Here is a 72,089-nt window from a genome sequence, read left to right as displayed (position 1 = left end):
GATTCACACTAATCATCGGCAGGAACAGATAATTGGGGATGTGAACGACGGTGTTCGAACTAGACACTAGTTAGCTAATATATGCGACGACGTGGTTGAATGTAACTTATCTCCTACAGATGATCCGATTGTGCGTGCTTAAGCGGATTTGCACTCAACGGGGATTCTGAACATTGCACGATACACTTGCTTTTTATCTCAGATAGAACCGACAAGTGTCATGATGGCACTCAAGGAACCGTCTTAGGTTGAAGCTATGCAGGATGAGCTGCAACAGTTCGTGAGACTGGGTGTATGGGATCTTATTGAAAAACCCGACCGAGTGAAGAGGGCTATATTGACGAAATGGGTTTTTAAGTGAAAACGGACGATCGTGGGGTAATCGTGAGAAACAAGGCACGATTGGTAGTATTGGGTTACAATTAACAAGAGGGCATTGACTACACCGAAGTATATGCTCCTGTGGCAGGACTGGAAGCTATCTTTCTTGCCTATGCAGCCTACAAGAACTTTAAAGTTTATCAAATGGATGTTAAATCGGCGTTCTTAAATGGAGAAATTCACGAAGAAGTGTATGTGAAGCAGCCTCCCGACTTCGAGGATCCAGACAACAAGGCTCTTTATGGTTTGCACCAAGCCCCGAGAGCCTGGTATAGCACGTTGGCTGACCATTTGATAGATAGCGGATTCAATAGGGGAACTGTGGACTGTACCTTATTTTATAAGAACATTGGTGACGACTGCTCATCATCCAAATATATGGGGACGATATCATTTTTGGTTCGACGAACGACAGCTTGTGCAAAGATTTCGAGACGACGATGCAAACCAAATTCTAGATGAGTTCGATGGGGGAGATGAGCTTCTTCTTGGGATTGCAAGTTCATCAGTCTGATTCTGGGATCTTCTTCCATCAGACCAAATATGTGAACGATGTCTTGAGCCGATTCAAGATATCTGACGGCAAAATCCCTTCGACACCTCTTCCCGTGGGTCACAATTTATCACCGGATGAATTTGAGGATACCGTTGATCCGACCCTATATCAAGAAATGATCGAATCTCTTATGTATTTGACTGCATCACATCCTGATATAATGTTTGTTGTGTGTTTATGTGCTAGGTACCAATCGAGTCCTCGAGTGACTCATCTAGCGGCAGTTAAGCGCATCTTACATTATCTTAGGGGAAATCCCGACATCGAGCTGTGGTACCCCAAGGACGATAAGTTTGATCTCACCGATTATACTGATTCGGACTACGAAGGATGCAAGATCAACTTCAAGTCTACGACAACGGGTTGTCAATTTTTAGGAAACCGACTTGTTTCCTGGCAGTGTAAGAAGGAGACAACAGTCTCAACTTCTACAGCCGAAGCGGAGTATATGGCGGCCTCGAGTTGTTGTTCACAGGTTCTCTGGATCCGGCAGCATCTGCGGGATTACTGTTTGAAGTTTCTTACTACTCCCATCTACATTGACAATTCGGCCGCTATATCAATAACCAAAAATCCGGTTCAACATTCCAAAACTAAACATATTGAAATCCGTTATCACTTTATACGTGATTGCTTTGAAAAGAAACTAATTGATATCGAAAAAATACATGCGGATTTTCAAAAGGCTGACCTTTATACCAAGGCATTTGATAAAACACGTTTTCAATACTTGCTGGGTATAAATGGTTTGAAAAGATTAACTAGCATTCAATAGCTCGGTTGAATCATTTTGTTTTCATTTTTTTTTTCTTATTTTTGTTCTATTTGTCGTTTTTAGGGGGACAAAAAAATCTAAAAATCCAAAAATATTGTGGTTTTAAGTTTGTACAGAAAAATTAAAAACTCCAAAAACATTCAAATATCGAAAAATGCAAAAACATTGAAAAATGCACCTCAAAATGAGTCTTGAAACAAAAAGGGAAAATGATAGTACATTGGTTATTTGCTCCTAAGTCCAGTAAAGAGTAAGTAATAAAAGACTGTGTGCTTAATTGCATTGATGTATTGGTAGGTATTTTGACAAACAAGTACGGACTAGTAAGTGCTATAAACATAAATTGCTGAATAAACAGGGAGATTGGTTCTATAAAAGGTCTTGATAATGATGGCAGAAATGTAATAATCCGGTCATACTCAAGCCTTCCAATCAATTTAAAAAAAAATTTACGAAAAAGAGTCTAGTTGGTGGTTAACGCTTCAACGATGTATGGTCTTATGGCCTTAAATCCTGTATTGATGGGATGCTTTAGGGTTCCTGACTCTATTGGGTCTTTATGCGGTTTTACATTTGCTATTCATTTCGATGAATATTAAAAATGCTTGTAAAAGCAAACCCGCAGTGTAACTGCTTAAGTCTCTAAACTTGATCGCAAAAAGTACTTTGTGTACAAAATGAATTACAGACTTGATCAAACCACGCTGTGAGTCATACATTGTCCCCTTGCTCGCGTCTTATTACCATTAAGAAACGGATCACAGGGACACAATGTCTGTAAACCGATAGATGAAATCGTGCATACTCATCCATGGGAACGGGCCTTAGGGTATTGCTTGATAACGATGGTATTCTTGTCGTGGGGATTATGGACTATGATTGCTTAAAAATAATCATTTTACATCAAATTGGTTCTAAGGTTTAAGTCAAGTTGGGGTGATTTGGAGAAAATCAAATTAAGCTTGAATCAAGATTTAAGCTAATCATTTCTGATATTTGTGCTTAATCGGACCAATTAAGAAATATCACTTAAAGTTCTGAAAAATTTGTTCAAAGATTTAAGTGGACAAACAATACCAATAATCGACTTAACACCAGTCATAATAAAAGCTGAAATTAAAACTGTGATGGACAGAAATTTTGATCAATATGATTCCCTGCTCGACTCACAAAAATATGTACTTTATTGATAGTTTAATTGTTTACTGCTTTATATTGTTTGTTGATTGAAAAAAAAAATCAAAATTCAAAAAGATTTTATTTTCTTTTTCTTTTCTGCTTTATTTTCGATTTACCGAGCTGACGAATAATTCAAAACGAAATGAAAAGAGTTTGTTACCCCAAATTTTAAGTTAATTCGTGCTTAACGAATTTACAACTAGTATCAGTTGATTTTAATGTAAAAATCCGTTTAATTTAAACTTTACCGATCTTTGATGGATCGGGTATCTTAAAGTATGCAATTTAAAACCTAATTGGTTTTTAATAGATTATTTAATTTATGGTTTAAAACCCTAATTGGTTTTAAAAGATTATTTAAATCATTAATGAGAATTAATCTCATTCGTTAATGGTATTTGGTGATTCGTTAACATGGGTTTAATGAATGTAAAGCCTTTTGTTATTTATACATAACGAATGAGTATCTCATTCGTTATAAATGTCATTTGCTTCCGTTGTGCATAACGAATGGAAGGCATTCGGGTAAACGGTTAACGAATGTAATGTTAAAGTATCATTCGTTAATTTGTTAACGAATGTAGATCTAATTCGTTTAAATCTTGAACGAATAAGATTTAACGAATAAGTTTTAATTTAACGAAGAGAACCAGATTCGTTACATGGATAACGAATAAGGTTCTTTTAATTTAACGAATAAGGCCATTCGTTAGTTCAAATTTGAACGAATGACCTAGATATGCGTGAAATAATTGAGGGTTTATAATCCCAATGCAGACAAATGAATTGTCATTCGCCTGTATCCTATTTCATTTCCTTCCTAAACAAAACTTTTGCAAATTTTCCTTAGAATTTTATATTTGCCTTTCAGATCGATTGATTGACATATTTGTATTCTATAGGTAATGGCGAGATCAATGATATCAGAATGATGATATTTCATCGAGTTTTTAGGGGTTAATTGATTGATTTAATAATCGGTTATAAACCAAATAGTTAACAACTTAAAGACTCATATTTTGATGAAAGTTATGACCGATAATCAACGATTAAATGTATTAAACAAGTTTCCGATTAGATTCATAGAGTTTGATTGTGAAATTGGTATGGATTCAATGGGTGTATTGACGATGTTCTTCGTCATTGACTGAACTGAGTCAAAATTAATTGTATGTTTGACTTATGATAGTCAAATGTTTAAGTTTAAAAAACTAATTCGTTATTCATGTAACGAATGATCAATCAGATTCTTTAAGAGTTAACGAATGATTATCTTATTCGCTAAGGTAGCGAATGGGTTATCTTATTCATAACGAATAATGAATAAGCTGATTCGTGATCACTAACGAATATGCCCGATTCGGTATACATAAATTTTAGACAAATGTGACATTTGTATAGTTTGCTATAACGAATGAGTTCAGTATGATATTCATGAATTTTTTACTAATTCTTTATTCTTGTTAAACAAAATGGCTGACGAGATCATTCAAAATCCAGCTCCCGAGCAACATTCAGAGGTTAATCCAGAACAACAACCTGAGGCTCAAGCTCAAGAACCAGTTGTTGAACCCGAGCAAGCTCCCATTCTGTTATCGTGGAATAAAAGTCACAATATCTGTGTCTTTTTAAACGATAATTTTGAAGATTCACCTATTTTCGGAGGGATGATAAATTTCTTGATACGTTCCAGGATCTATAAGGCTATATCAACACAGAATGTGGTTTATCAAAGCATTATACGGGATTTTTAGGATACTGCTAGATTCAATGAAGCCGAGAACCAGATAGAAGTTGTCATTCAAGATAAACGTGTGGTGATTGATGTGGGGGTAATTAGAGACGTTTTGGGTTTTGTTGATACTGTGGATGACCGATGTGAGTTTGATAAGAGTTTGATACGCGGGTTGTTCGGAAGGGTGAGATATAATGGAGATTTGGGCAAGTCGATGTATAACAAAGAAAATTTGTGTGATCAGTACAATTATTTGCTTCATGTACTGATACATTGTCTGGTGGACGAAAAGGAGGATTTGATGAATGCCGAGTTATGCTGCAGTCCGCTTTTGTTGCTTTAGTGTTAAACAAACCGTTCAATTTCTCTGAATTGGTTTTTATCACTTAAAGGAGAATCTCACAAGCCGTCACAAGTTTTTAATGTATCCAAGATTCTTGCAGCTAATGATTGATGATCTCCAGCCTACTTTATTTAAAGATCCAGATGACATATTGAAGCTAGACCATATTGTCACACCCCAACCTAAGGCAGAAATGCCGAGGCGTGATCCGATTGCTCACAGCTCGAAGATACTATCATGAATATAAGTGACAATATCTAATTAATTATTTTATTCAAAGTATACACACATTATTCAATTACAACATACAATTTAAATACAATGAATATAAACTCAAATAATGATTATCTTGATTATATCCTAAGGTCTTGTCTACGTGTCCAAACTTTAATCTTCAATACAAGCAACCTGCATATGCGTAGAAAATAGAAAGTTGAGTGAGAATATCACTAGTTTTGACACAACAATATAAATAAGCATAACATGACAAGTGCGGTAAGTATAATCAAACTATAAACAAGTATGTAGACCGTTGCCAAGCGAATTGGGCGTTGGTCACCAGCAGGAACACCCGCTATATGATTGATTGAATAGTAATCCCAATATACGATTGATTGAATGGAAACACAGTAAGCAAGTAGCACGTATGTTTGATTAAATCACTCACAATAACACGTATGCATTTGTTTAAATATATATATGGTATGAAATACGGATACGTACGCATATGTCCCTAGAATGTTTAGAAAATTGAGTAAAATAGGGGAATGATAAACTCACCTTAGATTAATGAATAACAAATATAAATATGAATAAGCGAGCTAACGAATAAGCGAGTCATCCACTACATGTCAAGCGATATAAACAATTCAGAATATGAGATTTTAGGATATGATAATATAAATAAAAACGAACTCGTTGCCGCTGGAATCAATCCAAACAGACATTTAGAACTCAAGTGATGTTAAATTTAAGATTTAAGCGAGTTGGTACTGACCAGAATCCGAACAATGAGTTGGAATTCGGGTTTTGGTCAGTAGCCTCACGTTACAAGAATAAAAGTCTTCTGGACCGAACGTTTAATCCGACCAGAAGTATGAGAAAATGGATAGTCAAACTTGTTGACTATTTTGCCTTTTAACGAGTTTTAAACGATTTGACCAGTCAGCACCCTTCAACCACCGAAATTGATTGAAGGTTATTGACTAGGGAAGGTATATGAATGATTTTATAGTTTACAACTTACCAGGAAAGTGAAAGAATCAAGAGATATGATGAGTAAAAGATCCATACGCATGCAAAGTCAAACGAACAATCATTGTATCTTCAACGAATAAGCAAAAACCGAAGGGTTCGGTGATGGTCAGAGGTAGGTGACGGCTAGGAGGTCTCTCTAGGGTTAGCATATAGGTTTGTGACAGAGAATTATGATGTGTTTATATAGAGATTAAAAAAACGAACTATATTTGGAAGATTTACTCGTTTAAGTAACAAAATACGATTTTAATGAGAATATCGATGTAATAAATCAAAGATTTCATGATTTATCAGTAATTTAAGAATATGGACTAGTATTTTAGTTATATTCCTTTTCTTTGACCTTAATTTACCTGATTTATGCCAAAAATAAGCGATTTGGATGCTAAAAACAAATTAGGAAACAAAATAAACTATTTAATGAGAAAATCTAGTACAATAACTAACAAAATTTGTCTTGGATACCAAGAAACAAAATTTGACCAGCTATAACATTTCTTGGAGTTTAAGTTTCGTTAATTTAATCGAAAATAGAAAAGAATTGGCAAAACTAGTCCCTGTAGTTCCCGAAAATACGATTCTTAGCCGTTTTAAGCGATTTTAAAGGTTTCTAAGGGGGCTATTTGGCATAATTGAAAGTTATGAAATTATAAAATAAGTTAAACAAAGTTAAATACCAATAAATACAAGTTTTAAATAGTTCGGAAGATCCAAATTACGTTCCCGAGTCGATTTAAACTTAAACGAATACAAATACGAAAAATTCGAGATATTACACATATGAATGCTGAAACCATGAGACGATTACGATCTTACCGTGGTCAAAGTATTCAAGATTGGCCAAGGTATAAGCGTTTGATTGGCCATCTTGCCAATATTGACTATCAAGAGCCATCCAATGATCGTTGGGCTCATGATAATTCGGATTCTGAGCATGAGGGTGGTGATGGTGGTAATGGTGGTGATGATGGTGGTGATAGTGGTCAAGGGCCGAGTGCAGAGTTAACGTATGCTCAAAAAACGCAAACGTAAAGGGAAATAATCGATGGTGGAAAAGGGGGAGAAACCAAAGAAGCAACATGTGAGACGAGGTTCGGGTATTGAGATACCAAACCAACCGTTTGAAAGACCAACTCCACCTATATCTATTTCAGCTCCTATTCCTACTTCTCCTATTCCTCAGAGTATTCCGAGATCTCGTGCTCCTGTTGTTACTGGATCTCCGACTCTAGTTAATATGCCAGTTTCTCTTGTATCTCTGACTATGACGTTAATGACTACAACTAGATCGGATTCGTACTTTGGTGATGTGGTGCAGACTGTTTTGGCACGTATGCCTAGTCCTCAACCGACTACTCCTGTTACTCCAGCCACACCGACTTCATTGTAACGACCTGAGCATTCATTTATGGCGTTTAATCGTCCTCAGGGTCTTATGCAACCAGTCCATCCGAACTTTTATGGAATGTCTCCTCAAGCTCAATGGTTTCACATGATGAATTTGTTGCATCTTCAACAAACACAGTTGCAAGCAGATAGAGCTGCTCATGAGCTAGCGTAGCGGAATATGTTTAGGCATATTCAGTTCATTTAGAGAGAGAATATGGAATTAAAGGCCCTAGTTGCTGCTCAGGGGGAGAGATTAGATAAACAAGATGAGATCATCCTCCAATTTACTTGCAAAGAAGATGAATGGAAGAAGTTGAGGAATGATGAAGATGATCCGGATGAAGGGGGTGTTGGTGATCAGCAACCGGGCGGTAGTAATGCACCGTCGACAGGTAATAAGGCTGGAACAAGTACTGGTGGTGGGTTTAAGGTTAGTAATTTACAGATTGTGCCATACAAGGACTATACTCGAGCTAAGCCGATTGACGTTGTACCGGCAAATATGATTTTGTTTGTGGGTATGAACGACATTGTTTATAGTATGGTAAATGCTGAGGAGATCGAAGAGGGTGAGTTTGTAGATCACTCGCTGACCAAAGAACAAATTGCCCTGCTTCTGGATCTAAATGATGACGAGGTTGAGGAATTGGGTAAGACAGCTGAGGTTGAGATTGATTTTGAAGAAAGTATAAATCCAGGCATTCCACGTGGGAATGTGCCTGAGTATGAAGAAGTGAAAGTAGAAGACGTGACTGCTGAGGAGTATCTTGAGTTTTATACTGATCACAACAATGATTCAGGTATTCCATTCTTTACTGCTGAACATTTTGAATCAGCAGAACAACTTCTACGTGAAGAAAGAGAGAGATGGAATAAAGAAGCCGAAACTAGTCACTTATCTGCGAAAGAGAAGAAACTTAAACGTGCTTTGGAAGGTATGTTTGGGCAGGATGTGAAACGTATGAATAAGATGATCGAGACCTTCAGATATCACAAACAGGAGGAAGTCAGATTAGCGAAGGTCCGGGCAACTGCATACCAGATGAAGAAGTACAAAAGTGCTAAAGATGTGAGAGGTGACTTGGTAGCATGGCAGTATGATGCAGAACTTAAGGTATATATCGTTAAGTGGGAACATGGTATTTATTATTTCAAACGTCCACACGATATTTTATCTACGCCGAGATGGGATGTGAGAACACTAGCCAACCGACCGTTTGTGAATCAGGGAAAAGATCAATGGGTTAAGTGGTTATATGCTCATCTGCTACATGAGACCAGATTTGGTTTCAAATTCTTCAAGCCGTAAGTGCCGACACACAAATATATCGATGAGATCGATCCTCGCACTGGCTAGAGAAAAATGATTTTACAGGTTAAGCCGCCGAAGACTATGAAGAGGGCATCGATGAAGATATTTCCTCAGAGTCTGTTCACCACGTTCAACAGATGGTATTATGTGATAGGACGGGTGAAGCGGTAATTGTATTGGGTAGCGGATCAAACACAAGTGTTATTCGTGTGATCGATCCGATGTGGCTTGTTAACTTATCTGAGTCTGAAAACGACGCGTTATTTCATAGTCCGATCAGATTTGCTAACGTAAGCGACTACGATCTTGCAATGCGGTTTCAGCGGGTTGTTCGTGTCTGTTATGCATTCAAGATACACAGTTGTAATGACTGGAAGATGAAGATGTTCCAGAAGTAATGTATAAAGAGCTCGAGATGAGGGGGAGTTTGTTGATACACGACTTTGGCGTCTCGGTATTTATAATAGTATTATTATATTAATGATAATGTAAGGGGTATTTTGGTAAATATATCCTCATTCGCTCTAATGTAAAGCTATTCGTTACCCCGTAACGAATCAGCTACATTCGTTAAGTTTGTAAGCCACATTCGTTAACCCAGATTAACGGATGTGACAACGAATGAAGGGCAATCGTTAGGCTTTAATGTAAGACGAATGAGGATGTTCATTCGTTAGTATTAATATAACGAATGACACATTCGCTAAGGGTTAAGTTAACGAATGTGTCTTGGTCTATATATACTGTAAACATTAACATTAATGCAACAAGTTCTTATTTTATCACCTAAAGCCTTGTTACGCTGCCCAAATTCTCTCTCAATACACACAGTTCACACACTAACAGTATTCCATCATAATTGTATCAATCAATCAATAAATAGCACGATGTCATCATAGATCGAGATCCTAGTGCTCTCTCATAAAACATGCATACCGATATTGTTATATTAAATATTGTGTGTATAAAAATGATATTTTTAACAAAATGTTGTCACATATTTAAAAACTAAATTTATAAAGACTAAGGTTTTATTGTAAAAGAAAATAAATAAAAATATATTATATTTTAAAATAAAGAGAGAAACGATGAACAATCTTAAATGGTTGTGTTAAAGAGATATGAGAAGACAATGTCATATTGTGAATTATGAAAATGTTAACAATGAAATATAATTTTGGTTTTATACTTGATGGGAAATCACATTTATATATGTTAAGTCAAGAAATCAAACACAATTACCATTTTAGTGGAGTTGGTAAGCACATTTGGTTTGAAACATGAGGTCTTGGGTTCGAAACCCGTATCACACAATAATAAATTTTTTAAAATTTTATAAAGCCTTACGGGTCATGGATTATAATAGGAAAACGTGTCATGGGTCATAATATAATAGGAATAGGTGACATAACATCTACTTGGCATCCTATGTAAGAACTCTGATGGAGTGCTTAGTTAAATGCCATGTGGACAACTTGTGTTTCTTTAATAGTATAGTTAGATTAGATTTTTCACATATTCCTTACATACTTATTGCTTAAATTTATTTATATATGGATCATTTCTTCGTGTATTACAACGGGTTTTAAAACTAGTTGTTTAATATAAAAAAAGTCTAGCTTTTGAACCCATGTATTACACGAGATTTGTCAAATGATAAAAATTAATAGAATCCATTATTTGAAATAAGACACAAAAGTAAAGATAAAAAAATTGAAATATAGAGTAAAAACAATAAGAAATCTGGAATCCAAAATTTACAAAGTTGAGAAATCACTTTATATTTTATACACAACATTTGTAATTTTATCATAAGCAGGTACTATAAACACAAACAACATTTTTTATTTTATGTTTTTATTTTGTATTTGTTTTTTTCTTTCAAATAATTCATCTTATCTATGATATATATAAATGAAACACTTAAAATCCCGCGTGTCACGATGTGGTCGCTCCCCTCCCCCCTTTTTATGGAAGTCACCAGATTGCTTAATTTTTAAATGGAGGCCTCTCATTGATTTAACCCAAATTTATGGGCATGGTTCTTACCAAAACCAGATAGCATTTAAACGGGTTATAACATCTTATTATATACTAAAATTTAATATACAATTTAAAAAGAAAAATATATTATTTATAATTAATAAATAATTTTATAGTAAAAAACATAAGCGGGTCATGGGTCACCAAAATTAAGATAGCTTTTAAACGGGTTATAACATATCATTTATTTATGAAGCCCTTTCATCATCAAACCCTAAGTATATTATTAACTTTTTTACAATAAAGAAAATTAAAATCCCAAAAATAAATATTAAAAAACGAAAAATGTAAAACAACCATTCTCTCAAGCCATCAGATTGTTTTATTTGTAAATGAAGGCTTCTCACGCATTTGACCCGAATTTACGGGTAAAGGTCTCACCAAACTCAGATAGCTCTTAAATGGGTTATAACATCTCATTATATTAAAAATTAATCCCATCAAATATTTGATATGAAAATCCTATAAAATAGGGATATACTAAAATTTAATATTTTATTTTATTTAATAAAAGATATTATTTATAATTAAGAAACAATTTTATAATAAAGAAAATAAACGGGTAATGAGTATTACCAAACCCAAATAGCTTTTGAACCGGATTATAACATATCATTTATTTGTGAAACTATTTTATCATCAAACCTCAAGCATATTAATTACTAGTTTAAGGCCCGTGTATTACACGAGTAATTAATGAAAATTTTAAACTCTAGAAATTAAGTGAAATTCAGTCAACAAAATAACCATATATTGTTAATACAATTATAATTTACATTAAAATTGTAAAATTACATAACTAAGGTTACACAAATATGTTACAAATAAGTAAAAAACTTTCTTATACACTAATTTGTTGTTGTATTGGTCGGTATACATTATTTATCAAAAATCAAAATCTTTAGTCCATGTCTGCTTGTAACTCTTAATAAGGTAACACATAGGTTTACTTGTAACTCTTGATGTAGCCACGTATAGTTGTCCATGCGACAAATAAGGTTCTTCCAAGTACATACCAACCCTAAATAATGATAAATATATCAATGAAACTAACAAAAAATATATATATATAATCATGCACATAAAATATCATACATTTTAAACAATTAATATGATGTCATTTGAGATCATATGTTCATGTTTATCCAAAAAGCATGATCATCCCAAAAACCAGATTACCTAAACTTTGATGATATAATCAACCTTAGAATCTGAAATTGATTGATCATGATAAATTTGCTGTCATTAATATTCTATGTATGACAAATTTTTAATTGATTCTATATTTAACAATTAAAAGTTGTATAATCAAGCAACATATAAAATAAAAAACTAAGATATAACAAAACGATTTGTCTCATTTCATATGAATGTAACTCATAGGAAAATGACAAAGACATACTAACCTTAAAGCAATTGTTCCAATAACAGTGATTATTCGGAGTTAGGAGAATATTAGAAGATTTAAGTTGCATAAAGTGAAGGTTGTGATTCTTATTTATAATTTTTCAAAGTATTGGATAAAAAATGCTTAAATTTTGAATACTAATCCCATGTTATTAGTTAATATTATGAAAAGTTATTGAAGTACTTAATTGATCAATATAATATATTTTAACAACTTATAAAGAAAAAAAAGAAGAAGAAGAAACAAAGATTTCGGATTTTATGAAAGCATGGTAAATGACTTTCAACCTAAATTATTTTTTTACAATTAACATGAACATGGAATATCCTTGAAATGTAATGAGAACCATGATTAAGTTACAAATAATAAGAGAAATAAAAATAATAAATATTTCTGTTAAGTTACATTATAAGTAAGGTATAAATTTTAATGAATATTTTTATTAAGTTACATTATTAAGTTATAAAAAAATGAAAAGGGTTATAAAATTGATAAGTGGCAAAATTAAGGGTTCTTTTATTAGAATAGATAGATTAACTTTCTTACAATAAATAAAACTAAAATCCAAATATATCTATATATATATATATATAATATTAAAAACGAATAATGTAAAACAATCCCCGTAATACGGGGGGTAAAATCTAGTTAATTTATATATTAACAAATCTCATGTATGCATGGTTCTAGAGCTAGATAAAATAACAAATATGATAAAATGAATTTATTTAAATTTACACTCTTAGCCTAATTGTTCTCTTCATTTTCTAAGTTTAACCCTTTTATCAAAATGGTTTTATTTCATGACCAATGAACAACTAGGATAAATGAGAGAAAAGATTAGAGAATTAGGAAAGAAATTTAAGCACGACACCAAAACATCATTATTTTTGTTTATTAGAATAGTAAGATAAGACAGACAAAATAAACGTCCGTACTTGTTGAAAATAAAAAAGAAAAATATATTTAATAATGAATGAATTAAAAAGGAAACGTTGCGACCCGATTGCATCTGCGTCTTCAAGGAGGAGGACCCATTTGTGTCTGCAACTACGTCCGTCCGTCATTCTCTCTTTGAGAAGAAATTTGAATTGAATTGAATGAATCTCTAAATCTTAATCTTAATCTTCCGCCATTCTTGAATCTAAAAATGGAAGTTTCCGATACTTGCACAAAACAACAATGCTCCGACCGTCTATACTTGGTTCCTTTCGGGTAACAATAATAATAATAATAATAATACCCATTCCTACAAAATTGATTGATTTAATTTGTGTAGGTGGTGGAAGGAAGCTGAAGATCCAGATGACAAGAAGCGAGAAGAAGGGGTTTTATACGATGCGTTGCCGGCTTACGCTGGCCCTATGAAGATTCTCAACATTTTTAAATCAGATCTCGCTTTTAACCTTATCAAGAAACCACAAGAGCAACAAGATGATAATAATAAAAACTATGCATTGGTTTCTGCAGATATGTGGCTTCACGCCCTTAAATGGTAAGCATGTAGATGATGTGAACCAACAATTTATTTATTTATATTTATCTTGTTGTTTCTGTTTGCTTGTATGAGATAGGCATAGTGATGCTGCCAAGACTTCAACCGAAGATGATATGACTGATGTATATCCTTTACAACTCAAGCTTTCTGTTTTACAAGATTCCAACGCACCCGCAGGACTCGGAGTAAGAATCAGCAAGAAGGTACTACCCCACCCCTTTTATTCAACAATGACCACCCACCCTATACAAATAAATAAGGCATAGGTTATTCAAACACCAGGTGACTCTATACGAGTCGTATAGGGGTTATACGAGCCGTATAGGGCTGAATTATGTCATAATGTGTCAGAGTATGTCTCAGTCTATGCGGGTTGTATAGACCCTATACGACTCGTATAGACTGAAAAAGCTGTCATAAAGTATCTTTGTCATTTATGCAGGGGCTATACGACTCGTATAGCCCCTATACGAGCCGTATACACTTGTTAACACACTAGGAGGGTGGTGTTTGAATATAACAACCCATAAATAATACGATTTAAACCAAGACTAGTTTTTGGGATGTTGGTATAAACAGCAATCTTGTTTAGCAGTTAATCAACCTGTCAACACCTTACTAGTTATTATTGTACCGGAATAAGAATTTGTGTATTTAGCTTTCATCAATATCCTTTTTACAAGGAAAGTCAATAATTAAATGTCCTGACTCCCGAGCAGAAGCATCCTATTTACAGTCATGAGAGGATCCATCTGTAGAACAAATTATTACACAGCAATAACATAATAAAATTTCTCCTTTGTCTAGTTCTTGAATTTATATCTGTAACCACAATGACTAGTTTTTGAATTTATATCTGTAACCAAACCTAGTAACACACGTGTTTGTACCAGTAGTAATTTGTAAAGAAGACGAATAAGATTTTTAACATATCATGAATCCATACATAAGTATCGATCTTTGTCTATTTGTTGAAAAAAACCTCAAAATGAGTTCTTGAATTTTTATTTCTCAGGACAATGCTGTTGAGTGCTTCCGAAGAGCCTGCAAGATTTTTAGCGTAGAGTCAGAACTTGTAAGTGCATATTTTGTTCACTCTTTTCATCATATTCCTTATAGGAAACTTTGTGCAGTTACACATCTTGGATTTTTCTGGACAAACAACCCAATTTCTTCTGAATAAGAATATAAAAGACTCTCCTAGACTGTCAGATCAAGATGTAAGTCTGTGCCTCGTTATGAATTCTACGTAACTGTGCATGACATTTCTTTGAATAGTATTTAATTTAATAACATAAACTCAGATTCTGTTGGAGTTGCAAGTTTATGGGTTATCAGATTTGAATAAAAACAAAGACATAACAAAAAAAGACGAGACTTGTTCAAAGATGAATGGTGCAGTCACAAATGGAATCTATTGTGAGAAGGGTTCATTGGGCCTAACGGGCTTACAAAACTTGGGAAACACTTGCTTTATGAATAGTTCTCTCCAATGTCTTGCACATACACCGAAGCTTGTTGATTACTTTCTTGGAGATCACAGGAAAGAAATAAACCATGATAATCCATTAGGCATGCATGTATATTTCTTTCTTTCTTACTTACTTACTCTCTTCCTTTTATTTTATTCTTCACTAGGTTATGTACTTAGTAATAATGACCTAGGAATTATAAAACGATATTTTGAGTTAACATATGATTAAATTTACATATAAGTACGCTAATTAACATTAATAATTAATATAAAGTAATAATATATAAAAATGAAAAGAGACGTTCATGATTCATAAATCTCTAAATAAGAATCACAACGGTTTTTTATAGAAGTTTCGATCACCAATCTCAATCTGAATTATTTGTCATTTAATGAAACAAAACGATAGAAATATATGTCATTTTAACTGGAAAAAAGGGTAGGGAAAAGAGTCGGATTTTTTTTTTGTTTAGTGTGATAGAAAGGTGCCACGTGGCATCCAAGATACTCTTTTATTAGAGTAGATAGATTCTTCTTGAAATGATTGTTTGTTACACGTTGGGCAGGGTGAGATTGCAATGGCATTTGGAGATCTTTTAAAGACATTGTGGGCTCCTGGAGCAACGTCAGTGTCACCAAGATCATTTAAGTCAAAGCTCGCTCATTTTGCTCCTCAATTCAGTGGCTTCAATCAACATGATTCTCAAGTTTGTAGCCCTCTGATGCACTGGCTTCATTTTGTTTGTTTGATGATGCCACAATGACTAGTTTGTATGCTAATGCAGGAACTTCTTGCTTTTCTATTAGATGGACTTCATGAAGATCTGAATCGTGTTAAATGCAAACCGTATGTTGAAGCCAAAGATGGAGACGGTAGACCAGATGAAGATATATCTGATGAGTACTGGCAAAATCACCTTGCTCGTAATGACTCGATTATTGTTGATGTATGCCAAGTAAGTAAACTATAGCAAACCTTTTGCTTTCTTTTGTTTTTCGCAATGCTTATCACTACCTCTTGTTGACTTGAATTTTGTAATTGTAACTAGTGAGTTACGCCGGGCGCGTGTTGCGGCTGCTCGGTGTTAAATAAAATTTTTATTGAAACATACGTGTTGTTCGAACGGTATCAGTTCACTTCGGTTCGGTACAAAGTACTTTTTTTTTTATAAATCCGTTTTCATTTAGAGTATATATGAGAATGTTTAAAAATTAAACGTAACTGTTTACTTAGTTTTTTTAAAAGAAACTAACGAATGCAAGTTATGAGAGAAAAGTTAAATTTTGTGATAAACGAAATGCTATTGAAATTGGAAACCAAACCATATTAAATGAATATGGGTACCTTAACCGATGTTGTTTGGTCGGTATCGGTTTAGTTAGGTACGGTGCATAAACATGAAATGCAAAAATTGTCATCATCCTTGAGTAGTCGAAGTGCATAATTCGCCAAAGTTATTGATCCAAGCATGTGCGAAAGCTGCTTATAATACCATAAAATAATAATTTTTGAATACAACTCCAATTCCAATAAATTTATATTGGAATGCTGAGAAAAAAAATGTAACACTATATCTAGGATTTTAGGAAAAGTTACCCAACTAAGAAAAATCAAATTAAATGATAAATTAGATGTTATAAAAAAGGAAAATTGGATTGTAATTAATCCAAACTATTAACCATTGGCCATTAATAATCCCTACTTACAATGTGACTGGTGACAACCCCAACTTTCAGTTTTGTTACCCATAACAATCTCAGTCTAACAAATCATTAGGTTTAAAAAAAATACAAAAGAACTATTACAATATTAAAATAATTAATAAATTACATGTATAGTGTCTCTATCCATCGTCTTCCCAAACCAACCAGCCACCACCAAAAGACATCACCCGAGCTCTAACGTAGCCGGAAAATCCACCATTAACTGGCGTTCTTCCAGCCGCCACCAAAGACTCGTCTGTCTGCCGCCGTGCCGGATCTCTGCCGATTCGCATCCGCTTTATCAGCTGCTGAGTTAATCGTCGTCGGGGGTTCGCACCGCCGCTTCCGTTCTACGCCGGTGAAGGCGATTGTAAAGGACTCGTTGTAAAACGTCTTATTCTGCTGGCAAACACCGGCGCCGGGAAGAACGTTCATGAACAACGATGGCAACAACGTTAGATGACGTGGCCCCGCTATGTTCGCAAGAAGTCGAAACTAAAACCCTAGGATTCGAATGGGCGTCTCCTTTACTACTATTAGATCTAATCAAGCTCAAAATTGACGGAAACCTAATTGGAGCCGGATTCTTCCGGCTTGATGAACTACCACCGATACAACCTCCGGTAGAAATCGGCATCTCTGTTGTGACTGTGGTTTATTTTTCTCAGTAACACAGGGAAGATAAATGTTGATGGCAAGAATAAAAATTCCAAATATGCATCTATTGACTTGCAGTTCGATTTGGTGTGTTTGTTGGAAATGGTTGTCTTTGGTGGTGGCCGGAAGAGTTGTCTACTATGGTGGTCACCGCCCACCGGTGGGGAAAGACGACGAGACCATTTTTATTAATAAAATACATTTAGTTTTATTAATTATTTTAGTATATGATGTGGGTCCAACTAATTGGTTTGTATTTCTTTTTTATTTAACAAAGGGTATTTGGTAATTTCATAGTAACTTAAAGAACAAAACTAATGGAGTTAATGATTTGTTAGACTGAGATTGCTATGGGTAACAAACTGAAAGCTGGGATTGCCACTAGTCACATTGTAAGTTGGGATTATTAATGGGCAATGGTTAATAGTTTGGATTATTACAATCCAATTCTCCTATAATAAAAATAGTTACTGGTCATGGTTAGTTGCTAATTGTATTCTATATTAATAATACTGGCAGGGTCAATATAGGTCAACGCTAGTATGTCCAATTTGCAGGAAGGTCTCCGTGACATTTGACCCGTTCATGTATCTGTCATTACCTTTACCATCAACATCAATGAGGACAATGACTTTGACAGTCGTGCCTTCTGACGGAAGTGCTCAACCGACTTCAGTTACAGTTACTGTTCCCAAACAAGGAAAGTTTGAAGATCTTGTGCGTGCTTTGGGAATCGCATGTTCTTTAGGGGATCATGAAATATTAATGGTGGCTGAGGTAACTAACTTCAAGCACATTTTAGTTCTTAATTGTTCATCTTTTAAGTTAATTAATATATTCAACAGGTATACAACAATCATATCATACGGTTTCTAGGGGAGCCTACTGATTCATTATCGTTAATTAGGGATGACGATCGCCTTGTTGCTTATAAGTTAGAAAGCAAATTTGAGAAATTATCTCGGGTTGTTTTTGTCCAACAGCAGATGGAAAAGTAAGTTCTATGCTTCGTCTATTTTATATATTGAACTTATATAAAACCGATATTCATGGCATTGCATTGGGATATTATCTAGGAATATATAAAAAATTACAACTTACTCATTTTAACTAAGGACAAATACTAAAAAAAGACCAACATACTTTCTCTATTTTCTCATAAAAGACCCTTCACAAATTTTTGCACATAAAAACGAACTTACTTTCTTTTCTTTTTCTTTTTTTTTTTCCTTTTTCTTCATAAAAGTTCTTTAACATATTTTACACATTGAAGTACTTCCACATGTTAAATTTTAACAAATTTGTGATTTTTTTAAGTTGTTAAGACTACGTGCGGGAAGAATTGAGATGAATTAATGTTTTAAGTTGGACACTCAGAAAGGAAAATTTCGTACAATGGCCGTCTTTTTTTTATCTTCCGTTTTTTAATTCAAAAACAATACATGATTGTGGATGTCGTAACTCAATAATAAAAAGATAAAACATATAAAATGGTTTGTATAAGTTTTAAAGTGTTAAATAGTTATAAACAAATGATTTTTATCGCTATTATAATGTATTTTTCAAATAATGTTTTCATGATTGCACCAATCATATTTAAGTGATTTTTTTTAATTTAATTTACTTTTATTTTAATTTTTAAATTTAACATGTTAAGGAGGACTCTATGATAAAAAAAAACTAAAAGTATGTTGGTTTCTCGTGTTATAAATATTGTTAAGGGACCTTCACAAGATAAAAAAACAGTAAGAATTGTTAATGGACTTTTACGGGAAAAAACAGAAAATATGCTATTTTTTATGGTATTTGACCTTTAACTAATTAAAGTTTTTGCTTCGATTTCCTTTCTTCTTGGTTCGTCTTATGACAAAATGACATATTGCTGTGCGTGATAACAAAGTTGTATTTTCAGGAATTCAACACCCGAAACTCACAAATTAAGTTGCAAGGCATTTGGGCTTCCTCTTGTAGGATGTGGTGAACTTGTAAAAGGACAAGATATTCACGATTTATATTTCAAAGTATTAAAACCTTTCACAACAAAAGCTAAAGAAAGTCATAACACTGTAACCGAGGGCGAAGAAAGTAACACCCCTAAAGACACCTCAGCTTGTGATGTGAAGTTCTATTTTACTGATGATAATGGAAACATCAAAGGTTCTGAGATTATTATGGATGATTCGTTAGAGTTGACTTGTCAACTGAATGTTGTTGTATGTTGGTCTGATAACATGCTTAAACATTACAATCAGCACCTTCTTAGCTCACCAGTTGAAGTTTACAAACCTGCTCTATTTAGCAAACGGCCTCAAGAGTCAGTTTCCTTGTATAAATGCCTGGAAGCTTTCCTTAAGGAAGAACCACTTGGACCAGAAGACATGTGGTAAGCTTATGCCTATATTCAGCTACATTTATGAAGTGTTCATTGCAAATTTATATGTGCTAATATTGTAGGTACTGTCCTGGCTGTAAAAAGCACAGGCAAGCGAGTAAAAAGTTAGACCTATGGAGACTGCCGGAGATTCTAGTAATTCATTTGAAGAGATTTTCATACAGCAGATTTTTGAAGAATAAATTGGAAACATATGTTGACTTTCCTATTCATGATCTTGATTTGTCAACATGTGTTGCATACAGTAATGGGCGATCAAGTCATCGTTACATGCTTTATGCAATTAGTAATCATTATGGAAGCATGGGAGGGGGCCATTATACCGCCTTCATCCGTGTAAGCAAGCATCCACTCTTATTGTGTTAATAACAATAAGCAACGCTTTTTTCTAAAATATAAAACCTCTTTACTCACAACACCCAAAATCACTCTCTAAATTATAAAAAACACCCCTCACATAAAATGAGGGGTTAAGTTATTTTATTTTTAAAGCTTTTCTGAATGACCCCTTATACTATAAAAAATATACGTTTTTAACCCTTTATTAATTAATTTGATCTTTTTCAAATAACTTGTGTTTGTTAAGTTTCTTAGAAAAACTGAATAAACAGTTGTGTTTACATATTTTTCTTTCGGCATTTTAGTATAAATTTTGTTTAAAATGGATCGATAATATGGTACTGGCACTCGTATATACAACTCGAAAGAAAAAGAAGCAAACACAAATGGCAGTACCGGTATTCGTTTTTAGGTTTTCACCGTTGTGTTTAATTTTTTTTCCTCGACATTTAGCATAAATTTTGTTTAAAACGGAGTTGTATTCAAAATAGAGTATTCTTTTTTTTTTTAATATCATATGCTATATGAGTGCCGGTGTCTGACAAACTGAATTGATTTTGACCAAACGTCAGTACCAGTATCGGTATTCATTTTAAGGTTTTTAACCGATGTCAACCCATGCCGATATCCTTTGGTGCATATCACAACTTTATTTTCTAGATTTTGTTTTTCGGTTGTTATAGAGAGTACAAGTACCAAAACAAACCGAACTGATACCGATGGAATTCCCAATGGAGAATCCCATTAGTTAATATTAAGTTGTAACTTTATGTTATTGAAGTTGTCCAATTGGTACCATACATACTCATGTTTTATGTTTGGTGTCATGTAGCATGATGGTGATAGATGGTTCGACTTTGATGACAACTATGTTTCTCCAATTGACGAGGGTAGGATCAAGACTTCTGCTGCGTATGTTCTTTTTTACCGAAGATTGGAAGATGTCTGACATTAATCCCCAACTCTGGATCAAATTTCTTCATTCTTTTTCACATTCATGAGTTACTTCTAACACCTATATCACGTTTTGACAGTTCAAAGTCATTTTTTGGAATATTATTATACATTCTACATTTATTATAGGATGCATCTGATCTTTGTAACCTTCTGTAGATTACAACAATTTGTCATATCTGGATGTTGTTGCATGCAACATTACATATTCATGGTACCATTTATCTTACGTTATAGTCATAACAATGATATGATCTACCAGATGAATTCATCCACTTGTGACAGCTTCCATTGATGTGGTTTATCAGCATCTTGGTTTTAGGACAGCTTATTTTTCATGGTTTTAGTATTTGTGGTTTCGTTTATTGCCATTTGAATCTATAACACACTTTGGGTTTCCTGTTAAATGGAAGGGTGTTTTGCACAAAAGTAACTATATATTCCTATAACTTTTCAAGCTAATAAGAATTAAACAAAGGTGAATGCATTCATTAGTCTAGCCATTGAAATCATATTCATAATTCATGTATGTCAAATTCATCGACTAGAGCCCCCGCAAAGGAAATTTGCGTGGCTCTGAAACCAATTTCAGAGGTACCAGCAGAAAAATACAAACGATTTAAGATAATCAATTCAAGTAAGCAATTATTCATAAAATTTAAGATTATATCTAAATTTAAGAAACTTATTAATTTTATAAACCAAATATTATAACAATTTAATTTAAGCAAACAATACACAAATTAAACACATAGGGATTATTTTCATATAATATTAAGTATAATTTAAGATGATAAAACAAGTATATTTTAAGTTTTTGATTAAAACTGATTAAGATAAATACCTTATAACACCTAACCTAAGAGTATCAAATAACTAGAAATATTTCAAAATTAAAAAGAACAAAGGTCCAACATGTTTCCGTATCTTTTTGCCTTTTTGACCAAGATACTGCCCGGTTACACACCAAGAGTCTTTTTACAAGGTTATTCCATACCAAACCTATATAGCTTTAGGTAACTCCTCTCTGGCTTCTTCAACAATATTTAACGCAACCAGGTGTATAGTAAATGGAAGCAGTTTGTAGTTTGAGGACTAAATAGAAGGAAAACTCAAAGGTATTATAAGGAAATGGAAAGTTTTATTTCATGGTAAGTATATTACAATGGAGATGTAAAAGAAAAGTACATAAAAAAAATACAATACACTTTATTCTTAACACATGAGACTCTAAACACACCTTTTAAAATTTTGTTGAAGACCCGATGCCCTCTTCCTCTATCTTCTTTCTTTTATAACCCTTTCTTCTTTTGGATCTTTTTTTGTCATTTTGTTCTTCTTTTCTGTATGGATTCCATTTTGAAAGTTGCTCTTGTCATAAAGTTATACATCTTCATTAATGCTTCACATCAAAACTTGAAACTTTGGCTTTACTTTAATTTTTGTCTTTTTTTGCAATCATATTTTCAAGATAGCAGGAATTGGAACTCTAACCTTTGGACTATTATGAGTTTTAATAACTCATATCTCTTTTATAATATAAAATTATAAAATCATATTTAGCATATAATATTTATAAAAATCTCAATCTTTATAAATATAAATCTTCAAGAGTTTCACTCTGTTTTGGAGAATCGGTAGTCATTTTATCGTTTTGTTTAGAACAAGTTGGGCAGACATTCATTTGATGTTTTCTTTCAAAGCAAAATCTATGTTGAGCCTGAGGCTTGATGCAATAATACCTATATCCAAGAATCTGATTTTGTCTTCTATGTATTTTTTAGCTGCCATGGGAGTTTTTCTTGCAGGAGCTATTATAACAGAAGAATGCATTTTTGCCCCACCATAAATTCTAAATTCTCTTTTGAAAATATTTTCTAAGGTAGAAAAAACCATATTTATACCAAGTGCTCTTCTGTAATTAATACCGTTTTCATTAAAACTTTGAAATTTGATCTTTTTGTTTCTATATTGTAAGTAAGAAATACGTTAACTTTTTCTATTATGATTAAATGATATGCAGGGTAATTATTATTTTTATAAAATCAGGCCCTATAGAAAATAGCTTTAAAACCATAATATCATTTGGAGTAATAGTAGAGTTATGTAAATAACTATCTCTTACTCCATCTCTAACCCAAATAGGTAAAAAAGATATTTCTGGAAAATTTGGTAATGTAAGATATATCATATTTATTGCTCCAAATCGTACCAGTATCTTATCATTTCAGGAGAGTTACCTTGTAGGTAATTGATTCTAGAGTAACCCCCAATACAATCTAAATATCTTATGTATTTCCTAGATTATATAATTCTTTCATTTTAAACCATTGTTGCTCAACTGGATTTTGTAGAGACGGTATTTTTTGAAAAATATTTTCAATATGAGAAGTTTTTCCTGAATGTGGTTTAAAGCTGAAATATTTTTCCTCTGGCTCGTCTTGATCGGAAGTAAGATCTATCGTTTGCACTCCTTTTGAAGATGAAGGGATATCTCTCTTTTTTTTCCCTTTTCACATCCTTGTAAATAGGATATAAATCTATTTTTCCTTTTATTTGAATTTTCACAAGGGATTTTAGCCTTATACAGTCAAATTCATAGAAGACTATCTTTGAATCTATAAGTAGACAATTCCTTGTGATTAAATCTTTAAGGTCTGAGACCTCTTCAGGAAGAGTATTAAAGTAACACAACATTTCTTTCATGTCTTTTATATTTTCTTTCTATCGACATCACCTGCCTATTCATGCCTTCAAGATACTAATCCATCTTTTGAGCTGTTTCACTTTCTTCCATCACTGGTTAAAAAATCTGCTAAGACATTTTTCTCATATTTAATTATTTCTATGCCAAAATTGTACTCAGATAGTTTGGCGCCAACTAATTAATCTTTTATACTCAGTTTTAGAAGGTAAGTTGTTTTTTATAGAAGCTTTTACCTGTGTACTATTAGTTCTTAATAAAAATCTGGTAATAGAAAGTAATAGAGCTTTTGACAGCTTTTTACAACCGCTAAAAGCTCTTTTTCGTTAATATGGTATCTTGTTTCAGTGTCACTAAAAGTACCTGAACAGTATCTACAAATACTTTCACCAATTTTTTTTCTTTTCAGAGTCATAATCTATCCTTATATGTATCCCACTCCAATAATATTCTGAAGCATCAGTTTCGATTAAATCATCATTTTCTTTTGTTAACTGTAATTTTGGTAAATTTTTACAATATTCTTTTATATTTTTTACTTTGCTTCTAGGCTTTCATCAAAACTGAATATTTTATCTTTCTTTGGCAAGTTTTGAAAGGGTTTTCTTAATTCCGCAAGATTTTTAATAAAATCTGAAGCATAATTTAATATGTCAAGAAAGCTTTTTACTTGTTTTTATCTATTAATTTATTAGGAAGAATACGGCTTTGGAGTTCTATTCCTTTACCATCTATTTTCATTCCTAAAAAATTAATGTTATCTTGTAGTAAACTAGTTTTTCTTTCAGATAGAGCTAATCTATGTTTTATACATAAATCTATAAATATCTCATGATGTTTTAGATGTACTTTAATATCAGTAGATAATATTAAAATATCATCAATATAGACAAAAATAAAATCATAATTCTTCAATATAGTATCCATTTTTCTTTGAAATATCTGTGGAGCATTTTTTAATCCAAAAGGCATTACAAGCCATTCGTATTGTCCTTAAGGAGTAGAAAATGTAGTGTAAAGAATACTATCAGGGTGCATTTTTATATGCCAAAGTTCACTTTTGCAATAACACTTAGAAAATATCTTTTTATTTCTAGTCTAATTTACTAAACTTTCTTTATGAGGTAAAAAATATCCATCAAAACAGTATTATCATTTAATTATCTATAATTTATTACCATCATAGGCTTACCTTTTGTGATTTCTGCATGTTTTCTTACCAGGAATGCAGGAGAACTATATGGGCTATGGCTAGCTCTGATTAATCTTCAGTCTAAAAGTTCTTTTAACTGAGTGCTGAATTCTTTTTGGTATTCTGGATTAGGGGTGTGCAAACTACAAAACCCGACCCGACCTGAGGACCGATATACCTGAAATTAAGAGACCGAAGACTGAACCGATGTGGATGATCGGTTATCAGTCTTATACCTTGTCGGTCTCTCGGTACTTTGCACATATGACCGAATCGATTCAATTATTCAATCTATTATAGTATGACCGAAGAAAATGATCTGATTCAATTGCAAATTTCAATCAATTAACAGATGATTGATTACAATCGGGTTCCATCAGGGTCTTCACCTAACAAATTTCAATCAATTACACATACGACTGGGTCTTTAGCAGGTAAATTGTTTAAAATTCTGAAGTATTTGTTCAAATTGGCCCTTAATTCTTTCTATTTAATTGATTAATACGATATGATTTTTTAGTTTTGGTACTTTATTAACCAATATAGGCTTAATTTATTGTTTGATGCGGTGTGCCCTCCAAGTGTTTGATGAAATGCTTCAATGAATATGTGTTGGTAGCCACCCCTAATTATTGTTGTTTCCTAGTGAGCTTCAAGGAATGATAGCTGAATCAAACTAATATGTGTATAGGTATTTTATCTGTAATGTTAATTACACACTTTTGTAGGAAATAGGATTGTAGGAGGTATGTGGTTTACTTATGGTAGCTGAATCTTTAGGTTACCCCACAAGGTATGCACAAGCTTATTTGTTGTCACCTATTGATCATAAATTCATAATAGTTAATGCAAGCATTTCATTTGACCATTATATTCGTTGGCTATTTGAGGCTGTGCTGAGTAACTCAAGCGGAGCTGGTGAATTCATTTCTGCAAGTGCAATGAAGAATACACCACTTAAGCTCTCATATGTTTATCAATGTGTCGGTTGTGATTCGTTTCATCTTCAACCAATCGGGAGGACCGTTTCTAAGGTGTACCTATTAAAAAACATTGAGTTATTAAATTGATCAACTTGATTTTTAGTTATCTTCTTTTTATGAAGAACACTAGTGTAAGATATCTTCCCGGGTTCGGGCTGCAGTGATTGTGGCAAGAAATATAATATGGTCGGACCTTATTCATGAATAAAAATTGGGTCACATCCATTTTAGCAGATGTTACTTAAAGCTATGAAAAATTGATATCCTACCTTTAAAAGGATTTCTGCTGTTCTAACGACCATCTCTGAGGTAGGGTCTTCTTATTAGGTAAATGGTCGAACCAGGTCGTTTTAAAGAAGTTACGAAATCACTTACTTGAGCTTTAAATTCATCAGGAACTTCTCAATGTTCCTCTTTTTTAGTGTTTGCATAATCTATGTGGAAACCTCAAGTGCGCATCCCGGTCAGCAATAATATTCAGACCAGCTGTGATCAATGTTGGATATTGTATTTCTAGAACTCATGTAAACTCACGGGGTTAAAATCTGATGCTCCTATGGATGCCATTTGGGATATCATGCGTTGTTGGGTAAGCTTTACTTATTTTAACAGTTTAATAATCATTATCACACATTTTATTGTTTGTTTTTATAAAAATTATTTTATTCAAGGTTAAAAATCATCTGGTGAAAGAGCAATCGGCTGATCAGTCTGGAAGCGTGATCCTTGCCAAACAACCCATTCTACAGGTAATCTCACACCTGGTTTTTATTATTATTTTTTAAATCCATTTATTTTATTTCTTTAAAAAAATTATTTTTATGTTTATAGGCTAATTTTGCATGAGCGGTTGCATCACATAGCAAAGCTCAGAGCAAGAAGGTTGCACATTTTCTTCCGAACTCGGAAAGACACGGGGCCCGAAACTTAGGCTGGTTAGGACCATAACTAGCAAACATGCCTCTTTATTGGGTGCAGATGCAGTGAATGGTGTGCTTAACAATAATGAACAAGAAGCTGAAGAGCCTCAAGTTAAGCGTCAAAAGACAGAAGACCCGAATTCCTTTTCGTGAAGAAAGTTGTAATCGAGAGCCCGTTTTTTATATATGGATGAAATTTCTATATCAAAATTTATAAATTTTGAATGTTTGTTTTTCAAACACGATTAAGCTTTGTTCTAGTTTCAACTTTGAAATCCCATGTTTTTTCACTAGTCAAAAACTTCATAATATTACAAACACTAATCAACGAGTTGGGTATGATTCGGGCTTGGTCGATACAATACGGTCCGGGCTGGTTACGATAAATATAAACCATCTTTTTATTATTCTTGCTCTCGTCCAATACGACTTGTATAAGCGTTTGTGTATTTATGCATCATTTGTCACTTGCTACTAGTCGCCTAGCCGGTTGGTTAAGTTCATCCCAAGCATCGATCCATGCAACCATTGCGTCCGCCAGCTTAACAAAGTATGGGTCAATCTTCCCTAGTACATCTATAAAAATTAATTATAATTGATAAGTTAATTAAATATGTATCTATGTATTTGTGTATATAAACATCATTAAATAGGGATAAACATTAAAGGTTGAGTTGGAATTGTAATTTTGGATAAACATTAAATAGGAAACAACCGTATCTAGGGAGTAATGCCCACTTCTAATATCATTTCCATAAAACAAATCGGTCTTTCGGTTTTGACTCGGTCTTCAAGGGTTAAAACCCGAAACCGTCCCGAGACCGAATTGCATGGATACTAGAGACCGAAGCATACATATAAAATATAGGGTCGGTCCAAATTCGGGTAAAATCGTTCCGGTTCTTCGGGTTTTTTCGGGCCAACCCTAATTCTGCACACCCCTATTCTGGATTATATCTCATGCGCTTTATTCTTATTTTTTTATCTTTATCTTACATTTATAATTTTGCTGTTAAATGTTTTTTCTCTCAAAATTGTAATGGTTCTCTGTATAACATTGCTTTAATTTATGTTTTATATTTTCAATATGGATATTTAAATTTCTTAGATTTACTTGATTGTCCAACGGTTTTTCTAGGTTATATTATAAAATTGGTATTCCTTTCTCAAGTTTTGGGTTTGGTTTGTAACCTATATCACCACGCTGGCGTACGCGTTTTGTAAAATTGAATGGAAATTTTCTTCCATATGCGTTTTTTATTCTTTTAACCACTATTAAGTAGGGATGAGCAAAATCGGTAGGTACCGATTGATATCGGTACCAAACCGGTACCGGTACCGATTTGGTACCGTCGGTACCGATTCGGTACCAAGGTTTTGAGTTTTCGGGACCGGTACAGTATCGGTATTTCCCGAATTATACCTTAAATGCCGACACCGTCCCGGTACCATACCGGTACCGAACCGAACATTTCGGTACCAGTACCAAAAATTTGCGATTTTCGGGATCAGGATTTTCGGTACCGGTACGGTACCGAGCTCATCCCTATTAAGTGGTGACATGGTATTTTTAGTATTATTTGATATGCTACTATATCAAAGGTTATCTTATTGAATCTTTCTAAAAAATCACTTCCTAGAAGTACGTCCTGAATCATAAAAGTAGAATGAAGGACATTTAACTATGTATGATCCTAATAATATTATTGGATTCTTTATTCCTTTTCTTAAAGGAACTTTATCTTTAGAAAAACTAATCCCATTACAAGGTGTTAAATCTTTATGATATTCTTCTGGGAAGCATTTTGATTTATAAACGCATAATCATGAACCACTATCTATATGAGCTGCAAAGTATTCGGCTTTGTAGTCTTTATAAGTGATTCCTATTGGTACATAAATGCTTTTAGGACTTGTCATTTTGGTATATATATGAGTTTATCATTTCCTGTAATCTTTAACTCGTAAGAGGTTATTTGATATGGTTTAAATTTTCTAAAAATGTTAATCCTAACATGATTTCTAGTGTATTATTTTCATCTTCGGTACTAATTAATAGTCTTAATGGAATTGTTTCATCTCCAAATTTTATTATAGTTTCTACTGCTTCAATTAGGGGTGGCAATTTTGACCCAAACCATTTCAAATGGGTCAATTTGGGTTGTTTTAAAAATTGAATGGGTTGGTTTGGATCAGAGATTTTAATTAAATGGATTAAAATTGGTCATTTGAAATTTCATCTTGTTGTTTTCGGGTCAAAATGGGTCGGCATATTCAAAGAAATGGGTCGATGTGGGTTAGTGTCCTAAGGAAATGTGGCAGGTTTCAGATCGGAACGGGTTTCCGCACGATATAGGTTTCGGCACGAAACGGGTTTGAGATTGGAACGGGTTCGGTTCAGGTTTCAAGCCAACACGAGTTTTCACACAGGACGGGTTGGGTTTTGGTTCCTTTTTTAGTTCCGTTTTTGTTCGGTTTCAATATTTTTAATTTCGTTTTGATCGTTTTTTTTTTATTTCGATTGATTTGGTTCAGTTTTGGCTTTTGGTTTCATTTCCGTCGATTTTTCGGTTTCGGTTCGATTTCTTTTTTTTTATTGTTAAACGAGGACAACGGAGGAAACATTTTAGTTTTTTTACTCTTTTTGATTTTGATTTATATTTTGAGTTATGATTTTTTTATTATTACTTTTAAATATTTTTTTGAGGGGTTTTTGATCTTAATAGAAAACTCCTTAGAAAAAAAATTCAAAAATAATAATAAAAAAATCATAACTCAAAATATAAATAAAAAGTAAAAAATGTAAACACAAAAATGTTTCCGTCGCTATTCTTGTTAAAAAAATTGAAACCCGTTCTGACTTGTTATAACCCTAACCTATTCTGACCCAAACCAAAACAACTATTTTTTAGTTGACCCATTCTGACCCAAACTCGTTTCGACCCATGACCCATTCGATCCAACCCAACTCGTTTGCCACCTCTAGCTTCAATAATCTCATGCAGTTCACCATTAAAATTAGTATATTGGTGTGGTTCTTCTAACGAGTACCTTTGTAAATTCTTACAAAGTTTGAAATTTATATAATTTTCATGTGCACCAGTATCTATTAAAATGCTTATATTAGAGTATTTGTTTCCATCAAAGTATTCTCCTTTTATTTTGTAATTTCTTATGCTATCTTTTTTAGCGTTAATTATATTAGAAAATATACTAGAATTTTTCCCTCTTGCTAAAGGGTGGCTAACTACATTTCTACTTGAAAATGATAATCTAGGGGAAATATGATTAAATAATAAGGGTTAGGTTCAAATAAGAAGTTTGATTTTTCTAAGAAGGCTATGAAGGAGGGTATTTTAGTCTAACTTTAATATCAAAACCCACTTACTTTAATCTTAAAACCCACTTAAATTAATTTCAAAAACACACTTACATAAAACCTAATTACATCTTCACTCATCTCTTAAAACCAACACCACTCCACCGCCCACCGCCACCACGACCGTCACCCACCGCCACCACCTTGCCGGAAAAGTCCAAAAAACACAATGAAAAACACAATGGAAAAATACACTATAAAAAAACACAATGATAAAAACACAATAAAAAACACAATTGTATGACACAATGTAAATAACACAGTGGAAAAAACACAATGAAAAATACTATTGTATAACACAATTTTGTAAAACATAATTTGGTAAAACACAATTTGTAAAAAACCCACTAATTTTTTTTTAATTTTTATATTACAATATGGTACTCATATCAAAGATAAAAAGACACTCGTTATTATGGTGAATTTGTTTTTCAATAAAAACGTCGAAAAAAAGTTATTGACGTTTTAAAATGATGGGTGAATTTGGCATGTACCTTGTATGTGGAGAGAGAAAATCAACAAATGTGTTATTCCTTTTATGCCCTTTACCTTGTGTTCACAATTGATTTCCCCTTAAACTAATCTCAACCCTCCATATTCAAAATCAATTGACAAGATTATTTCTTATCCTTCCTACAAAAAGTATACTTCCTATTATAACCTAACCCTAGATAATAATAATAATAATAATAATAATAATAATAATAATAATAATAATAATAATAATAATAATAATAATAATGGTTTATCTTGTAAATCAAGGCTTAGTGGTCTTGAATCTATTTATTCTATTTTAGGTAGAGTAGGTATTTGTATCTGGCATACACCATTAAATAAAAAAGGAAAGTTTACCATGTCTTTTATACTAAAACAATCGGAATGATGCGTATTCGATATTGCATAAGATATAGCAAATGTAATAGAATATGGTCTATTTTGTTGTTTAAAGAAATCTTTTCTTTTAAAATCTTGTAATAAACTTAACGTTTTATCAAAATCTTTGTCTTGAATATAATATGAAATTCTTGGATAAATAATGAATTTAAGTTTTCCATATTGTAAATTTCCTCTTAATATCCTAAGACATGCATCTTCTCTATTTTGGATCATGTTGTCCATGATTGCTAATTCTATAGGAGTATTTATACCTTCTTTAAATGTGGATTTTATTATTATTTAGATGGCTCCTACATGAACTCATCCTAAAATATTTCTTATTTCAGGTTTTACTTTTTGTAGTTTTTCTTAAATATCTTTTTTAGATAATAAAGGTATCATAACTTTATTAGATGTTATATTAATGTCTAGAGCTCTTTCTTGATTGTTTAACCCATAATATAAATGATGGTCTCTACTCTCTAGGCCTTATTCCTAATATTTGTAAAGTATTTAATTTAAATCCTGAATAATTTGATAACGAGAAATTTTCATGTTTGATTTGTTATAAGTTTTTTTCTTATCTATTAAAATTTCTTGTTTATATTCTCTTAATTGTTCATTTTAACAATCGATTATGTCATTGTCTATTTTACTACTAGATGCTATATCTAAACTATTCATTTTCAGATAAGGTATATTCGATTTCAGTTAAAATAAATATAATTTCATCAGAGTCTATTTCATGAAAATAATTAATTGGTATAAAATCTCCTTCTTCTATCATTTTTCCTATATCTTCGCCTATCTCAAATATTTTAAGATTCTTTTTAAACTTTTTTGGACATTCATTTGCATAATGTCCTTTTTCATTACAGAAGTAATATTTACATTCCTTAGGACCTTGTTATCTTTTACAGGTAGGTTTAAACGTCTTCTTATATCCTTTTCTTTTATAATATTTTGTTTTACGCTTTTTAAAATATCTTTTTCGAAAATGAGTTCTTTGCTTATTTTCTTTTTTATCTTTCCATAATAATATGAACTATCACATCCTATCATTAAAGGCATTTTTGAACTACTACAACATAAAGATATTTTTCTTTTTAATCCTTTACTCAATTTAGCTAGTATAGCATCTTCACACCATTCACTCAATTTATCTCTAACGTGAGTTATTCTTTTTCCTAACGTATCAGCTGTTCCTGGGTTATAAGTTTTCATTTATCCCCAAGGGTCGGGTATTTTTGCGAAAAATAGTGTTAAATAACTATTCAAATCTGGTACTTGATTATATATATGGTAATAATAATCTTGGAATACACAAATAAGCATATCTATTTCACAAATATCACATAATTGTAATCTTATCAAAACTGTTGAGTATTTTTCGATGGTTGCTGGGTCTTTTATAATATTTCCTTCTCCACAAAATTCTAGCCTAAAGGCTTCTATTGCTCTTGTTATTATATTTCCTATTAAATCATCTTGTTCAAATATTGTTCTTTTCATATCAAATGATAAATTTTGCCAATATCTCAAAGCACTATGTATTAAGGTTCTTTCTAAAAATCCTTGAAGTGTTTCTATATCCATTATATTAACAGAAATTGCTATTATTAAGGCTGTTTCCCATTTATCTATTGCTTCTTCTGTAACTTTTATGCAGTCTACATCTAAATATATTCCAAAAGGATTAATTGGTTCATTTTTCATATTCTAGTGTGGTTTATAATTATCTTCATTTATTATCGTTGATTTTACAGCAGCATATCCTTGTGCTGACCTATGAGTTTCGTCTCTTATTGGGATTTTAGAATTTGTACTTGTCTTGTTTGTTCAGTATCATTAACATTAAAGTTTTCCTCATTTGCTTTTATATTTATAAAAATATCATTTAACTCCATATCTCCTATTCGAGTTATTAAGTTTTCTATTCCAAGAGACATATAAACTTCACTTTCAGAATCTGAGCTTATTTTCATATTTTGCAAAAGTTGAACTAAAAGTTCATGAAATTTATTTGAAGTTTGCTCTATTTTTCTGTTAGGGAAGACAGATTCTAATAATTCTATAATTATATCTAATTTAAAAATTATTTTATCTCCATTAAATATAATTGTTTTTTGTTATTAAGTCTTTTATCTATTTTTAATGAATTTTCTATTTCTTTTAATTTATTAAAACTATTTATTTCCATTACGGTGAGCGGTATTACCAATCTGTATCATCATAAAAATATTCAGAATTAGTGAATTCGTATTCACTAAAATTAAAGTCTTCATCTAAAATATAATCTTCATCAAAATCATAATCTGAAATAAAAATTTGACTTATTTATTCTTTTTGCATTTCAAAAGTATTATTAATGAAATTTAAGTTTAAGCATATTAAATTATTGAAATCATATTTATGTATGTAAAATTCATCGACTAGAGCCCCCGCGAAGGAAATTTACGTGGCTCTGATATCAATTTCAGAAGCACCAGCGAAAAAATACGAACGTTGTTTGTTGTTGTTAACTTACATTGGTTTACCACAACAATTAGTGAAAGAAAATATTAAAATAAAACTAACCAGTATTTAAATCAAACCGTTGCGTGTGACCCGCTCGTTTTGTTAGCTTAGTAAGGATGAAGGCAATAGCATTAACATTAACATTAACATTAACAATAAGGAACATAACACACAATATGCAACACCATCTTCAATTACACACCTTCATTATTTAAATGATTCAAGTCTCACATTTTTAATTTATTAATGAATCTCCAACATCATTTTCTGATTTCTTCACATATTTGATGATGCCCCCCCCCCCCCCCCCCACCTACACTTATAAAGTTATTTTCCTTCAAGCTGTCCACAGTTTCCTTGATGCTTTGTTCAAGGGGAATGTACTCTATCCCTAAGCTCTTCACCTTTTCTCTTGACACTTGGTATATAGGAACAAAAGGCTTGTCATCTGCACACCTGCATGCAGGTCTTAATCATTAATTATTTTTTAAGGTACAAAAAAAAAGGAAAAAAAAAAAGACATAAAGGTTGTTGACAATTCAACTCCATTTTACATTTAGTTACTTAGAAACACTTCCCAATTATACTTTTACAAGATAATCTGTGTGTTAAAAGGATTCCATCTCCAAGGACAACGAAATGAAGTTAGGGATTTAGGCCTTCACTTTCTAAGGCCTCCAATTTTCAAAACAAAATTATAACTATACATTAGTAATTTGGGATTGGTATTTAATGTGAGTGATTTGAACAGTGTTTAAACTGAATTAGGTATGAGAATGTGTGAGGAATTGCTGCATTACTTATGTATTTGCAAAAATTGATGATAACATCTTGATTTGTGTGGAGTGAAAGCAAGCCTCGTTTTAGGCCACCAACGTGGTTGAGCCGGCCGGCCCTGATAGGATTACAAATCTTATAATATAACAATTATAATCTAATATATAGTATAAACGACTTAGGATGACTTGGAGTTCATTTGGCTAACTTGAGCCTGCTTCATCTTTGGCTATTATTTTGCTCGTTTGACCGCTTGAACAAAATAACACCACAAATTGACTAATTCTTACGTTAACATGCTAAAACTATTCCCTATGTTTTAATATGAGTTAATGACACGGATGCTCCATGTGGTTTACTCGGATTTCAGGAGTAGGTTATGCGTATGATTTGTAGTTTCCTACACATAACCTACACATTTGCAAATAAACATTTAAAACAGAATAAAAAAAACATATCAGCAATTTAGTTTTAATGTTTTTATGCATATTACATAGGCATATGCATGTAAATGTGACTAAACTTGATAACGGGACGGGGAAAAGCTTACTTCTGTGGAAGGTTGAACGAAGGATAATGCTTCCGTAGTATCTCAACTATTTCTGAATAATGAGCAACTCTTTCCACCAAACAATATCTACCATTTGCTGAAGGAATTTCAAAAGCTTGAATGTGTGCATTTGCGACATCCTTAACATTAACCCATCCAAAACTAGCATTCGGGTATGTTTGTGACCCTGCATATAACCCATTTGACCAATTTCCTTTTAGTTAAATCTTGTTGCAGTTTCTAAAACAAATTTGAAAGTTTTAAAAAGTACCATTCAATAGGTTTGCAATTGCTGCAGCACTAGTGTTAAGTGTTGGCTGCAAAAGAGGACCGATCACCATTGCTGGGTTTATGGTGACGATGTCTAACCCTTTTTCTTTCGAAAATTTCCATGCAGCCTCCTCAGCCAATGTTTTTGACAGCACATACCACATCTTGTTGTAGCAACACAAAGAAAATAATATTATAATTAGGGTTAAGAAGAAGTATATAATAAGTTTTAGAGTAAATTACATTTTCCGCCCTTTAACTATGTACCAACTTGCAGGTCATTACAAACAAAAAATCATTTTTTTTAAGTTGCAGTACATTATGCCATTTTCACTAATTGATGCTAACTTTTTATGTTAACAGGGTCTGAAATGACCAGATTACCACTTAATAATTAAAAATAAAATATTAATCAAACTCTTAAACAACCCCTAAACCTAGCCATCATCCAGCTGCTCGCTCCCCTGAATCTCTCGCCACCACCATGGCAACACAAACTACATTATTTAAAAGAGTAAATTACGCATATCACCAAAGTATACCTAAAATTGCAGGTATTGTTCTTAAACTAAGGTAACTACATCTAAGGACCTTTATATGAAACTTATCACTGTTGGGCTATATTTTGTGGTTTATGCTTGTGTTTTTGGGCTTAGGTTAAGTGTATTATGTAAACCGAGAACATTATGGTTCTCGGTGGGCTTTGGGCTTTTGTTGGGCTGGTATGTTGGCTACCCTATTTATAGATATCTTGTATAGGGTTTAGGTGGGTGGACGTATGTGATTTTGGCCGTCTAGTATCATAGATACATTAGACGAGTATTGTAAACATTGTGCTTAAGCACCCGAAGTTAATCATAACGTGTGTTTTGAAGCAATCTTTTGAGTTCTTTATACTTATTCTTGTATCATCTTGTGTTGGATTTCCGCACCAGCATTAAGATCAGTTGATATCATATTGAAAGATCCTCCACGGGACTTACAATTGGTATCAGAGCCTTAGACCTATTCAGGCTCGTTATTGTGATATCAACGGATTGAATAGTTTCGTTTGGTGGTGTTTGGTGATTCTCCGGCGAGTTTACCAATCGGAGAAGAAAAGAGCTTTATTTTGGATAGAGATTTGGCTAATCTGGAAACAAATTTGAATCCCGTAATTCACGGAATTCAGTTGGTTGCTAATCTTATTCCATAATTCAGTTCTCGGGTGATTTTGGCAGTTCTCGGCTTCTAAACAAGGGTTTTCGGCGTAACATCAGTGTCTTCGGTCAAGAAAAGTATTCTCGGTGATTATCGATCAAATCTTGTAGTTTTCGGTCAACATTTGCAGTATTCGGTTGAAGCTTGTTTTCGGTCAGAAACCGAACCGAAAACCTAGTTGGACCTGATTAATAAATTTTTTATAAAATGGAACAGTTAACCAACAGTAATGTGTCATCAAATGCTTCACTCCATCAAGAACTAGATTCCATAATGGGGACGACCACTCGTGTGCCTCGTCTACTATCACATGAGGGATTCAGTGAATGGAAATTTCGATTCGAGAAGTATGTTAAGATGAAAGATGCTAAGATCTGGAGAAGCATAGTTAAGGGACCTCAAATCATCACGTATCAACGTGAGAATTCAACTGAAGTTGTTGTGAAGCCTGTTGCAATGTATGATGATGATTTTGCTAAAGTTGAAGAGGATGAAAAGACCCTATCAACCTTAACTATGGCTCTCACCTGAGATTGCTTTAAGTTTTAGAAAACTTCAATCTGCTAAGGAGCTATGGGAGGCGTTAATTGAAGTGTATGAAGGAAATGAAGACATGAAGAGAAGTCACCAAAATTTTCTGCGACAGAAATTCAATATGTTCAATCATGTGTTGGGAGAATCACTGGAAACACAACTTCAAAGATTCATTGCTCTTGTGACTGAGATGAGATCCGCAAGCATCTATCTGGCAACATCTGAGATAAACAACAAATTGGTGAACTCATTGCCCAAAAGCTGGGATATGAATGTTGCGGTTATCAAGAAAACAAAAGATCTCAACAGGATGTCTATCTCTGAGATGATGGCCACCATTAAGGCATGTGACATGGATGACAAGCAACGTGCAATAAACCATGCAAACTCCTACAGTGCTGCTGGTTACAACGTCGCTTCCAACAATGCCCTTATCTCACAAGACAGCTTGTCTATGTTTAAAGCCACTCAGCAACTTCCACCTCAAGGAAACTTCCAAGTGTTCACAAGTCCACTCAGAGCCAACCGTCCTCCATCCCATCTCAACCAGCTCTAGTTTTCTTCACTAAACCTGCTCAAAGTGGTCAACCTCAATCATCTGGTGCTGCTCCCAATCAGAATTCCAGTCAGATTCCCTCTATCCCAAAGGAAACTCAAGAGAATAACTTTAATGGTGGGATTTATGAACTGCTACAATGCACTCCTGGTTGGAGATTTGTTCAACCTATAGTTGCTGCTGAGCTTGATCAAATCCATCCAGATGATGTTGAAAAAATGGATATCTCTTGGCAAATCGCCATGATGTCGCAGAACCGCTTGATGACAAACCACCTGCGTCGGTCGGCCAATCGAAAGAAGTTACAGAAACCGTGCATATTCCAAACTCTTCAGTAAATGATTCAGCAGTTGAGGGCGAGAGTCCTATTCGTCAAATCTTCAAGAGCACTTTGTTTCTCGATGTCATTCCGAATAAATACGTTGTCGGCACTTCTTACTCACATAGTACGGCAGCTTCTGGATGGAAGAATCCACTCACTGATGTCGGTGAAAATCTAACTTATCTTCTGTTGGAGAGGTTCCCGAACAGCCAATTCCGACAAAAACCCAAAGAAATCATCCTATTGAGAATGTTATCGGCTCTCTTGAAGCAGGTGTGTCCACCAGAAGACAGGACACATAAACAGTTGTTTGTTTTCTTGCTTCATCTCTCAGATTGAGCCGAAGTCGGTGGAAATGGCTCTTCAAGAACCAAGTTGGGTGGATGCCATGCACGAAGAGTTGAATCAGTTCGATAAACTGAAAGTGTGGAAGTTAGTTGAACTGCCAGAAGTAAGAAAGCACTAGATACAAGATGGGTTTTCCAAAACAAACAAGATGACACGGGAGTTATTGTTAGAAACAAGGCACAATTAGTTGTTCGTGGTTTTCGTCAGGTTGAAGGGTTAGATTACACCGAAGTCTATGCTCCTGTAGCTAGACTTGAGGCCATTCGGATTTTTCTGGCCTATGCGTTTTTCATGGGGTTCACGGTATATCAGATGGATGTTAAGACTGCGTTTTTGTATGGTGAAGTTAAGGAAGAGATTTACGTGGATCAGCCACCGGGGTTTATAAACCCTAAGAATCCTAATCATGTATACAAGTTGGATAAAGCACTATATAGTCTTCACCAAGCCCCTCGGGCATGGTATGCTACGTTGACGGCACATCTTCTGGGACATGGTTATGAAAGGGGGACCATTGATCAAACTCTATTCCTTAAAACTGTCTGGAAAGATTTGATTCTGGTGCAAATTTATGTGGATGACATTATTTTCGGTTCTACCAGTGCTGCGCTGTGTTCAGAGTTTGAAGAGGTTATGAAGAAGAGGTTCGAGATGAGCTCGTTGGGGGAGATGACAACATTTCTAGGATTGCAGGTTCGTTAGAGCTCGACGGGAATTTTGCTGCATCAAGGAAAGTACGTTGAAGATATGCTTGCAAAATTTGAATTTCAAGATTCCAAGAGTGCCGCCACTCCAATGGCAGAAAGGCCTCTTCTGACGTCTGATCCTGAAGGGAGTCCCGTAGATCAAACGTACTATCGATCGATGATCGGGTCTCTGATGTATCTCACCGCCAGTCGTCCAGACATCATGTTTGCAGTCTGTCAATGTGCTCGCTTCCAGGCTAATCCTAAACTCTCTCATTTAGTTGCTGTTAAATGTATATTTAGATATCTGAAGGGACAACCGAAGTTAGGTCTTTGGTATCCCAAAAACTCAGAATTTGATCTTTATGCTTTTGCTGATAGCAATTATGGTGGAGATGACATTGACAGGAAATCCACATCTGCCGGCTGCCAGTTTCTAGGAGATCGTCTCATTTCATGGCAGTGCAAGAAACAACAAACGGTGTCCACTTCGACTGCCGAGGCGGAGTATGTTGCTGCGTCAGCTTGCTGTTCACAGGTTATCTGGATGCAACATCAATTGTTGGATTACAGTTTGGAATTTCTTAACACTCCCATATTTTGTGATAATGATGCTGCTATTGCAATTGTTAAAAATCCCGTTCAGCATTCCAAAACCAAGCACATTGACATCAAGATCCATTTTATTCGTGACTGTTAGGACCGGAAACTAATTTAACTTGAACAGGTCCACACTGATAATAATGTGGCGGACCTATTTACAAAACCGGTCGGAATAGCCAGATTTAATGTGCTTGTGGGATTTCTTAAGATGCTGCGTTTTGATGACTGAGTATTTTTTAGGTGTAAATTGTGTACATAAAATTTTTTCTTCATGTCATAATTTCTGTACAAATTTAGGGGGAGAAAAAGAAAAATACAAAAAGAGTATGTCTAATTAAAAATTTTGTTCCTTTGCTTAAAATCATGCCGGCCACTCAAGTTCAACGGACATATTTCATATGTTTAGTCCCGTCATCAATGTTTGACTCTAGGGATAGCCATTAACCTTAGGACTGAAAGTGACCGGCGCGACTGAACATTCATATAAAAAAAAATTGGTTTTGATTTAACTATCCCTTTAAATTCCCTCACTGAAAGTTATGTCGGCCGCCTAAAGTTTGAAGGACACATTTTATTATGTGTTTGGTCATATCGTCTACCTGTAGACACATAGGATAGCCATTCACATGAAAACTGAAGGCAGCTGGGGTGATTGAGTTTAAATCATCTTCGGGGTATCATCTGGGAAGTGATATTATTCAGCTAAAAGCTTTTCAGAAGCTTAAAGTATTTTTAAATGAAAATTGATCCAACCTTTGATAAATGATAGATAGAGTGATTTTGAGTGCCAATCGTGTGAAGTTATTAGGCTAAAAAGGCTTTTGATTAGTCATTGATGTGTATGGTAGCTTTCCATGATAATTAAAAGTTCGAAGTGATATAAACTAAATCTGCTAAACTTATTGTAGAGAGTCATTTTGAAGATATTTGTATGTCCTTAGATACATCTCTAAGAATGATAGGCAGAAAAGCAATTACCCAATCATACACGAGCCCGTTAGTGTCTTGATCGCCAAAAAGATTATATTTCATTTGTTAAAAAAAAATTCATAAAAATTGTTTTCTAAAAGCTTAAAGGGATCCTAGGGAACTACAGGGGTGGGGCATTCAAATAAGTCCTAAACATCCTAAATGTAAGGCTTGTAAGTCCGGATGACATGTAAGTCCAACGTTCAACCTTAAAGCTTAAAATCATTTTGTATAGAGAAAAGTATTTTGATCAAGTACTAGGGGGTTGGAGTCAAATTAGGGTGATCTGGGGAAAGCCAAATACGCCTTGAGAATAGATAAGGGGCATCAGAGGTCCATAAGTGATGTCCATGTAAGCTTTATGCCTAATCGAATATAATCATATCACTGGCGCAATGAAAATCATGAAAAAAAAAATTACCTGCTATCAACCTTTTCACTATGTCACAATAATACTGAAAATGAATCATTGTGAAAGTACCTTAATCAATATGATTTCATGTTCGGATCTTTTCATAAAAAGGTGGTTTGTTTTTAAATAGCTGAAATTTGATCCCAATATATGTTGATTTTCTAAAGACTGGATAGGTAAATTTTGTTTTAGTTTAAGTTTTATTTTAATCTTCCTATCTTTAATTTTGTTTTTTACCTCATGTGTACTCGTGTCAAAACAAATGTTTAAAGAAATCGTTTTCACATGAATCAGGTTATTTTTTCAAACTGCACTGAGATATATTTTGTGTCTAAGAATAACCGTTCTCAGTTAGTTCAAAATAACTGTTCTCGGTTCTACACATGTTCCCGGTCTATCTGTTCTCGGCTCATATGTGTTTACGGCTCAAATGGAGGAATCTTGGGAGTTTAAAAGGCACTCATTATCTTCGATTTATTACTCCTGATTTGTGTATCTTCCAATAACTTCTAAAATCTTCCTACATCATATCCATCAAGTTCTCTCTCGTCTACTCGCCGCCATTAGGTCTTTTCTTGTTCCCTTAAAATTTTCGAGCGAAATCTTTGCAAGGTACAGTAAATCTTACTTTGAGTGTTTATATAATCGGTATGGATGAAAAATTTACTGTGATGATTAATTGGAATATTAGATACAATCGGTTCATGAGTTCGGTAAGCTTGTTCATTTTTCTCTTCATGAAGTTACTGAATGTTGTGTTAGTTATCATGCTACAGTTACAGGTTTGGTCTTCAATGGTGATTGGTAATATGGAGATGACAATGAATAGTGTTCTCAAGTTTTCGGTGTGGACTGACCAGATTCTTCTTATCAATCAAAGAGATCTTCGGCTCAAAGATGCTGTGAAGAATTCTCGGTCAAACCATGATCGAGGATTTGTTGGTTCTACCAAAGATACATCGTGCTTGACTTTTCTGTGTCAATCAAGCCTAATATTTGCTGCTATTCGTGATGACGAACATCATGTTTATCTATTTCATACGGATAGTAGCATGACCTGTGCTGGATTACTAGCCAGGTTTTAAATAAAGGCCTTAAATAAGACACTGAACCTCCAAGTGTTTATTTAGAAGCCACAGTATATACGCCGAAAGGCCTAAATGAAGATATAGATGTACGCTGATCGTATACAGCAGAAGCAGTTTTGATCAAGCAGTAAACCAAGGGGGAGAATGTTGGGCTATATTTTGTGGTTTATGCTTGTGTTTTTGGGCTTAGGTTAGGTGTATTTTGTAAACCGAGAACATTATGGTTCTCGGTGGGCTTTGGGCTTTTGTTGGGCTGGTATGTTGGCTACCCTATTTATAGATATCTTGTATAGGGTTTAGGTGGGTGGACGTATGTGATTTTGGCCGTCTAGTATCATAGATACATTAGACGAGTATTGTAAACATTGTGCTTAAGCACCCGACGTTAATCATAACGTGTGTTTTGAAGCAATCTTTTGAGTTCTTTATAATTATTCTTGTATCATCTTGTGTTGGATTTCCGCACCAGCATTAAGATCAGTTGATATCATATTGAAAGATCCTCCACGGGACTTACAATCACGCTTGTAGTCCTTTCTTTTCTTTTGCAAGTTTATTAGAAAATGACAATTTTGCTCTTATTGTTGAAGGATAAAATGTGTGTAATGATACAATGAAGATTAAGATGGCACATTGTAACACCCTAGACAAATCTCATATCGGCGGCAAGATTCTTGATTCATAAGGAATGTCTTGCCTCCTAAATCACCAAAGCGTTTTCGGTTGAATTGGTTGTGTAGCGATGAAACTCCATAAATAAGCATGCTCGGGTAGGAGTAATGGGTGACCTTCTAGGGAAGTCTACACCAACATAACCAAAGACAAAGCCATGAGTTCCCGGATGAGCAATCCACTAGGGGCATGAGGTTAAGTCGAGAACATGTAGTTGAAGGTGGTTAAAGGTAATCTTGTCATGGATCGAGAAAGAAAGAGGGTTCGCTATGTATGGTCAATATTCAACCTGAGGAAGTAACCACGCAGTTCAGCAGAAAGACAAAGTCTGGTTCACAGAATTAGTGGGCAGAAGAAGGTTTGTTTTGCAGAAGATAAACCCAGAGCCATGGGAGATTCAGGTTGAACGTGTGTGGAAGGGTTCAAGAAAAAACCATTCAGAGGTATTCGCGACAACAAGAACATTGACAATCAGTCAAAGCTTCAGTTACATCTACCAGACAACAATGAGTTAAAAGAACCGGTGTTCGTGTTCTATTTGTTCGTGTTCTATCTGGTAAGTCTCTCCAGAAAGTTACATGCTACATATGGAGTGTTTGTTCTTTCAGGATCTGACAATTCATTTCAGTGGGAGCTGGTTAGGACAAAGAATGAGCCAGAGGCCGATAAAGCCTGTGTTGAAGCTCGAGCGAGCTTTAACAAGACTACAGGTTAACAGAAGGTAATACACATCAATCACATTGAAGCTCCCTTGAGCCTTAACACATCAGTCAAGGCTGAATTTGCCCCTGACTCGTAATCTGTCCTAACTGGCTCCCACTGAAATGAACTACCGATCCTGAAATCGATGAGGTATACTTTTACAATCTGAACAATTTTAATGTGTATTACCTCATAAATCATTTCATAGAAATCGACTTTTAAATATAGTAAGCTAAACTTTCATCTATGGTCCAGATCGTACTTTCAATCTTTCATAATCTAAACCTAAGTTTCCTCTAGTTGCCAATGCATTCTCATCAATTTTAGGTATACTTACAGAACGAGTTGTGTAGTTACTCTACTTAAAATTGATATAACTTGTTGAATAAAATGATTTAGGACGTAATACGCTTTAAAACTACATTTTGGGTGACTTCTATCAAGTTCCCTTTTCAGCTAATCCTTTTCGAATTATACGTGTGAATAACATATTACCTGAATTGACCCACTAAACAAGTGAATATTGTCACATTGAAGTTAACAATCAGAAACCAAATTATTGAATCTCCATATATGTTACAAAAAGTTGGGGAAAAAGTAAAAAGGGCACACCTTTGTTTGCTTGCAAAGATCTGGATCTGAAAACCATGTCTCGTCAACCACAACATCAGGAGTCCTAGGTCTGCCATTGTAGGCGACTGCAGCAACAGATGATGTCACAACCACTCTTTTAACTGATGAAGCTTTTGAACATGAGCCAAGTACATTCAGTGTTCCTTTAACCGCAGGATCAATCAGTTCTGCCTGAAACAAATCAAATAAACACCGCTAGTCAAACAAATAGCTTCACTTAGGCTAACTGCTAATGAGTAATAGACACACCTGTGGATCGGTGACATTATGGTAAAAGGGAGATGCAGTATGGAAAACACCATCACAGCCTTCAACTGCAGCATCAAAGGAGCCTTCTTCAAGCAGGTTAGCTTTGAACAAGTGAAGCCTTTCTTTAGCTCCATCAAGTTTAAGCAAGTGGTCTGTTTTTTTAGGGTCCTCTGAAACATCCGACAAAAATCATTAATATCTCTCTTATCATATCTAATAAACCTTCATTAAGGAAGATATTTTGAACTTTAACAGCATGTTCAAGCTTCTATATTCTACTAAAAGTGTGATATGCATACAATCAGTATTCCCTTTCTTAGTTAGCAACTAGCAAATTATAAGAATATAGATGCCCATACATCATGATCGACTTTTAAACACAATTGGAACAGTATGCAAAAAAACGGATGATATCAACAAGCTACGTATATGCTATGTAGCGATAGCGATGAAATATCAGGTACTGTTTATGTTTAGCGATAAGGTATTAGAAAAAAAAGGTATAAGAAATTAAGGTTTTCATTCAAGAAATTAAGTGTTTATGGTGGAATTGGTGTGGCTTCATCACTAAAAATGCCTAAAAATCGTTTTTTTTTAATTATTTGATTTTAAAGAAACGAAAAAGAAAACCTAAAATCCCAGTTATTATCACGCTATTAAGGCGCCAAACTCAGATAGTGATACCCTATTGCTACACTATGCGAATCGCTATATCGCTCGTAGTCAGTGCTGTTAACAACTATGATTTTTCAAGAATTACTACAATGGTAGAAAGGAAGTACCCTAATACTTTAATAATTCATATTATGTAGTCTTATGCACACCCTTTGCTTTATCTTGATTTTAAAAAAGTTTTGAGGCTTGAGGTGCGAGCTGAGCTGAGCCGAGCCATGGCGAACTTGGGCTCGAGCTCGGCTTGTTAAGTCTTTCAAGCTGAAAAATTAAGCCCAAGCCGAGCTCACTATTATTTATTTACTTAGTTTTTTTTTATATATTGATATATAAACGGCAAAATTCAACTTTTAACATCATTTTATATAAAATTTATAAATTTGAGAATTTATATTTTATTTTTATACATATTGTTTTAAAGCTCGAGTGAGTGACATAATAAAATATAAATATAATAATCAGAATTAAAAATCGGAGGAACCACAAACCTAGGATTTAAGTAGATCGAAATGATAAATAAAATTGGCAAACAGAAGAGAAGCTATGTAACCAGAAGGTAAGCTTACTTGGGTCGCGAACAGAAGCCTTGACGGCGTAACCATGTTCAAGTAAGAACTTAACGAGCCATGAAGCTATGTAACCAGAAGCGCCGGTGACGCACACAGTTTTTCCAACACCACTCATACTCAGTCTGTCTTGTCTTAGGGTTTGCTTGTTTGTTTTAAGTAAGTGTTCAACTGCGGTCTGGTCTTTTATCTGTTTTTCATTTATAGGCCACCAAGATCATGATATTCATGGTCCCCACGGATTATATTATTTCACATGTTTTACACGGGTGAAAATATAACAAAAATAAAAATTTATTATATATAATACGTAAATTCAATTCAATTATTTTATATAATAATTTTTATTTATGATTTTTTTAATTAAATTTTTGATATATTATACACTATAATTTTAAGTTAAAAACCAAATTTTGATTTTAATTTGTTTCAAATAAAACATTCATAACGATATTGTTATATTAAATATTGTGTGTATAAAATTGATATTTATAACAAAATGTTGTCACATAATTAAAAACTAAATTTGCAAAGACTAAGGTTTAGTTGTAAATGAAAATAAATAAAAACATACTATATTTTAAAATAAAGAGAGAAACGATAAACAATCTTAAATGGTTATGTTAAAGAGTTATGAGAAGACAATGTTATATTATGAATTATGAAAATGTTAACAATTAAATATAATGGTTTTATCCTTGAAGAGAAATCACATTTATATATGTTAAGTCAATAAATCAAACACAATTACCATTTTAGTGGAGTTGGTAAGCACATTTGGTTTGCAACATGAGGTCTTGGGTTCGAAACCTGTATCACACAATAATATATTTTTCAAAAATTTATAAAGTCTTACGGGTCATGGGTTATCATAAGAAAACGGGTCATGAGTCATAATATAATAGGAATAGGTGACATAACATCTACTTGACATCCTATGTAAGAACTTTGGTGGCATCTTTCCGGCTGAACTCACTATTCCAACAACACTGTTGCAAACATCTCTAGGCCACCTCCGATCGCCCTAGCCACACTACGACTCCATCTCTGGCCAACCATCCTTAACCTCAAACCACCGTGAATCACTACCAATAACTGCCAATAGCCAACAACCTCCAAAAACTACAACCCTCCAGTCGTTCACAACCTCCACGATTCACTACTCTGACCACACTATCCACCACAATTTCCTACACATGTGTTTAACGACCGTAACCACCACCCCCTTTCCGTCGTTACCTGCAATACACTTTGGTTTTGGCTACTGTGATTCTTGGGAAGAATGGTGTATGTGTACGAACAAATCCCAAACCACCGCAGAATCGCTTGGTTAAGTTCATGTTTTGTAGGTCCTCTAGATGGATCTCAAGAGTCCTCTAGATGGATCTCAAGACTTGACTCGGATCAATCCGTGTTGTTGGTTAGCGAAAATCACCAAAGACACTCGGATCTTAGTTTTCTAAAGTAAAAAAGAGAAAAAGATGAGGTGAGAGAGAAGCTTTATTTCCAAAAGTTGTCTTGTATTCGAAATGAGTTGGGTTGAGTTTGGAGAAATGGGTAAGTGACCCTTTTATAGGGTCCACATTTCTCGATAAACGTACAAAATAAACGTACCGAGTACGTACTACACCGACTAAAAACAAACTAAAATGACACACACAATCTTAAAAACAATATAAAATATTAGCTCTACATATTTTCTTATTTATTACTTAAGTGTAAGTTGGAAGGGTACTCTTATCATGGATGCAACTCCTTCACTCCATTCAACTTCAGCATACCAATAAGATTACTTTGGAATATTAGTTAATCTCTTAACTAGTTAACGACATTGTCTCGGTGAAACTGGTTAAGTCCATCTTTTCTTATTTATCTTTATATAGCATCTCTAAGTTATATTTCTTAGCACATCATAGCCAGTTCCTGAGTCCACTTGTTGCGAGCATAACACAAGATGTTACCGAGTAAACTTAAGTTACCTGTTGATTAGTTATATAGTTTTAGTCACTCGGTTTTTACACTTTATTTATTTTAATAAATTAACCCTTAACCCGCACTGTATCTGGTGCTACGAGAAGCCTCCCTAAGGATCCCACTACAACCCATAAGCCTTTTCACAGAATTGAAATATTAACATATATATGTCACTCTAGTCATATGTTCGAAGCCCCTACAAGTTCTGCTGTGTGTTTCGGAAACTCGCGACAAGATCCCGCCAAAACCCTGTGAAGAAACGTGGATCTACTCACTGGTAGCAGATCTACTTTCCTCGGGTTTTGATTGTACTATTTCACCGATGGTTCTTCTGGATCTGTGTTCTTCCACCTACAAAATGAACAACGCCGTTAACTTACCCCTCAGAAAGGGACAGAGGGGTCCTCTTTGGGGTAACCCTCCGGCGTGAGAATAAGTATATGGTGGAGAAGATAATAATAATGTGAGCGTAAGGGAATCTCAAGAGTATTGCTTAATAGCTGAATACTGTATGATTGTGTGACTGTGTGTTTGTATGTAACTGACTGTGAGTGAATGTGATTCAATATGATTGAATGTGATATCACTGCCTGTAACTGTCAATGATTGAGTATGAATGTCCCCATCAAAGTGGAGTTGATGCTGTATTTATAGTGCTAGGGTTTCCACTGATTAGGCTCAACCTCGTTGGCCTCCTCCAATCGCACTGCGCCACGTGTCCTCTGGGACACCTGGCGCTTTCTCGTTGGTTGTAATCACGTGGTAGCACATGTGTCATGCTGAGTTGTCGACCTTTCATTTGGCAGCTGTCAACATCAGCATATTCTTACTCCTTAAAAAGATGCCTTCTGGAAGGTTGTCTGACGTGCACAATCAAGGTTGCCCTAATCCTGATTTGGATAAGGACGAGGTCGATTATGTGCATGTGTGATATGCGCCCATCCTGAGGATGCGCGAGGTCTTCTCTTTATTCTCACGCGCAGATATTTCATGCGCAGATGTGATATGCACGAGCATGTGATATGCGCCGCGCGCTGGTGCGCCGCGCGCATATGTGATGCGCGAGCATATGTGTGCCTGGGCAGATGTGATATGCACGAGCATGTGATATGCGCCGCGCGCATATGTGATGCGCGAGCATATGTGTGCCTGGGCATATGATGCCTGAGCATGTTTTGTATGCGCCATGCGCATAGGTTTTGGCTTTGTGCCTTCATAATGTGTTTATCTTGTGGGTTGACCCGCCTTGCTCGGTGTTGAGGCGGGTACATACCTCTTCACCCTGAAGCCTCTTGCAAGATCTGACTCATTACCCAGAAACTGACCTAAGATCCTAAGTCATTTTTATTAATGTTGAAGTTGATTATTAACTAGTTTTGTAGGAGTGGATTAATAAAAAAATTGTGTGTCGTTCCAACTCCATAAATGAGTAAATCTCTACGCATGAGATCTCCATGCTAGTGCGCGGGTTTTGACACGCCACGTATACACCAACAAACTTCACACCACTTTCTACCAAGACCACTTTTAAGACCAAAGGCTAAATTAGTAACACAAGTGTTTCAACAATAAAGAAAAACAAGTAAAAAGAATTATTATTATTATAAACACATCACTTTACTAAAAAAAACTTTAATTTATACCAAGTTTTATCTTCACCCAAGCAACACAACTAATTTAGCCTAAAAAAGCCATACTTAGATGAATAAGTTAAGTTAATTATCTTTTCTCTTTAAAAAAAATGCTATTTTGGAATGTTTATGGAGCGATCCCCAAGTTTCAAAGGTCGTTCTAGACCTAGCTTTGAGAGAAAATCGGGAGAAATGTGGATTGGGGATGGAGAAAAATGTTGGAGAAGTCTCCCCCCCCCCCCCATTTATTGGCCAAATTTGTCGAGTGAGCACGACCATGCTTATCCTTGTGTTGGGCCATCAGTACACGCCCTGCCGTCCTTTGCAACAATTTTGTCATAGGCACACAAGCCTGACATTGAGTGGCATTTTGAAAGTCGCATTACACGCTTAGACACTGGGTTGCGGGTTTGGTACCGAGTGTCGTACCCGATGCCACATTATGCGTACCGGTGCTTGTTAGGCATACGGTTCCTGGTTATTGACATGTTCCCTTTTATATATCTTAAATCATCCTTATCTGCTCACTTTTTAATAGTTGCTGTAACACCCTGGCTTAAGCGGAAACGCCCGGGTGTGACGTACAGATTGTTCAAACACACGTGACACTATTTTGTGATCATAATAACATTAATTCATTAAAGCATCATATAACACAAGTTCAAATAAGAATACAACTTGAACTCAAATCATAATAAAAACAAATGTCTCGTTTATTAAATAACCTAGGTATTCTAAGCGTCTTCTAGTCCTTCATCCCCTAATCACGGTACCTGTAACATATGTATAAAATACGGTCAACTATAAATATAGCTGGTGAGACTTCCACAGTTTGATATATATAATATAAAAACCATACAATTCCATGAAAACTTGTAAAATGCACAAGTAAGGGTTCTTTACACTCGATGCAATGGACCTGAGTGTAAATAACAAATGAAGGTCCTTTCCGGTTGGGGCTACCAACGTACTTGGATATGAGGTCCCTTTTCCACTCGATACAAATGAACCTGAGTGCAAAGGGGGGGGGGGGGGCGTATGATCATACTTATCGTGGCAATCACTTGAAATCCACGTATATAACAAATAAGCAAGTAAGCATACAAGTCCATGATATGAATTGTAGTTTGTAAGCAAAGTTGTAAATCTTGAAATTTAATAATGGATACATATGCCACCCCAAAATATAAAAGCGTTTAAAAAGAGATTGTGAAAACTCACCTTAGTAATTGAATTGAAAAAAAAAAGGAATAAGAATAACTCGATGGCGTCAAAGGAAACCGAAGTGGTCAATTCGTACGAACTATAATAAGAATAAACACGACTTTTAACGACAATTTTAACGGAATTTTAGGGTTGATTAATTGCATGAATAATTTTAGAAGTTATTATTTATTATAATTCATTACAGTTTTATGGCTCTTTGATTATTAAATTATTATTTATGTTTTAACGGAAATCGGTTATTAATAAGATATAAGTAGTTCAATGGCGAGAATATGGAGTTTAAACATTCGAAATACTTGAACTATTGATTATAAGTTATAATTATAATTATTGCGTTGACTAAACGATTTCTAGGAATTTAAAGTTTACTTTACGTTTATTAAACGATGTTTAATAACGACCTACGAAAACGAGAAACTTGATTTTTTTGAATGTAAAATGGTGAGATATATTTTATAACTAATTTACATAATTTTTATTTAATTTAAAAAGGTTTTTATAAATTTATTTTGATTTTTAATTGATAAAAAAATGATTAGTTAAGTAATTAATAATAATAATAATATTAAAAAATATGATGTTTGACCCAGGTTTAGAACCCGGGTCTTGGCTGTGAGTAGGCAAGGTCTTAACCAACTGATCTAGGCCTCATATTCGTTAAGACATAGTTTCTATTATATATAAATATTATTAGTTTTTCATGATTTTAATTAATAATAATAATAGTCTAAACAGTTTAAAAAAAAAGAATTATAAACGCTTACAAGTGTTATGGTTTAACTAGATGAGCCAGGGATCAATTCGTTTTAGATACAAGAACCATTGTATATAAATAATATATCAGAGTCATCTTCTTCATCTATGAGGACATAAACCCTAATTTTTCAATTGGGGTTTCCGTTCTATGTTGGCTACAATTAGATTAGGGGTTTTGTTTATTGGTGTAACGACATTAACAAGCATATAAACAATTACCTTAATATGTCTTGTTTTGGCCGGAACCCGGTTGCTGGAAAATAAAATAAAGAAGCTCCCAATTACAGAAAATCCGTGTATTAGAGGGGGATTGGAGAGAATGAGCAAGTTGTTTAGAGGTTTAGGCACCTATTTATACTAGTGGAAGGAGCGTCTACGCATAAATTCCAAGGATTTGATTATCCGAAATTCCGGTGAGTATCACGGGTTTAATCCACGGTTAGAGTTTGTTATAATATAATTAATGCACTAGATATCGTTGTTACTTGGTGGCATAACGTGTTGAACAACAATTTCGGGTCAAAGATTTGATGATTTGAAGGATGTTTGGGATTCCGGCGCCGCCACCGGCGATGGTGGCAGGAAAAACGGGCAAGGGGTGGGCTGGTAGGGTTGGGTAATTATAATAATGTATTTTAAATAAAAATGTTACACTATTAACCCTTGGAGTTTGATAAACATTTAAAATGAAACTTAATGTCTTTTAAGTTAATAATAAGTATTTAAAGTTTACACTTTTAACCCCAAACTTTATAATTAGATTATATAGTTTTCGGTTGTGGATTATTGATGCGTTTAACCCGCACGACTTGATTAACATTAAGGCTCGAAAATTTATAAACCATTAAATAACATCGAACGTTGAACTTTAAACGTCGGGAACACTTTTATTAATGATATATAATAATGATAATACACCAAAACAAACGACAATAAACGTAGATCGAAAGACACATAAAATACATGATTCGAATAATATATGTGTATATTTATGAACAAAAACCGAAAATTCGAAATGGGTCGGATTTTCGGGTTTAAAAAGTAAAAATGTTACGGTTGCCCCCACACAACTTTTTTTTCCCTCACAAGTCACAACCCATAGACAATGTTAAATGCCCACAATGTTAAATGCCCTAAAACAATCCATAAACAGTTAAGTAAATAGTCCAAAATAACCTATTTGTAATTTGTATACCTTTGGGTTAACATTGCCGGGATGCCGGGCATAATTTTTAGTATTAATGAAATTAAGATTTATATATTATTAATTTATGTATATATGGCAAGTTATCCCAACCCTCCAATTGGGTGGGTTCATACAGAAACAAACGAAGTAGTTGACAAAATTTCTATGCCTCCATTACATTAGTATTATTAGTACTCTATGAAGTTAACAAAATTGCAGTCTTTGGCTTCCATGTGATATAAAAAAATAGTTATGTTGGAAGGTGATATATGGGTACTTAGTGTTTGGTTCTTTTGCCATCCGAATCATATTATTATAACAAAAAAAAATAATGTAACGAGTAATTTAATTGTGAGACATTTTGTCTAGTATATAATTGCGTGAGATGAGTGGAATTGAGTTTTGAGACAAGTGAAATTATGAAAAGGGAGAGAAAAGGAGATATATGGGATTTCGAGCACGAGCTACCACCCAGAGGTGGCAGCAAGAAACTAATACTCGGGTTGGATGGTGGGACGACTAACACGATATCTGTATGTATGCCTATTGTCCCGTACACCCCGAACCATTCGTCCCCAGTCTATGCCCGTTGCTGGCTGCTCCAATCACAATAGTGTTGGCGGTACCTTATTATTACTACTACTACTGCTGCTTTTTCTATTGCCATTTTACCCTTTAGAAACTGATCAACAGCTTCTTTTTAGAGGGAACACGTTTGTTTATATTGTTCATTTATTTTATTTATAGTTAACAAGCTTTTGAGCTCGTGTATTATACGGGTTTTGCCAAACGATAAAGATAAATAAGGTCTGTTAATTCTGTTGTAATTCTCAAAATACTTAGTGAATTAATTTAATGTAGACTTAATGGAAAAAAACGAACAAGGTTAACGAAAAGTACTAAAATAACATGATTTTGGAAACACCAGGTGTTGATTTGCAAGAAATTTTAAAAAAGGTACTAAAGTTGTGTAGTTAGTCAAACTTTAGGTATGAAAATGACACTTGATTCAATAATGAATATAATCCACAACATGTTATAACCCATTTGACAAAATGGTTTTGACCCATGACTCATAAATAACTAGAATAAATGAGACGGGATATTAGAAATTAGGTGAACATTTTCTTTTATTACTATCGTAAGATAAGATGGGTGAAAAAACATGTTTTGTTACTTTAATAATTAAAGTAAATTTGTTTGTTAAACAGAAACTGCTGCAAGGGAGACACTAGAGCAAGTTATGGCAGAATCTCTTTCAAAATCAGGTTGTACTAGGTCCGCTGTTCGTGCAGTTTGCTTAGCGGTGTCGGGAGTCAACCATCCGACTGACCAGCAACGGATTTCAGATTGGATTTTTATGGGTCAACTTTCTTTTTTGCTTTGGCCATAAAACGAGCAACAGTCATAAGTAAACGAGTAGAAATTCCCACCTGTAGGAATAGATGCATTCGTGTTAGTATTATTTTTCCCACTTGATCCCTACATGTGCTATGTATTATTGAATGCGAAAACTTAGACGTCGTCTTAGTTTTTAGTGTTTGTGTGTTTTTCTTGTTTGCATAATCAGTGATATATTCGCGAGTGATGTTGAGAATGATGCGGTGGCAGCGTTATTTAGTGGGACCATGGGAAAACTTCATGGGTGTGTGCTAATTGCTGGTACAGGGACCATTGCCTATGGATATACTGAAGATGGGAGAGAAGCCCGGGCCTCTGGTGCAGGCCCGGTCTTAGGTGACTGGGGAAGGTATGACACGAAAAAGTTATTGTTTTGTTGTTCATTTTCAAGAAAACTTGCACCATTATTCTTTTGTTTTAATGATGACAATAAAATTGATATAATTGCAACAGATAACTTATATCTTTAAATTGAATCTTAATTTGGACAACTGATAATATTTGTTCATGCCCTGAAAATGCTTTTTGACTAAAATAACTTTAGTTATAACATTTGAAATGAAAATAGTAATAATAACTTTGTTAGTGGATGAGGCAAGAAGGGTAGCCTGGGTAATGAGTCAAAACATGTACGAATTAAAACAAACCAACTTTCGTACTGTCTAAACGGGTCGCGTCATGTTGGCTGAAACAATAATTGCATCTCTAATTAAGTAAATCGGTTGAAATCACCACTACTTTTTTTTTTAAAAAAATACATATATATCGGGTTATGAGATGAGTGCGGGGACTGTGTCATGTTTACGTGCAGTGGATATGGTATAGCTGCAAAAGCTTTGACATCAGTAATAAGGGCTTACAACGGACGCGGTCCTGAAACAATGCTTACTTTTAGCATCCTGCATCAACTCCAACTCTCTTCTGCAGATGAACTAATCGGGTATTTGTTTCTGAATTGTGAATTTATTTTTGACTGTTGTTCAGTATATACATTATTATTATAATTATTGAAACCATATAATTATAGCAGTCATATTTAGTACACTAATTATGTTTAGATTAAAAAAACTGAAGTATAAGACAAAAAGTATTTCGGGTTGGTTGGGACCCTACATGGCCCATATTGACCTGTAAAATAGTAATCTGTTTTGATCTAAACTCGTTTTGACCCATTTTTCCATATCTGATGCTCACTCATTTCTTGCAGGTGGACTTATGCTGATCCATTGTGGGCTCGGATTGCAAATTTAGTCCCTGTAGTGATATTGTGTGCGGAAGCAGGTGATCTAGTTGCCAATGACATATTGCTTCACGCTGTTCAAGAGTTGGCTTCAAGTGTTAAAGCTGTTGTTCAAAGACTTGGATTGTGTGGTAAAGGTGCATATCTCGACCATGTGTATTATGTCAATAATTATGAAATATTTTTAACAAAATGATTAGGGAGGTCCGTTGACTCGGTTCTTATCTAGCCAAACTGGCTAGTTTGACCAAGTTGACCCGAAGGATATTACATGAAACCAAACCCATTGATAAGTAACTAGGCGGTAACTGTCACTTGTACGGTCATGCATGACATATTACATAGTTTGCATTAGCCTTTTTACTTGTTTGCAGATGGAAAAGATAATTTTCCTCTTGTTATGGTTGGTAATGTTCTTGAAGCCAATAGGAGGTGGGATATTGGAAAAGAAGTAATTAAATGCATTGCCAAGGATTTTCCTGGTATGCGCCTGGTTCGGCCAAAGGTACTATTTTAATGCATACGACCTCTAAATTGATTTATTATTATTATTATTATTATTATTATTATTATTATTATTATTATAGTGTAGTCATAGTTAACACCACTATTTTAAAATAGTTGATTAAAATGTGTACACCTAATTTTTTGTTTCAACCATAACTCATTATGATCCGTTAACCAGCATCGTTCTCTTCTTTCAGGTGGAGCCTGCTGTTGGAGCAGCGCTGCTTGCCTGGAACTATGTAATAGAACAATATCAGCAGGAACATTCAGGAGTAGACTATGATTAAATTCTATACCAAGCCGTCAAAAACAATTCATTGTCGCTGAATCTATCAGGGTTGAGTGCAGCCATAAAAGTTGGGAATTCTTGGTGACCATTAGTTATTAAGTTGTACATTAGCAGGGGCATATAAGAAAAAACAAACTAAATGGCATGATCTTAAAATGACCATCTTCTATTATGCGATTGTTGTGATTTTATATTTAGTCTTGTTTTTACACATTTTTATATATTGATGAAGATATTCATGTATTTTGTTTTATTTTTTTATATATTTTTTTGTAACTAGTGTTTCTGAATGAGAGTCTAGTGTCACATCTATTTTATTGTCATTTTTTTGTTTTTACATTGTAATTCCTTATAATAAAATAATAAAAGTATCCAATTACAATAAAAAAGCAGGTAAGTGGACAACAAGCTGCGCCGTCATCCCCTTTTTAATTGGCAAAACCGATCCTACTGAAAACAAAGTTATCGTTCTTCGACGTCGTTGAGTTACTATGCATGACACGTTGAACTCTTTTCAGATTCGAAGCCGCATCGGGGGCAAGAGACCAAAATATATCGAAAGCTAAAGGAATGAAGGTGTGTCTCAACTAACGCCTTCTTGTGCTTAGCAATTTTTCCTGATAATGCCTTTAACACGGCTTGCCTAGTAACAAACCTGGTTTCCCTAAGCCTGACGAGAGGGGACACTCCAGTAAGGTCCACACAAGCATGCCTCCCCCCAGCCATCCAAACACAAGAATGTCTGGTGGTCGGTGAGTAGACCTTCCTTCACGCGGATCCGACAAGAAATTCACAGGAGCCTCTTTTTTTTTTTGCAAAGATTCCTGCCCGTTTTAACACATCATAAAGGATATCCTAAACCAAATCATGTCTATATTTAAACCCATAGAGTTCTTTACAATAAACCGTATGTTCACCAAAGCTATTTGTACAAACTTTATGGCAGGCCGGGCAGGGCTCATCAACTGAGAACATGGGGATCATTAAACGATATTTAAGAATGACCCGGTACTCCACTGCTGACATGTGTTGGCCTAACCCTTCGATGAGGATGACAGTCAAAAAGGCTTGATCATGAGGAGCCTGAAGACATTCCAATATCGCTTTTGACAAGGGGACAAAACAAACTTTTCTCCCAAACTTTGAACGGTTTTACTATAAAGGGCACCCGCCAAAGCATTTTGGGCTTTGGGGGGAGGGTTTCCTTATTAGCGAACCCGCCAATATCAAGATCGGGAATAGAGTTGTGCAAACAATCCAACGCAGACCCAAAATCGGAATCTAAACCATCAACAGCACAATCACGTAAAATGTGGTCCTGTAACTTCTAAGATTGTGCTCTCAAGGCTAAGACAGCATAGGTGGAAACATCCTCAGCTGAATATATGTCACACTCCAAGCTACGGCGGAATGCTGGGGCGAAAACTGTTGTTTCACAGCTCACAAGGCACTAACATACAATATTAGTGACAATATCTAATTATTTTATTAAATTCAAATCAAGTATATATTATCCAAAAGAAATTACAAATAACCAAATAAATCAAATATTCATATTTATTTTAATAACCTAAAAGCCAAATAAACTAGGTTCTTTAATAACTTCAACCATCCAAGACAAACATCCTGCAATATGCGTAAAAATAGGCTTGTTAACAACACATGTTGCGTAAGTAATCACCAGATTTGATGTAATAATATATTGTATAATAATAAAAAATCAAATCAATATCATGAGTATCAACAATTAAAATGATAAGCAAATAATTAGTGTTAGTTGAACATTGCCTAGCGAATCGGGCTTTGGCTACTAAGACAAAACAAATACAAATAAGGGTATCGGTTGACTATTTCCTAGTGAATCGGGATTTGGCTACTAAGATGGCGCATGATCATACTATAATGTGATTATGATGGACCTCTCCGAATGCTAGAATTAAACAAATAAGCAAGTAAACAATTAACATATAAACATTCAATTGATCAACAACACAATATTTGAGATTTGCAAGTGATGTCTGTAAGATATATAAAAGTATTATAAGGTACTCTTAAGGTACCCAAAAGGTTTAAAAGTTGTAAAATAGGGGAGTGATTACTTACCTTATTAATTAGACGAGTTAAACGATAAAATAAAGATATTAAACGAGTCCCAAGCTTTAAGTGGGCTAAATGATCTGACACGAACTATCCTAGAACTTTAAGAGAATAAACTAGAATTAAAACCGAGAACAACGCAATTGGAATTAGGCTAAACGGAGTTATAAAACTCAAGTTATGAGATTTTAAAGACTTAAGCGAGCTGATACATTTTAGAATCCAAACTCCAATTTGGGAGTCAAACTCAAAATTTATTGAGGAACAAAAAAGTCTTCTGGCCCGAACGCTAGATTTGACCAGAAGGTTGAGTAATAGAATAGTTAAATATTTTGACTAATATGCCCTTAAACGGGCCGGAAAGCAATTGACCGACAAAACCCCATCAATTAGTAAAATTGATTGAGGGATTTTGTTAGTTAGATAAAAACCAACGTCTTTCATGAAAACAACTTACCCTGGGATATAAAGGAGATATAGGAAAAGACGAGTCAATGAGTCTTGAGCACTAACTGTGGATGAAAGAACTTGAACAATCTTTATGAAATTGATAAAGGATAAGGGAAATTTAGAGATTAGGAGATGGTGGCTGATGTTTAAGTAGTTTTTAGGGTTTAGAATATGTCTGGATTAAATATTAAAGGTTAAAACTTGTTTATTAGGTAAACAACTAGATTAGGAAACAAAATAATCAATAAATGACAAAATCAGGTATACTAACTCAATGATTCCGGCTTGGACATCAAGAAAATGAATTGGGATATGTTATAACATTTCTTGGAGCTTAGGTTTCATTAATTTAATTGAAAATAGGAAAAATTTGACAAAGTTAGTCCCTGTACTTTCATAAATGCGATTTTTAACCGTTTAAGCAATTTTTAAAGGTTTTTAAGCACCGTTTGACGAGTTTGAAATTTATGACGATATAAAATAGGTTAAACCAAGTTAAATTCTAATAAATACTAGCTTTTATTAATATGAAGATCCGAAATACATTCCCGGGTCGAGTTAAACATAAATGAATTCAAATACGAAAAATCTGAGATGTTACAATATAACCCTAAACCACCAAAACAGATAGGGAGACATGCTAGTCTCCATTGAAAACCCCCAAAAAACAAACCCCCACATACCACAATATCCTAAATTGCCGATCGGAGCCCTTTGTCAAAAACAGAGACGGCATCCTTAACAAACATAGCTGGCATGTTCGGAGTCCGAACAACAACTTAGCCACCCGCATACAGAAGAGAAGCAAGAGAATCTCACATTGAAGGTCACGCAGGCGAGTAAGACATCTTATTAGGTCCACTTCTCTTGAGGCTCAGGTAAATGGTATATATGTATTTCCTAATCCTCTAAGGTATCTGTGACACCCGACATTTTTTTGTTAACTTCGGTAACTAAACTCGGTCAATATCGTTAACTCCGTTAGAAAACACACATGGGCGTTTAGCGTAAGTGTCACGTGAGCATACACATGAGTGTGTTCATGAACGTTGGTGATCTAGTAAGAATAACAAGTTACAATTAATAATATCATAATACAATTAAATGTATAAGGTATTGTATGTTAATTGGTGAACCTTGCTTGCTATATGTGTTACATGTTGTAATATGTTATTTGCTCATGTTATGTGCTTATGTTTATTGAGTTCATGTAATAAAAATAATGCTACATGTCACGCTTATATTAGCTATAGTTAGTATAAGTTAAATGGATTAAATGTTATGATGGTGGATTAGTGAGATCATTATGACACTTACTAGAAATAGTTATAACATGATAGTTAAACAACTTTAGATAAGCAAACCTCTCCTGTCCCCCCCCCCTCTCTCTCTCCCTCTCTCCCTCTCTCTCTCTCTCATTTGTGATGGCACGCACACACACACTCAAAATATTTTTTTCTTCAAGCATCATGCGTACATACGTAACTTTCATGAACTCTGGTGTTGTTGGATCAAGATATTAGAATATTGTTGTGGCTTGTTTGTGATCATCCAAGTAAGTAGATATGTTTATGTTATTTTTCTTGAATACTTATAAATTGGGATTATGGGATTGAGTATCCAAATGATATAACTAATCAATGAAACTACAATTAAAATTGAATGATGGAAGATTGAATCATGTTAATCATTGTTGTTGTTTTGATTTGTGGGTTGATATAAAAACCCTAAATGATCTAAAATTATTCTGTAATGAAGGGATAAAATATGGATTTTGATTATGGATGATAATTAGATGGTAAGTTTGGACCATAGGCATGTAAGTTATATGATTACATGTGTTGTATATGAAATCAGATTGCTGGAAAATTTGTTCTTGATGATTGTTGATGTTATAAACCAATGTTACTTTGTTATTTTTGAGTGTTCTTGATGCTATGACATTTTATTCTAAGTCTAGTTTCCAGAAAACTAGAAATTGTAATTTTGGATTTAGGACTTATACATTTTATATTTTAGAAGATTAAATGTCTAGGCTGCTTTAAAAGGTTGTAATATGGTCTAGAATCTAAACTACATATCTTGAGTTTGACTAAGTAAATTTTTTATTCCACTTCTGGAAGACTATAAGTTGAGTTAGGATTCTAATCCAATAGGTCTTTCATTGTTTGGATTAATATAGAATTTTGGACCAATTTATACTTTTCATCGCGCACTAAAACAGTTGCACGTACGTTGCTGTATTTTATGAATTTTATTAATTTTGTGTATATGGGAAAAATATATCAAAAATTTTTTGGGCAGCCTATGACATGTGAGCTTCTGTGGTGAAAGTTTAGAAATTTAACTTGGTGATTTGATCTAGTAGAAAAATGTGTTTCATTAGGTCAAATCCTGCCTTGTGAACCCATATTTGTTATGCATGCAATATGATGAGTTTAATGATCATTTGTACACTAATTGGCATTGTTGATGATTGTAACTTAGTTTGGAAAATAGAAATTACTTTGACTAAGGGGCTGCTTGGAAAGGGTCTGAATGAAACCATTCAGATATGCAAATCTGAATCGGTTAGATTAAGAACATTTGTCTAGTTTAACAATTACATCTGAATAGAAAGTTTAACATCTGAATCGCAAAAAAGAGTCTGAATGAGAAAGAGACCACAAAAAATTATTTGATTTGGGTTCAAGTTAACTTCCAAAAATACCCTTGGTTACAAATATTCATCTGAAACTCATTTTTCTTCACAAAACATGTTTGGTCATGTTGTAATATACGGTAATGACTTATTTAGGGTTTCATGTTGATATTAGGGTGTTTGGAACCTTAATAGTGGCTTTGGTTCGTTTTGGGCCCGTTAACACCTTCATGTTTATTTTTAAAATGTATGTTTTCACATCAAACAAGTTCGAATCAGATTATATGCTTAAAATAATACATCTGGGATTATTAAAATTATATCGTAACAGTACTTAGACTATAGGGTTCTGTTTTTTATCAAACGAGTCACTAAGGTGTCGCTTCCGGGTGTTTTAAGGCACGGTTTTTATATTACTATTTTAGCTTCATCAAAATACATTTATAGAAACAAGATATGATACTTAGTTGCTGGTAAACATGCAATAAAGTTCCAGATGTTCAATGGTTGTAAAACAGATTAGTTTTAATACTAGTTTTTTCTTAAACGAGTTATCGAAAGTCTACAAGTTGGTTAGGGTTATAAGGGCTGCACTCAATATGATTTTTACAGTTTCAAACCAGTTATATTCTTGTTATATTCTTGTAAGTTTAACAAGATTAGTTGATTCAGTTTACACTCCGTTAGTTTGGTTACAAAACCGAGTTTTTTGGTTTTACTCACAGTTTCACCAACTGGCCAGACATTTAGGTTCCAAAATAGATTATATTTCTAGCATGGTTTCGTAAGTTTAATAAGATCATATGGTTTGGTTTTAGGATGATTAATGCATGCATATGGCAGCTGTGGTACTCCCATTTGATGCGGGTTGAACCATAGTTCCTGGGAATCTTTAGGGGTTTTGAAAAGATGACACTTTCTTGTGAAATCTTTTGTCAAAAGTCTGATACAATAATATTTTTGCTTAATATTTGACTTTTAGGTTCGGTTTTTATGCATAATTACAATTTGGTCAAGGCGTCAAAGCATGGTCATGTTTTGGGGTCGTTACCCGTGGAACCACCTGCACATGAACATATTTATTCATGTGTAGGGTCTGGTTGTCTTTAGGGTGTACATGGGTTTTCCATGTGTGTGAACATAAGCAAAAGTAATAATGAACATTTAGTTTTTGGTACCTTGGAATTAGGATATGGGCTAGGATCAGAGTATAGAGAATGATATTGAACTCTTGCTGAAATCGCGTAAGAGTTTACAGGAACAATTCCTTTTAACTACTCTTGATAAGCCGGGAGCGACAAAGGACGTTTAGGGCTAAATACTTGTGTTCTTGTAAACAAAACTCGCATTCTTGAGAGTATGAAGCCAGGAATTGATTCAACAGATGATGATGATGAGATTTGTCAATGATTTGCAACAGGTTATAGAGGTGTTTTCGTGTAAGGTTGTAAAAGAATCGATTTGCAGGTTTCTTGGATGAAGGAGGCATGCATGGAATTCGATTAGGCAGCAGAAGAATTGAATGGTGAGTGGCTGCAGGTGGCTGGCGATGTTATTGGGCAGAAGGGGGGAGAGAGAAAGAGAGAGAGTGCACTGACGTAGGCTGTCTCGGTCTACTCAAACAATTAATTTTAAGACTTAAATACCTATAATAAGTACGGGTAAGTAAGGTTGTCTCCACAGAAACTCAAGGAAAGTGCTAATTTAATATTACTAATTTAATTATTAAACTAAGACGGACAGACGATGTCAAGCAGTTTTTAGAAAAATGTTTTTGATTAAAACTTAAATGATTACTTAAAAAGATTTGTGAACAATATTAATTAAAAGGTATTCATTCTAGGTTCGGTTAATGTGCTCTTCAACTTAATCCTAGATTTTACTTGTCTTGATTGCGCAGTAATTACTAGACCTAGTAGTTTGATTGTGATGACAAACGATACACTAACCGAATTGTTGACACAATTGAACTCGATCTACACAATTACCAATTTATGTTTTATGACAACTAATTAAGTAACATTAACCGATGATTATTAGTTCAATGACACAAAAGTCTAACCCTAAGTGTTGTGAACAAAACCAAACAAGTGATGCAATAATCAATAATCGCAAATATAAATTGTTTAAGCAACCAAGCAATCAATTGAACAAAATAAAAGCAATAACTCACATCAAGTTCATTACATTAAGCATAGCAAATCTGGTCTCAAAAGGAAGTACACAAAACCCTAGCCTAGAACGAACACGAAAGTTTAGCCGAACATCGACATATTATGCAAAATACTTATCTTTGATGAGCATGCAAACCCGGAACTAATCGGAAGCCTTGGAATGGTGGAAAATTGTCCTAAGCAGCCTCTTTTGCTTCTGGAAGTCGTGATATCCCGAATGGTGAGGTTAATGGGTTTATATAAGGCAAACACTAATTTTTGCCGACTTTAAGCATCTTCGCGTGTCGCGAGGATGCATGTCGAGCATCTTTACGTATCGCGAAAATGCAATTGACCTCATATTCAGATTCGTCTCATTGAGAAACATGAAATTCATATATTATGGGTCCCGTAACTCATTTTCTAGGCCGAGATATGCCCGATTTACTAGAATACACTTTCCTGGTAACCCATCTTATTCAGTTTTCTCTTCGGCTTTTAGTTTCTCATCCAATCCTTTCCTAAGTCCTTCTTAACCATCCATATATGTTTCCCCATGCTTCCATCTTCTCGAGGCTTGCTTAATCTTCATCTGGATGGCTCTGAATTAGCTAGTTTAAGCTCCTTAACTTCCAATGTCCTGAAAACACATAACAATGCTTGAAGTACCAATGTTCATTCATTTATTTACCTAAATATAACTAATTAATATATAATAATAACTAACTTTTACCCAACCATCAAGCACCGATTGTACGTGATTGGGAGGTTAGGGATTTCCAAATCTTGGATATTTTAAAAGATATATATATATATATATATATATATATATAAATATAAATATATATATAAACGAAACCCCTAAAATCCTATGTGTCGCGATGTGGTCGCTCTCCTTTTTTATGGAAGCCACCAGATTTCTTGATTTTTAAATGGAAGCCTCTCATTGATTTAACCCAAATTTATAGGTACGGGTCTTACCAAAACCAAATAGCTCTTAAACGGGTTATAACATCTCATTAAATTAATAATTAATCTTATCAATTATTTGACATGAAAATCCTATAAAATAGGGATATACTAAAATTTAATATCCAATTTAGAAAGAAAAAGATATTGTTTATAATTAATAAACAATTTTATAGTAAAAAACATAAGCGGGTCATGGGTCACCAAATCCAAATAGCTTTTAAACGTTTTAAAACAAATCATTTATTTGTGAAACCCTTTCATCATCAAACCCTAAGTATATTATTAACTTTCTTACAATAAAGAAATTAAAAAATCCAAAAAATAAATATTAAACAACCATTCTCTCAAGATATCAGATTGCTTTATTTGTAAATGAAGGTTTCTCACGCATTTGACCTGAATTCACGGGTAAATGTCACACCAAACCCAGATAGCTCTTAAACGGGTTATAACATCTCATTATATTAAAAAATAATCTCATCAAATATTTGATATGAAAATCCTATAAAATAGGAATATAATAAAAAGTAATATCCTATTTTATTTTTAAAAAATATATTATTTATAATTAAGAAACAATTTTATAATAAAGAAAATAAACGGGTAATGGGTATCACCAAACCCAGATAGCTTTTAAACCGGAACGAATAATGTAAAACAACCCCCGTAATACGGGGGATAAAATCTAGTGTGTGTGTGTATATATATATATATATATATGGGAGATTTTAAATGAGAACCACTTTGAGTTTTAAGAACTCGAAAGAACTCAGTGTAACGATTTTTTTTTCGAATTTTTTTTTACACATGCGTAATATATATAGGTTACATAGACGTATAAAATTACAGAATTTTTTACGCACCGATACTTTTTACACATGTGTAACGGACGTAAAAGTTAGTGTAATCAGTTACATCTTTATTCTCTCCCCTACTTTGACTTTTTTGCCAGATTTAATTTCAACCACATATTCTCTCTAGACCACACATTTAATTAAATGGATTGAAACATGTGGTTGAGATTAAATCTGACAAAAAAGTCAAAGTATGAGAGAGAATAAAGATGTAAATGATTAAACTAACTTTTATGTCCGTTACACATGTGTAAAAAGTCGACTCGGTGCGTAAAAAATTCTATAATTTTTTTACGCGTATGTAACCTACATATATTACGCATGTGTAAAAAAAATTCGAAAAAAAAAATCGTTACACTGAGTTCTTTCGAGTTCTTAAAACTCAGAGTGGTTCTTACTTAAAACCTCCCCTATATATATATACACACACACATGTCAAAATAGTTGTTTTCATAAAACTTAGTCATTTAAGTGAGAACACAGGGTGGGTACTGGTTTTTATATAGAGTCATTTAAGTGAGAACACAGGGTGGGTACTGGTTATTATATAGAAACCATCGATTTATATATTGCTGGTAATATGTAACATGCCATAACTGTTGTTAGTCGGTTCTCGTTTCCTCTTATTAGGTTATCAAATGATAATATAAAAAGATCGTTTGTTACGGGTTACGTGTTTTGGATACCGGTAAAATTATGCAATTATTGAATGGTTCTTATAATTTTTGAAGTTATCTATAAACGAGTGTCCATTTCATATTGATTTAATTTGGGTAGATCCCTTGTTTAAAAATAAAGAATCATCCTTAATTCTATCGGGTTCTAGAAACTCATCAAGCCGAGCCCATTAGCTATAATCTAGATGGTTTGGGCAAAGGCCGTTAGCTTACAGTCCACTTCAATTATTTGACCAACATCACACTCAATATCTAATGATAAGTTAGTTTTCAAATAGAAAAAAAATATATACCCTGTTTTTTGGGTTATTACAATATCATTTATCAATTATCCATGTAAGCATGCATATGAAACTTTATGATATTCTCGCTCTAGGTACATGGCTCATTCTCTCTCTTTATACTTAAATTATTTAATTTCCATTTAATACCATTAACCATCCAAAGTTCAAATGTAATTCATGTTAAGCACAAAAATCAACCATTAAGCATGTTTGTATTCAAAATCAAATCCAATATCAAAATCGAATTTAGACATTAGTCAATCTAAATAATGAAACAAGATATAAAGATGGATGAACACACACACATACTTATACTCTTTCTTTAATTTCTTTTTCTAAACATCAAACCCAAATTTATCCTAAAAATCAAGCTAAGCATCATTAATCTTATCAATAGAATCAAAAATTACATACACACACATGCATACTCTCTTCGGCTCACACATACACATACACAAACATTAACCGAATTTCGTTTTTAAACTTAAATCCTTGTTTGTTTGTGTGAAGATCTAAGCATAAGAACAAACTTTTTGTACCAAATCTTAAAGAAATCAAAGATTTTATACAAGTGGGTTTACATTAGGATTTGGTTCAAAAGAAAGAGATGACAAGAATGATCACTCCTAGTTTGTAGCTCTTCCTAAAATGCTCCAAATCACTCTTGGCAACTTCCCTTAATGCACTAACTACATGGATCTTGCAAGTTTTTTGATGAAAGTGAAAATAAAAGATGATGAATCTTTGGTGGGTTTTCTTGTGACGGATGCTTGAATCTTCCTAAAATGCTTACAGATGTCTCCTACACCTCCACACTTGGCCACAATTCTTGAGATTCTTTCAATTCTTGATTATAATATCAAAGTTTGGTGAGGATGAAGGTGGTGGGGGAGGGAATACGGAAGAAAGAAGAAAGAATTAGTTTGAATATCTTAAAATTTGATGATAACTTGTGAAGTAAGCTAATGACAAGTGGTTTTCATGCATTGAAGGTGATGACACATGTAAGACATGTGTCTTCCAACACCTTAAAATAAGCTAACCTGCATACTAGGGGGGGGGGGGGGGGGCATGTGGACGGCTAAAGAAAGGAGGTGGAAAGGGTTTTATGGTGCATTGGAAACATAAGATGATGATTAGTTGTAGAAGAATTTGACAAGTGTTAGAAGGTGGCATATTCAAGACATGTGGATGCACCTTACTTCTCCAACACACATGGGATGTAGGTGAAATCATTAGGAATGGATTTTAGGGTTTACAATGGGTGGGAAGGTTTGGGATGATGGTTTTGTAGATGGTTTTTGTATTAATTTTGTTAAATGATTTAAGATTTATACCCATAATTCTACGCTTTGTAAATTGTAGCTGACCATATGATATCTATAAATTCTAATAGCTAAATAGTTGGATCCGATATAAGATTCCCTGTAATACTAGCTAAAGAAATCTGTTTTTGGTAATGGTTGGGTTCGGTGCTCCTACGATGTGCTATACCGGCTCTTGAGCACTTTATCATTTTCGCAAACTGATGCTTCTAATAAAATAAGTTTATATCTTATTATTATTTTCATAACTAATATAATATTTTGGCTCATTCCCGCCATTTGGGAACATTTTTGGACTTTTAGATTTATCCGAATTGTTGCTGATGTTCGTTCCGCGCAATATATGTAACGCGACAAATTTGAACTTTTCGAACATATTAAATATTACACCCATATTTGGAGTTTTTGGACTAAAATAGCTTCATTTAAATTATCATAATATTTTATTTCACTTAAGTACGGATTACATTGGTATTTGATTAGTCTTAAAATAGCCGGGTGCCACACCTGTACCTGTACCCATACCCATCTATTCGGTATGGGTATAAGTACCTAGATTTACTGATTTTATATACGAGTACTTTCGGGTATAGGTACGAGTATTACGGGTATTCAGTACCTGTTAGGAATACATAGGGGTTTTTATTGGGATTTCCAAAACTCATAACTCTAACCATGTTTTTTCTGGGATATTCTCAAGGATTCAAGTAGGCTTTTCTATACTATTGGTAATCAAAATATTAAGTACTAATAGTTCAAATCGAACCAATCAAATAATAGTTCTCTTCTCTTCTTCTTCCAATCAATAACTAGTAACAATCACCATACAGGAGTTTACATTATGGTTAATTAGTTTCATTTTTAGTTTTGGTATTACGCTTTGGTTATGGTATCATAGTTTTGGTTTTGGTATTATATATAATTGATTGTCGGTACTGTACCGGTACAATACCAAGTTTAGTGAAGATTTTTTCAAAAAAAAGAAACAAGTGATACGAAAACAGGTAGCGTACCTAAAATACCCATACTAGTACCCGTACCTTAAAAATCGGGTACAGGTATGGGTACCAAGATTTACTGATTTTTTTGTACGGGTACTTTTGTGTGCTGGTGCGGGTACAAGTAGGGGTCTTGTACCGATCTCATCACTAAACAAACAAACTGGGCCATTTAAACCGGAACCAACAATAAGAAGAAGAAACCTGTTTTAATATGGACGAACAAGAAATGAGTCAGGCTGGCCTGTAAAACCCGCAAGACCCATCACACATGAATATGTGATATTTATTATTAAAATAAAATTGGTCGGTTTCTTTACCTTCACTAGCCATAACCCAAAACCATTCTTCCCATTGAATTATTCAAACTCAAAATTCATAGAAACCATTCGGATTCTTCAATTGATTTTCAATCGAGTCGGTCGGATGGCTCTCGAATCACTTCAAAGTGAAAAAAAAACCAAAATCAATCATGTTAACTAACGTGTCGGTTAACAAACAGGGCTACTAAGAGCATTCTCATCCCACCCTCTATCCTCAAACTAAAAATTACACTAAAACTCACTATATTTTCTCTCTCTATTTCAATTAAATAATACTTTTTATCATTACCTTTTCTCTTTCCTTCACTCACAACCACCCTCAAAATATATTAAAAAATTATAGGAGATGAACAGTAACTTTTCAAATATACAGAAAAATCACTACTTTTTCTAAAATATAAAAACTCTTCACTCATAACACCCTAAATCACTCCCTAAATTATAAAAACACCCCTCACATTAAATGAGAGGTAGGATGAGAATGCTCTAAACTAAGCATTAGAAACTTGACAGAATTGCCCCCTCAATTATGGAATTGACGTAAGTGCCGGCCACTTGACATTTAACCAACACGCATAACACCTAATTTGTTCACCCTTGCAATTCTTACTTTTGTTTTGTAATTTTATATTTTCCCAAACATGGTATTAATTTGTTGCCCTACAACCTACCTTACCTTTTGTGTATATTAAGTATGTTAAATATTATATATGATAAATATGTTTTATTATAAGCATATGCCATTTTAACTTATCATCCGACCATCAAGGCTTCGGCATGCCACCTGCATGCAATACATGAAAGAAGAATCAACTTGCTTGTCTTTTAAGTGAACAATATTGTTGGCCCAGACGGATCAAACAGTTAGATCTAACAAACAAACAAACAAACGAACGAGCACAAATATTTGGGGTGACAACCCGCGACTCTTTCCATATAACCAAACGAACTTATCAAACGAACTTCACAAACATAACAAACTTACATGGGGAAGAGACTTCTGGACTCACACAAATAAAACTAATAATCTAGACCCTATTTATAGATTAACTAAACTTGTTTTCCAAGCCAAACCTAACTTGTTAAACAAGACAACCTTATTCTAGAATAATCCGTATTAAATAAACTTACAAAACAAACCCTCAACTTTATTAATAATTCAAGATTATTCTTCATTCACCCCCCTTAATATTGAATTGTTCCTCTTCTCGCTTTTATTCCTTCTTTTCAGCTGACCATAACATACTTGCTTCACCGGTTCTTCAAACTTAGCATTTGTTCCTTCTGTACTTAACTTTAAAGCCACATTGCTACATTCTTTCTCAACTCGATTCTTCTAAGCAACTCGTTCTTGACCAATACTTTCACGAACTCCAAAAGAATCATTTGGAATCGTTCCAAACCGAATATCCCTCACTTTCATAATCGGTTTCACATCATAACATTCATTCTTTTAATATTCAAAGTTGTTAGGATTACAACATACCTGAAGCTTGATGTTGTACGTCCTATTCAGATTTCTCTGAACCTTCATCAAAAATCTCTTTTTCTGATCATATAGCCTCAATATCCCATAGGCTATTTCAATCTTACATCCTTCTTCATCCAACTGACCCAAGCTAAGAAGATTGGTCTTCAACTTAGGCATATAGAAAACATCACAAAACGTTTTCTTTTCACCTGTCTTACTTACCACAGTCACATTACCCTTACCTTTGATTTCGATCTCGGATCCATCACCAAACTTCACTTGATCCGAAAATCGTTCATCCAAGGTAGTAAAAAACTCTTTCTTTCCTGACATATGATGACTTGCACCATTGTCTAAGTGGCACGTTCCTTCATTCTTTTCATCCTTTTCAAACACACCAGGGATAACCCTCTTTTCATTCAAACTTACTTTTTTTATTGAACAAACCGCCATGAATAAAGAAGGATCAATATCATCTTCCTTCTTTGTCAAATTCACTTCTTCATTCCCTTTGCTTGGCTCTTTACATTCATTTTAGTAGTGCCCAATCTTATCACAGTTGTAGCATGTTACGTACTTCCTTCTATCTTGCCATTCTCCCAGGTTACTTTCCAGTATTCAACCCGTTCATCATTTCATCTTGGATTCCCTCTTCCTCGCCCATTATATCTTCCACGGCCTCTACCACGTCCTCGGTAGTTTTCAACTTCTTTTCGGTTTGGGTGAACATGAGCTGACTTTGGGATGAACTTCCATTCAGATTCTTGAACTTGTTTCTTTCTTCATATACCTTCAAACGTCCAACCACATCTTCAAACACCATTGTTTTGATGTCTGCGAGTAGCTCCATCGAAGAAACAACAGGTAAATATTTATCTGGCATAGAGTTCAAGAATTCTTACTAAAACCTCTTCTTCTACCGCTCCCAAGCTTTTGTACTTTGACTGTACTCCACCCAACTTTGCTGCATAATCATCAATACTTTCTGTCTCCCCTATCTTCAATCCATCTAACTCGACTCTTAGCATTTGAACACGAGCTTTCTGAGTTCTTTCTGAACCAAGATAACGAACTCTTAACGCTTCCCAAACATCTTTCTGAATACTTGGCCATCTGAAGCATCACGTCTTCAGGTAGGGTTTGGAAGATGACAACCAACGCCATAAACTTCTTTCTTTCTTCAATTCCTACACCCTTTTCTTTATCAATCGCATCATGCAAACCGTTCGCACCCAAAATAATTTTCAGCATAACTGACCATGACGCGTAGTTGGTAGAAGTTAACTTCGGTGCTTGCAAAACAAAACCACCTATCGATTCTTTCACCGTTCCTGAGCTTCCTGCTTCTTTATCATTGGCCATCTCGATGATCGAACTTTTTTTTTTCTTTCGAATCAAGAAGTGGCTAAAAATCAAGCAATAAAGTTGCTCGTTCTTCCTCTGGATCGATAAACGCAAAAGTAAACTATATGTTGACTTTGTGTGTCATACAAGACAAAACACAAATTTTTTAATTAATAATTCACACAATTTCTCAATTTCAAAACTGATGGTGACCACCTCTTACGTTGTATATGCTTTGCTAAAGACAAAAAAAAAAACAAATTTCTTTTTCTTATTCTTTATCGAACTCAATAGTGGGAACACAAATACCCTAACGAACTTCTGATTAAACTAAAGGCTTCCGACACAAGCCTTTCTCCGAGCGATTGGCTGGAGACGACGCTGGAAGTTTCACGTGTGTAACGAGCCGTAGCTCTGATACTAATTGTTGGCCCAGACGGATCAAACAATCAGATATAACACACAAACAAACAAACGAACGAGCACAGATATTTGGGGTGACGACCCGCGAAT

At 34.1% G+C, this 72,089-nt stretch overlaps 2 protein-coding genes and 2 pseudogenes across 4 annotated transcripts; 3 read left to right on the top strand and 1 right to left on the bottom strand.

Moving 5' to 3' along the window:
• The first annotated feature begins 14,889 nt into the window (after nt 1-14,889).
• On the top strand, nt 14,890-21,391 carry LOC143637040 (ubiquitin carboxyl-terminal hydrolase 8-like). 2 transcript variants are annotated; one of them, XM_077104509.1, is made up of 10 exons: nt 14,890-14,951; nt 14,996-15,096; nt 15,181-15,456; nt 15,917-16,057; nt 16,136-16,306; nt 18,231-18,488; nt 18,557-18,705; nt 19,624-20,094; nt 20,166-20,439; nt 21,275-21,391. In XM_077104509.1, the coding sequence occupies exons 3-10, from the start codon at nt 15,265-15,267 to the stop codon at nt 21,389-21,391; spliced, it is 1,773 nt and encodes a 590-aa protein (XP_076960624.1). In that variant the 5' UTR covers nt 14,890-14,951; nt 14,996-15,096; nt 15,181-15,264. The 2 variants fall into 2 exon arrangements, with proteins under 2 accessions (XP_076960624.1, XP_076960625.1); XM_077104510.1 differs by having other exon boundaries at nt 14,895-14,951; nt 15,010-15,096.
• Nucleotides 21,392-26,053: 4,662 nt separating this feature from the next.
• Nucleotides 26,054-27,521, top strand: LOC143637046 (tRNA (guanine(26)-N(2))-dimethyltransferase 1-like; annotated as a pseudogene).
• A 6,691-nt stretch (nt 27,522-34,212) lies between these two features.
• On the bottom strand, nt 34,213-45,929 carry LOC143637039 (phenylacetaldehyde reductase-like). Its single transcript, XM_077104508.1, has 6 exons — nt 45,777-45,929; nt 44,539-44,708; nt 44,269-44,460; nt 35,566-35,728; nt 35,295-35,481; nt 34,213-34,423 (listed from the first exon to the last, which is right to left on the bottom strand). The coding sequence occupies exons 1-6, from the start codon at nt 45,892-45,894 to the stop codon at nt 34,228-34,230; spliced, it is 1,026 nt and encodes a 341-aa protein (XP_076960623.1). The 5' UTR covers nt 45,895-45,929; the 3' UTR covers nt 34,213-34,227.
• Nucleotides 45,930-52,969: 7,040 nt separating this feature from the next.
• Nucleotides 52,970-56,031, top strand: LOC143637038 (uncharacterized; annotated as a pseudogene). The gene is made up of 7 exons (XR_013154360.1): nt 52,970-53,172; nt 53,762-53,904; nt 54,116-54,300; nt 54,763-54,891; nt 55,159-55,328; nt 55,566-55,696; nt 55,896-56,031. The product of XR_013154360.1 is annotated as an uncharacterized LOC143637038 (transcript).
• Nucleotides 56,032-72,089: the final 16,058 nt, after the last annotated feature.

This window comes from Bidens hawaiensis, unplaced genomic scaffold (genome assembly GCF_021521415.1).
Source record: "Bidens hawaiensis isolate Kalapana, Puna unplaced genomic scaffold, B.hawaiensis_p1.1 tig00008100_1, whole genome shotgun sequence".
Classification (NCBI taxonomy): Eukaryota; Viridiplantae; Streptophyta; class Magnoliopsida; order Asterales; family Asteraceae; genus Bidens; species Bidens hawaiensis.
Note: the sequence above shows the minus strand (reverse complement) of the source record. Positions and strands in the feature narration are given on the sequence as shown.

Coding starts and splice junctions, on each gene's coding strand:
- LOC143637040 (XM_077104509.1), top strand. CDS start 15,265: ATGAATGGTGCAGTCACAAATGGAATCTATTGTGAGAAGGGTTCATTG. Junction 18,489..18,556: donor AAATATTAATGGTGGCTGAG/GTAACTAACTTC, acceptor TATATTCAACAG/GTATACAACAATCATATCAT. Junction 20,440..21,274: donor ATTATACCGCCTTCATCCGT/GTAAGCAAGCAT, acceptor GGTGTCATGTAG/CATGATGGTGATAGATGGTT.
- LOC143637039 (XM_077104508.1), bottom strand. CDS start 45,894: ATGAGTGGTGTTGGAAAAACTGTGTGCGTCACCGGCGCTTCTGGTTAC. Junction 35,482..35,565: donor AATTGCAAACCTATTGAATG/GTACTTTTTAAA, acceptor GGTTATATGCAG/GGTCACAAACATACCCGAAT. Junction 34,424..35,294: donor TCGTTCAACCTTCCACAGAA/GTAAGCTTTTCC, acceptor ACCTGCATGCAG/GTGTGCAGATGACAAGCCTT.